The 72,089-nt window shown below is 43.9% G+C and overlaps 1 long non-coding RNA gene across 1 annotated transcript; it reads left to right on the top strand.

Moving 5' to 3' along the window:
* Nucleotides 1-47,507: 47,507 nt before the first annotated feature.
* Nucleotides 47,508-58,025, top strand: LOC115836289. Its single transcript, XR_004031236.1, has 5 exons — nucleotides 47,508-47,594; nucleotides 47,994-48,111; nucleotides 51,244-51,486; nucleotides 53,311-53,388; nucleotides 57,940-58,025. It is a non-coding gene; the product is annotated as an uncharacterized LOC115836289 (long non-coding RNA).
* Nucleotides 58,026-72,089: the final 14,064 nt, after the last annotated feature.

The following is a 72,089-nucleotide window of genomic DNA, read 5'->3' as shown; positions in this document are numbered from 1 at the left end:
CTAGCACCATTCCTGCCGGGAGCTATTGTTCTCTCCCCACCATTGACTTGCTTTGTGGCATCATTTTTTGCAACATATAAGGCGCTTTCTTTTCCAAACTTTATAAATAGGGGGGGAGTCAGGCAGAAAGAGTGGCCAATATTTACTGAGTCCTTATTCTAAGCTGGTTGCTAAAGGAGAAACTTTTAAATTCTCACAACTACCTTCTGAAGGAAGTATTTTTTATCCTTACTTTAAGGACAGAGAACTTGAGGCTCAGAGACACTAAACCACTTGCCCAAGGTCCTGGTGCTGAGTCTGTCTGATTCCAAGGCCTACGCTTAGTGAGCTTCATTATCAGGATGGAAAGCAATGGTAAAAATAATCCAAAGCCTCAGATAAAGAAAAGATTGACTTTCTGTTTCTCTTTTGGATGAGATCGTGTTCCTATACTCAAATATAGAAATGTCAATTGCCTATGAATTCTCTCAAAATAAAACAAAGATGTTGCTTTGTGGGTGCTTGGTCCTGCTGGCATGGTGGCTGCCTGCTTTGTACCTCCCCGTTTCCGCCTCTAAGTTGGTGATAAGTGCTTTGGTCTTTGTGACTCATACCAAACACTGGCTCATGTCTCTGGGGAAGCAAGGGGACATGGGTTGGTGGGGGGGAAGCAGAAGTGCTGCGATTTCATCCAGGTTCTGTCTCTCTCATTAGCTGCGTGATCTTGGCTAAGTCCCTTTTCCTCACAGAGCCTCAGTGTCCCATCTGTTTTTTTTTTTTTTTTTTTTTTTTTTTTTTTTTTTTTTTTTTTTTAGACAGAGTCTCGTTCTGTTGCCCAGGCTGGAGTGCAGTGGTATGATTTTGGCTCACTGCAACCTCCACCTCCTGGGTTCAAGCAATTCTTGTGCCTCAGCCTCCTGAGTGGCTGGGATTACAGGTGTGTGCCACCATGTCTGGCTAATTTTTGTATTTTTTGTAGAGACGGGGTTTCACCATGTTGGCCAGGCTGGTCTTGAACTCCTGACTTCAAGTGATCTGCCTGCCTCAGTCTCCCAAAGTGCTGGGATTATAGGCATGAGCTACCCACCACACCCGGCCGTCAGTTTCCCATCTGTTAAATAAAGTGGCTACACTGGAGATGCTCTTTGAGGCCACTTCTCCCTCAGATCTGATTCTCTTGGCTTCTTTGATTTCTTTCTGACTGCTCTCAGTGTTCACATGAAACCAAGAATTGACCATAAGTATGGAAAAAAATTGATTGGCCATCTTGTGTATTTAATAACTGGCATTTAAACTGAGAGATATTTCAGGTTAAAGAATGCTATTTGCAAACATAAAAAGTCTCATAAAAGTCAAATATATGCAACCCATACACACACCAGCATCAAATCAAGTACACAAACAGAAGTTGAGTTGCATCATTATAAACTCCTGATAGAGAACAAAGCTGCAGCAGTTTTTGAAGGCAGTTTTCATATAAAAATTGATTTTCTTCAAGCCTCTCCTATGATTAAAATGAGAGAGGATGATGGCTTTTGTGAAGTAGGTTCTTTAGAAACATGAGTTTTGATGTTTAAGCTCATATTAAAATTTCTGAATCTAATGCATCAATGACAAATGTGAATTGGTCTAGAAGACCCCAGAGATAGAGGCAGAGCCTTAAATTTCATATTGTATAAAATTAGTTGATAAAATCAATTTCTGTGTTTCAATCAAGCTTCATGACCTTATCAGGTGGGTAATGTAGTTCCCATTCTACAGATGAGGTGAGGCTCCCAAAGGAAAAGGGTCTTCTCTAGGATTAAAAAGCTAGTAAATTGGCAAACCTGAGACTTGACTCAAGGGCTTCTGACTCCAAATTCAATATTCTTTCAAATGAAACAATTATTTGTCTGACAATGTTTTTTTTTTTTTATTTTCTATTTCCATAGGTTTTTGGGAAACAGGTGGTATTTGGTTACATGAGTAAGTTCTTTAGTGGTGATTTGTGAGATTTTGGTGCACTCATCACCAGAGCAGTATACGCTGAACCCAATGTGTAGTCTTTTATCCCTCACCGCCTTCCCACCATTTCCCCTCAAGTCCCCACAGTCCATTACACCATTCTTTTGCCTTTGCATCCTCATAGCTTAGCTGTCACTTATGAGTGAGAACATACAACATTTGGTTTCCATTTCTGAATTACTTCGCTTAGCATAATAGTCTCCAATCCTTACCAGATTGCTGTGAATGCCATTAATTCATTCCCTTTTTATGGCTGAGTAGTATTCCATCATATGTGTATACCACAGTTTCTTTATCCATTCATTGATTGATGCGCATTTGGGCTTATTTGTCTAGCAAAGTTTTATTTAATGCCTAGTACATGCTAGGTATTTATCTTAGATTCCAGATGATAGACAGAGGTGCCGCTTTTGGTAAGTTCACACAAGTATTTTCAACAACTAAGTCCATTCTTGCTATCCAATATGCTCCACTGTCCTCAAATTTTTTATAAGCCACTATCGGGAGTTGGGGCTTCATGTTAGAAAATGAGTGGCCATGTCTATGGTTCTGCTTTGGGAAGACCACTCTGGGCAGTGTGGAGGGGGAGCTTGGGAAAGGAGAGGAACATACAGAGGCCAGGAAGCTGGAGGGATGCTGTCTCAATAATCCAGGTGGGATATCAATTGAGGTGGAGAAGAGGGAGAGGACTCATGGCTATTCCCAAGTTCAACTGAATGAGACTTGCCGATGCATTTGATGGGAGGAGAGGGAAAATTTGAGGCGACTGTCAGCTGTAGGGGGTTTGAATAGGCTCAGTAAATAGCAACTTCCTCCTGCCCAAGTTTTTAACCAATTGGAAAATAAAGCAAGGGGTAAGCAACATAGAAACAAAAATAGCACTTTTATTACAACTATAATAGAGGCAGGAGAATGTGGCTTACATCTCAGCCACGGGTGCTTCCTGATACTGAACCTTAGAATCTGGAAGACCTCTTTATCTTGCAGCATGGATGGGACAGTTTGTCCCTGGAGGCCGCTTGCTTCCAAGAGAAAGGAGAGAGGATTCTGTACTCATACGCTTTGTGCCCCAGGGCAGGAGGGAGTTACGGGTGGAGAGATGCTGGGCTTCCTTCTCATAGCAGCAAACATCGGGAGTGGGAAAAGTTTGGGTTTCTGATTTGTGCCATTTATTTATTTCTGCAAACGCAGAATACAGGGAGATTTGGGGAGAAGTTGATGATCTTGGTTTTGTGTTTGTGAGGATCTCGTGTATCACCCAGTGGAGATGGCTGGCAGGTGGCTAGCTGGCTCTGTACAGTCCAAAGCTCAGGAGAGATTGATATAGAAACTGTCAACAGATAATAGCGGCTGGAATCATGGTAATAAATGAGGGTAGCCAGCGTGAGGGATGACTTTCTTGAAAAAGAAGAGAAGGCAGAGGACAGAATGTGAATGAGAAGAAAAAAAAACAGCCTTCGAAAGAGACTGAGAAAATGTAGATAATAGGTAAAAGAAAAATAGGAGGGCATGGGATCAACAAAGGCAAAGAAAAAGAATGTTTTTGGAAGGGGAAAGAACAGAGCAGGAGCCTTCGATCCTAAATAACTTGGATTTGACATGTATTTCTGTCATATTTTTGCTATGCGATATCGAGTTAGGTACTTAATAAATGGTAGCTATGAAGATAATGGCGACAACGATGATGATGAAGATTGAAGAAAGTGGTTGCAAGCGTTGCAAGAGACAGGAAGATCAAGCTGGACAAGGTCCAAAAAAGTAGAAGAGAATAGTTTACTCCTGTAAAATCTATTTTGAGGAGCAAGACGAACACTCATGAAACAATTAGATCTTCTCCCCATGATTTCACCTTACACTTTCCTAACACACTTGTTCTAATAAGAAGGTTAAAAGAAAAACCAAAAACTAATATTACAGACATGGAGGCGGATGCATATGCAAGGAAGTTATTAAAACTGCCTTGATTTTAATAAATTTACCACCAGGTAGCAATCTCTCAATGTCGCCTCTTTCCAATTTGCATGTGTAACTGGCATCTCGTTAAAACATCATTAAGAAACTGAAAACCAGGAGGACATAAACAGACACAGAGAAGAAACAGGGGCTTGGGGCGGGGGGGGGAGGCTGTGGGTAGCAGAAGAGAGGATTTCTTGCAGGAAACGAAACAAGAAACCTAACTTGGTTCTCCAAACCCAACCTGATTAGCAAGTGATGGGAATCAGAGTTTACGTAGATACTGTTTGCAAATCGGCAATTACAAGACTCGTGTGAAATCTTTATTTTCTTGGAATGATTGAAAATTGCAATATAGGATGCTGTCACTTTTCCTCAGCTGGATCATCACTTACGTGTTTGGGAGAGCTTCTTCCAAGAATGCACACAAGCTGTGGATACACAAGGTGTGTCCTTGGAAGAAACTCTCCTGAACATGTAAGTATTGGTCAGGACAAGCCCCATGGTGACTCGGCTCTTGGATTTTGCATCCTCTTCTGTGGCCAGATAAACTTTTATTTATTTATTTTTGTATTGGTGTGTGTTTAACTGTGCTTTTTACTATTATAAAAGTAATATGTAGCCTCTGCTGAAAAACTAAACAAACAAATAAACAAAAAATTATATGAAAAGACATTGGGCCAAACTAATCTTAACAGGTGATATGGTTTAATGAAAAGAGCTCAAGCTTTGGAGATAGGCAGGGGTGGGTCTGACTCCGGGTTCTGCTGTTTAACTATTGTGCACCATGGGACTGAGTTTCCTTGTATGTAAAATGGGGAATGTGGTTTTGGGCGGATGAAATGAGAGAGTGTTAATGAAGTACTGGCATATAGTATTTTGTACTTTGAAGCATTCAATACATGGTTGTTACTATTTTAAATGATCTTCCTTTTCTTCCTTCTAGAAAACTATTTTAAACGATCTTCCTTTTCTTCCTTCTAGAAATCACTCCACCTCCTTAAAATTCTTTACTGGCTTTATGAACACTGACAAACACTGGCAAACAAGGCCTTCCATTATCTGGCCCTAAATGATCTGTTTGGTACTTTTCTATATAAGTATCACAAAGACAGAAATTGTTGTGTGTGTACATTTTACTGGTCTGTGTAGGCTAATGATTGAAACAACCCAGACATTTCAGGGGCTTAGCCCGGAATTAAAGCTTGTTTCTTTTTCATGCCACAATATAGCATGGGATGGGGGTTGCTCTGCTCCATACAGTTATCCAGGCACCCAGGCTCCTCCCACTTTGTAGCTCTGCTCTTCTCTAGGTCCATGGACTTCTCACCATTTACCCACAGAAATAGATAATGGCAAAGACGCAGACACTCTTTACTGCCTGGGCCAGATGGTGCCACACTTATCACTCCTGTCACATTCTATTAATGAAAAATAGGCCCATGGCCCCATCAAGATGCGAGGGCAAGCTGAGAAATATAGTTTGTCTGTGAGCTCTGAAAATGGTGAGAATTTGGAGATGGTGGGGGGTAGTTCTCCCAGTCTCTGCTCCATGTGTGGCTGCAACATATAGAGGTCCAATCAAACAATCTGGAAAAGACTCTAATTGGCTTGTCTTGAGTCATGCATGTAGCCTCCTGCACAAGAGTTTCCAGGTACTCAGAATGATACTTCCCAACCTCAGCCACATGACTCAAATGAGAGAGGATCTGTTTCTTGGAAGAAGGAGGAAAACCATGCTGAGCAGACCAACGTGTCCAACACCCAGCTGGGTGGCCTGAGGGATGGACATGTGTGATGGAGAGGACACAATCCTCACTCTCAACATGCCTGCACATACCAAACCATTAGGGAATAATTCTGGCTGGGGTTGAATCACATGCTAGATGATAGGGATTATATCAATAATGCAAACTTAATTCAAAGAAAAAAGAAATGGGAGTGCAAATGGAGCAGCCACAGTGTGGCAGAAAAAGGATTATTTGTTTAGGTAGGAGACCATCCCTGTGTGACTTTGGGCAAGATGACCAGCTGGGAAACTTTGGTCTCTTTCATTGTTAAAATAAGGGATAATCCCCACACAGCATGGCTGAAGGCATAAGAGAGGTAATATACAGTCATGTGCTGCATAATGACATTTCAGTCAAGGATGGACCACATATACAGTGGTGGTCTCATAAGATTATAATACCACACTTCTACTGTATCTTTTCTATGTTTAGATATGTTTAGTTACATGAATATTCATCATTGCATTACAGTTGCTAACAGTATTCAGTACAGTACCATATCATACAGGTTTTTAATCTGCAGCAATAGGCTGTAGCTGACACATTTGTCAGGATGCATCCCTGTCCTTAAGTGATACATGACTTTACATGAAAAATTCAGAAGAAAAACGTTTAATTTGATAATCACTAGTACTCAACAAAGACTTCATGGAGACATAGAATTTCTGGAGTTTGGGTGGGTCAAAAGTACAGGGTGGGTATGCAGAGAAGAGGGGTGCTGAGGGCATCCCCAGCCGGGGTAACAGTGGAGCAGTGGTCTGGAAGTGGGACTAAGCCTGTCATGTTGGGACAGTGGGAGAGATTCCTTGCATGGACCTCAGCCTACAGAGCTAAATTTTCCCCTCCTTTGGCTCCCCAAGTCCTTCTCATGATAAGATTTTGGAACCCAGGCCACGTGGTTCTACCTGTGGGTAACAATTCTCCATCTTTCTATGGGCAGCTGGCCAGAGCAGTTTCTGAGGGCGATTTATAAACCAGGGACAGGGCTGCTGCCTGCCTGGAGATCCAGTGTAAAAATTTGACTTAATGAGTCCCTGTTTTTCTGGCTTTACACACACACACACACACACACACACACACACACACACACACACACACAGGCACACTGCAGATCACACAGACCCAGGTTAACGACCTTCATATAAAAGGCTCCTAACTCTCCTCCTGGTGCTGGGAGCAGCGTCTCCTGAACTTGGACCCTTGGTGTGTGAAAGCTAATTGGGGCCAAATGGCTCTACAATATGTATCCAGCTGATGGGGGAGGAAGGCTGCCTTCAGAGTCTTGTCCCAGAACTTCTTGCAGATGTCTGTTCCGTTCACATTGTTGCCCTGGAAGTGTGTATAACAACATTTCCATTTCACCAAGGATCATAGTACATTGTGAGGCCCAGAGCCCTGAGACGGCTTGTCTGAAATCATGCAGATATATTTGTGGATTCTTGTAGAGTGCCTTCTACACACCAGACACATACTATGTTTTGCCTCTGACCCTCACAAAGGGGCTGCAAGATAGAAGATTTTATTCCCATTTTACTTATGAAGTAAACGAGGCTCAGAGAGAAAGAGATTTCCACAAGGTCACACAGTAAGTAAAAAAGACAAAGCTGGGATTCGAGATGAGATCTTTCCATTATAACCAGCAAACACCAGGAATAGTGGTGTTTAGCAGCAGATGTTCATTGCACACTTGTTCTGAGCCAGGCTTTATGCTGAGTGCCTTTATATACAAGACCTCATTTAATTCTTGCAACTATCCCAGGAGATTGGAATGACTGCTACTGTGGCCATTTCACAGTTGTGGAAACTGAGGCCTGGTCACTTGAGTTAAGTAACTTGCCCAAGGTTCTCCAGAGGAAAGCTGGGGTGTCAGGCTTTGAACTCAGACTTTCTGACTCTGAGTTCCTCTTGCACAACCACTGCATTAAACTGCCTTGTTAAGGGTAATCCTTCCATCTCTTTAATTTTATGTGTACTCTTATGTGTCCTAGAGATAGGTACAGGAGGATAAGGGACTACTATTAGTTTAGTGCAAAAGTAGTTGCGGTTTTTGCCATTAAAAGTAATGGCAAAAACCGCAACTACTTTTGCAGCAGCCTTTTAGTGAGCACCTACTATTTTCAATGCTTTATGTAAGTTACTTCAGTAACCCTCACAATGACTCTACATGGTGGGAACTCCTGCTCTGTCTGTTCCTTAGACGAGAAAACCAAGGCTCAGAGATGCAGGGTGACTTGGCCAAGGTCACAGGGTGTGACCAAAGAGATCTTTGGTCCCAATAACCAAGAAGCCTGGAATCTCCTTGAAATGGCTGGGGATAAACATTTATCCATTTATTGGTTTAGGTCAGTATGTGGCAAGAACCTGAGATGTTCCATGCTGCAACAAATTAGGACCACAGATGAAAAGGATTAAGGAGCACCCAGCTAGCTGGTAAAGCAGTGTTTCTGTTTGTCTGTTGAAGGTGTTTCCAGAAGAGATGAGCATCTGTAATCTCTTGGTAGACTCAGTAAAGAAAATCTGCCCTTGGCTGGGCATGGCCGCTCACATCTGTAATCCCAGCACTTTGGGAGGTCAAGGCAGGGATCATTTGAGCTCAGGAGTTCGAGAACAGCCTGGCCAAATGGTGAAACCCCCTTTCTACTAAAAATACAAAAATTAGCCAGGGGTGGTGGTGGGCACCTGTAATCCCAGCTACTCAGGAGGCTGAGACAGGAAAATCACTTGAACCTGGGAGTCAGAAGTTGCAATGAGCTGAGATTATGCCACTGCACTCCAGCCTGGGTGACATAGCAAGAGTCTGTCTCAAAAAAAAAAGAAAAAAAAAAAAACTGCCCTGACCAGTGTGAGTGGGTATCATCCAGTCCATTGATGGCCAGGATAGAACCAAAAGGTGCAGGAGGGGAGAATTCACTTTCTCTTGAGCTGGGACATCCACATTCTCCTGCCCTCAGACATAGAGACTTCAGGTTCTCAGGCCTTCAGACCCAGACCGATTTATACCACCAGCTTCCTTCAGTCTCCCGCTTGCAGACTGGCATGTTGTGGGACTTCTTGGCCTCCATAATTGCATGAGCAAATCCCCATAATAAATTCCCTCTTATTTATCTGTCTATATGTATCATATTGGTTCTGTTTCTCTGGAGAACCCTGACTAACACACAGGGCAAGGGTTCAAAATCAGATATATCTGCTGTCAAGGGCGTTTTCTCTAGTGATTACTGCCCTGTGTTTTCCATCCATGTTCCTAATTTGTTTCAGCATAGGACTCTTCAGGTTCTTACTGCATATTGACTGAACCAACAAATGGATAAATGCTTCTACCCTACCACCTCAAGGAGATTCCAGGCTTCTTGGTTATAGGAACTAGATGTTTCTTTGCCTGTATTCCCCTAGGCTAAGAGCCCCATGAGATCAAACAGGGAGGGATTTCTGTTTAAATCTTGCCATTCGTTGAGCACACAGCCTGTGTCAGGTATTGGCTTAAGCAGTCTAAATACTTTAATCCACCCACGACTTCAAGGTAGGCATTGTTATTCCTGGGCTCAGAGGAGATGGGTGGCTTGCTCAGGGTCACCCAGCTCGTGAAGGGAAGTGCTGTGATTAGAACCCAGACCTCCCACTACTAGGTCCTGGCCGGTTTCCATTGCATCACTGCCTTTGGCGTGGTGGAGGTTTATAAAAAGAAAGAGCTGATACCAGAGTAAAAGCATGTCGACTGCCCTACAAGTTAGAAAAAAAATGTGTAGGTAACTTTATTTGACTCCAAACACTTTATTCTCTTTCCTTTTTCTCCCCCCCTCTTTAATGTATTTGGAATTAGAGATAAGCTTGAAAGATGCCAGCAGGGCCTGCTAAAAGCCTGCAAAAATGACAAGGAAGATTACACAGCTGGAAAAAACTGTTTCAACATTTCTTGTGACATAAAAAAGCAAAGCCCGAAACAACAAAAAACCTACACGTAAGAGACGAGAACATCTGTGGAAAACCAGTGGGTGAAAATCACAGGAATCCCGGCTTTAAATCCATATAAAGAAGACCTTCAGCAGCCAGAGTCATCCAACAGCAAGACAGGCTTCTGGAGAGAGAGTGAGGTCCCAGTTCCTAGAAGTATACAAGGGCTGCTTACCAGGTGCTGAAGGGGCAGGGTAGGAGGTGACTCAAACATCTAAGGACTTGACTAGGTCACCCCATGAAATTAATCCCAACTTCACCCTATTGTCTAGACTAGAGGCCTACCCTGACCATTTCTACTGATTGGGCATATATATATATGTATATATATATATATTTTTTTTTTTTTTTTTTTTTTTTTTTGAGACGGAGTCTCACTCTGTCACCCAGGCTGGAGTGCAGTGGCGTGATCTCGGCTCACTGCAAGCTCTGCCTCCTGGCATCACGCCGTTCTCCTTCCTCAGCCTCCAGAGTAGCTGGGACTACAGGCCCCTGCCACCACGCCTGGCTAATTTTTTGTATTTTTTTTTTGTAGTAGAGACGGGGTTTCACCATGTTAGCCAGGATGGTCTTGATCTCCTGGTCTCGTGATCTGCCCGTCTCGGCCTCCCAAAGTGCTGGGATTACAGGCGTGAGCCATCACGCCTGGCCTGATTGGGCATATTTTAAGTGCCAAGCACTGTGCTAAGCAATTTTCTCATTCAACTCAAGTATCAGAGGGCCATGCTTTACTTCTTAAGAGCTAGATAAGATCAATTTGGATTCTTCATGATTTATAGAAAGTCCAAAACCCTCCTCATGGTTTCTGTATTTCTGGGGCAGTGTGTGTATTTGTATATATGTGCGTGCTTGTGTGTGTGTGTGTGTGTGTGTATGTGTGTGTGTGTTTCATGGAGAGGGGTTTCACTCAAGGGCATCTCTAGCTCTGAGTTTCTGTTTCCACTGAGTCAGTTCACTTTCTGGAAGGACTTTCTTTCTGCACTTGTTCCTGTTTCAAGATTTGGAACTCAGTCTCATTACTTGATTTCCACAAAGAATCACTGGTGGGCCTGTAATGGACTCTTCAAAAGGTTTGCAGCCACAGAGATGACTTAAGTTTACTGTCACACTGGTCTTTAAGGTAAAAAAGAGAGAGATGGTTGAAGCTGTGGTGATGAAAGCAGCAAGGGATATCAGCCACCCCAGTTCTTAAAGGAGCTTTTTCACTGCCCCACTCTTGGGCATTCTGTACTGGCCATCCCAGCTTACATAGAGTCTGGTCATCTCCTCAGCTCTCTGGCTTCTTTCTTCCCTTCTCTCTTTCCTCCCTTCCCTGTCAAACAACCAGCCAATGCACCATCCAATCCACAGACTAAGCGGTCACCCAGCCAGCCAACAAATCAACCAACTACCCACCCAGCCAGTCATAAGCCTATCATTATTTATTTATTTACCTATTTTTAGTTGCCAAGGTTGGATTTGAACTCCTGGGCTCAAGTGCTCCTCCTGCCTCAGCCTCCCGAGTAGCTGGGACTGGAGAATTTTGCCACCATGCCTGGCTCTTGACATCATTTAAAAAGAAAAAGTCACCACATGACATGCCGTATCAAACTTGAAAAAAAAAAAAAAAAAAGAAGGAAGGAGAGAAGGAAGGAAACAAAAGAGAATGAGCAGCCTCTTCTTTACTAATGCAGAGCAATTCTGTACTCCCTTGGCCCTGAACTCCAGACCTGCCTTCTGGTTTCCTTCCACCCAAACAGTTTATCAAGGTGTTTTCCAAAACTCACACCCACATTTACTTTGAACTTTCTGCCTCGATTCCAGGCACCGTCCGGCACTTCAGGTTTGCAATCTGCAAAATCTTCTTTAATCCTTGTAATGACCCTGTGACATACGGAAAACTATTATCCTCATCTTCCATGTGAGAAAACTGAAGCTGGGAGGGAATAAGTCACACCTCCAAGGTACACGGCTGGTGAGGGGCAGAGCCAGGAGTGGGACTGGGGCAGGTTGTCCCACACTCATAAATCTGAAAGATCAGAGCCGCCTTCTTACCTCCTGAAATCTGGTGCTATTATTAACACAACGTCTTATTTTTTGACGCCACCAAGCAAACATTATCTCATTTTCTCCTTAGAGCAGCCCTGGAGGTAGGTATATTCATCCCTACTTCACAGTTCCAGAAAACCAATGTTTAGCAAGGTGGCTTGCCCAGGGTCCCAACCCCTCTGAGGTAGTGTAACCAGGGAGTTGAATCCATGGCTCCCTGCAATTGTAAAATTGTGTGCTTAACCTCACTATGCATGCCTCCTGGATACAGACATTAATGAAATACAGAGATACAGAGATGTGGGCATCTAGTGATATTCACAACGATCAATTCTGTAACAGGACTTCTTGGAGTCTAAGTATCACAGAGGAGGCATGGCCAGCTCTGCCGCCCAGGGGAGGCCCCACAGAGGAAGTGACGTGGAGCAAGGTTCAGAATGGTGATCAGTAGCTTGCTACACAAACATACCTGTGAGCAGGGAAGGGCATTCCAGGCAGAGTGGACCTCCTAGGGAATGACAGCGTCACACAATAATTGTGCCTTTGTGGGGAGCTATAAGCAGGTTGGAAAGACTGGCTTCTCTGTAAGAAAGGGAAGTGGTACAAACTGAGGTCAAAGAGGGCAGCAGGGACTAGCTCTGGAAAGGCCTTGAATGCCAGGCCAAGGGGTTAGACTTGACCCTCAGGGTCGATGGAGAGCCATGGGAGACTTCTAAGCAGGGTGCCAGGGCTGCTGTGGGCACCACACACACGCAGGCACGCGCCTTCCCTTTCTCAACCACATTCATCTTCTTTTCAGGAACGGGTACTGAGGTTTTAATGAACTCATTACTCATTCCACTGTCAGGTGAGTCCAGTTGCAGTGGGAGGGCGGGCAGAGGGCTCTTCCTGCTGAGGCCATGCTGCTGCGATCTCATCAGCAGCCGCCTAGCCCTGTCCCTGGCAGAAGCTCACCCAACCTGTTCCGCCATGACCCTCCCCTCCCACCTCCTCCCAATCCCATGCTTTGCTGCCTCCTGAACTTGCCAACATCCATTTCAATGGGCTTGATTGGAATCATGTCTCCTTGGAACTTACTACCATCTGTCCCCTACACCATTGCCTCAGTGGGTGCCTCTGCATCTCTATTTCATGGCTGGGTGTGGGAAGCTTCTGTTTGTACCCTGGACAAGCAGTCTGTTTCTCTGTCTATCTGTCCTCTTTGCACCTCTACCTTCAGCCTGGGCCTACCCATCCAGTATCTCCTCCTCCCCCTTCCCTTCTCCTTTCCATGCTGGACTTTTGGCCTGACTTGCTCTTTCTTTCCTTACCTTGAACTTGTCTGAATGTCTGTCTGCTTTTCTGTCTTTTCACACACTAGTCCCTCTGATCGTTCACCTCTTTCACTCCCTACCTCTCTGCCTTTTCCAGGCATTCTCTGGAAACAGACTGCTCCAAGTCTATTCAATAGAAGGGTGTATGGTTTTGCAAATTCCCGACCATGTGGATTAGACTCAAGTAATCTGTGGAAGGGACTTCAAGTGAGAAAGGAATTTCTCTTTCCCGCTTATCACTATGAAGGCAGAGATGAGGCCACTAGGGACGTAAGCATGGGGCACTCCATTGTTCCAGATACCAGGCACCTCCTTTTCTTCCTCTCATCCTAAACCACATGGCCCTTACCCAGGCAGGAGTCACAAGCCAATCTGATGTTCCAAGTTAGACTGTAAGCAGCCAGAGGGCAAGGAAAACCCTCTGTGTCATGGGATCATGGGCTTCCAAGGGTGAAAAGACCCCTTGAGATTCAACTGTTACCAATTTTCTTTTTCCCAGATGAGAAGTTTGAGGCTGAGAAAAAGGCATGTGTTTAACGACTGGCTTAAGGTCATTCATGAAGGGTCAGGCTAGATGCCAGGCCTGGTGACCTGCAGATGAGGGTTCTTAAGCCCAAAGAAGCACATGGCATGTGAAGTTCCTGTGCAGGGCTTCAGGGCACAGGGTAGGTAATGGTCTTCTGGTTTGCATGTAGCCCGACTTTACACCTCTATGGTAACACAAATGGACCATAGCAACTCTCTTCCTTTAGTATTTATGGCATAATGTTTACCAGAATTTATTTTTTTCTTCCTTAGTGCAGGGTTGTTTCTAGGGAATGGCTAGCCAATCAAAAACTACATTTCCCAGCACCCCTTGCATCTACGGGGGAATACGTAATTAGTTCTTGCCATTGGATTGTGAGTGGAAGCAATGTGTGTCATGTCTAGATGAAAGTGTTTAAGAAGAGGTTGTGCCTGATCCACACACTCATTTTCCTTTTTCATGAGCCAGATGCAGAGGACTCCAAGGCCCTAAGGGATGGCAGAGCCACAAGACAGAAGGAGCCTGGGTCACTAAATCATACAGAGAGCCACCTGCCAACCAGAAGCACCCACATTGACCTGTTACCTGGGCAAGAAGGGATTTATTTGTTATAGCAGCTGGCATCTCCCTAAAAAAATACAGTGTTGGCCATAGGTTATATACTTATAGGAACTCACCAAATCTGCTTCCTAAAGTATAGTCATTCTCATTCACCTATGTTTGGTGAAGAGGCTCTGTCTTGGAATCTTCTAAATTGCCAAATTTCAGAAAACAAGTAAAGGGTAGAGGTGAGACCGACCCATCACTGCCTGATCATGGCTCACACAACTCTCTGGGCTCTCGTGGCTGCCTTGAGTTCTCACCTATCCCTCCAACTTTCCCTTTCTGATTATTTTGCCCCACCAGTAGTCTTTTTAAAAATTTATTTTTTATTATTTATTTAATAATAATTATTTTTATTTTTAAAATTGCTGTGTTAGGCTGTTTGTGTTGCTATAAAGGAATACCTGAGGCTGGGAAATTTATAAAGAAAAGAGGTTTAATTGGCTTATGGTTCTGTAGGCTGTATGGGAAGCATGGTGCTGGCATTTGCTTTTGATGAGGGCCTCAGGAAGCTCACAATCATGGCAGAAGATGAAAGGGGAGTAAGAAGTCACATGGCAAGAGAGGTGTTGAGTGAGAGAGCAAGAGAGACAGAGAGAGAGAGAAAGAGAAAGAGGAGGCGCCACACACTTTTAAACAACCAGATCTTGTGTGAACTCAGAGCGAGAGCTCACTCATCACCAAAGGGATGACCCAAGCCATTCATGAGGGATCCACTCCCATGATCCAAACACCTTCCAGTTAGGCCTACCCCACCTCCAACACTGGGGATTATATTTCAACCTGACATTTTCAGGGGACAGATATCCGAACCCTATCAATTGACAAATAAAAATTGTATATATTTATGTCACATAACATGTCGTTTTGAAATAGGTGTATGTTGTGGAATGATTAAACTAAGCGAACCTTTGGTCTTTTATTCTGTTCTTCAAACACATTAGGTGTACTCCTGACTTAGAGCTTCTATACCTGCTATGGTCTCTTGGATTGCTCCAACCCTAGATCTTCTAAGGCTGTCTTTTTTCTTGTTAACCAAATTCTATTTCAGACACCCTCTCTTCATTGAAGTCTTCTCTGACCACCCAGTCAAATGCAGTTGACTCCAACTCGCCATCAACGATCGTCCAACCTCTATTACAGCTTCATGGTTTACATTTTTAATGGCCTTTGCCACTACTTCAAATTATCTTGACCATTTACCTGCTCACTCATTTATCGTCACCACATACCTCCCTTTAGTCTCTGCTTCATTTAAGGAAACAGATGCTCAGGAGGGTAGTGTAACTCACCAGAAGTCACATCACCACTAAATAGTCATCCCAAAATTTGAACAGGTCTGACAGATTCTGCAAACGATGGTTTCTTCTTTACTACGCTGTTCTCTAGACACAGCAATAACTAGAGGGATGCACTTGTTTTATCAGGACATAACTTGAATCATGAAACCCAAGGCAGGGTGATATAGGGGAAAGAGCATGAATTATTGGGTTGGCAAGCCTAGGTTCATGGCCTGACATAGACATTTTCCAGTATTAAACATCTCTGCATTTTTTTCTCTCAAAACAGAATTAACATTCTTACTTCAAAGAGGTAACATACATTACCTTCAAAGAGGTGATTTGAGGACTGAAGGGGATAATGTACGGAGTAGGTAACCTAAGGCCTGCACACAGTGAGTCCTCAGGCATGCACTTCTTTTCTAACAAAGATATCAACATTTTTCCTGAGCATTCTACCTTCATCAGTAGAAAGACAAAATTGTAAATTTGAGTAAAACCACAAAAGATTCTAAAAAGTGGCTGATTCATTCCTAATTTCTTTCCCAGGCTTTTTTGGGAAGTTAAAATCCAAGTCAGACTCCTAGACCTCATCCCAGTTACTGTGCTGAAAGCAAACAGACTTTAGGATTAAAAATTTTCCCTCATTTTCCCCCCTACAAAGCACAAATGATGTGGACAAGGGGCAAACTCGTTATAGCTAGGTTTCTATCTGCCTAGTCCAGATGCATGTGCTAAAATATGAGGCCAGTTCCAATGGCCAACATTCAGGACCATGTGCACTGTGACTAATGTATGTAAAACACACACAGAGCTCCTCTTTCCCAGCATCTGGACCCCAAAGCAAAAGTTAGCTACAGAGAAATTTCCGACAGTCTCTCCAAAGTCTTCATTGCTTTTCAAGTTTGGAGGCAGTGAATCTGGCTTAAAGCAAAAAAGCCCTTAGTTGGGACTGGGATTTTTATATATATATATATATATATATATATGGATGTTACTGTCCTGATGGTGTTCACTGGCCCCGGCTATAAAGTTCACATTTTCTGTATCAGTCAGGACAGCCTAGATTGTATACTGATAAGAAATAACTCCGATTTCTTAGGGGCTTAAAACAGCAAGGGTTTATTTGTTGTTCATGCTACAGGTCTAGTGCAGCTTGCCAGGTGATCCATGCTTACTAAAACCACTCAGGGTCCTAGGCCAATGGAAGAGCCACCATTGCAAACTTTGACAGTTGTTGGGCGTGGAGGAGAAGAAGGATCTCACACTGATAGTTAACTGTTCAGCCAAGAAGTGACATCTGGCCCTTACACTCCCAACACATCTGCCAGAGCTGGCCACATGGCTCCATCAACCACAAGGGGAGCAGAACTTGCAAACCTACTATGTGCCCAGAAGTGGGGGAACCAGAAATACTGGGGATCACATTTCAACCTGACATTTTCAGGGGACAGATATCCAAACCCTATCAATTGACAAATAAAAATTGTATATATTTATGTCACATAGCATCTTATTTCTGTTCCTCACGCTTCCTGGATGGGTTACCAAGTCAAGGTGATTCAAGTATCATCATGAACAAAAAAAATCTCATTCCCTTTGCTCCATGGCTATGATCCCTGCTTGAGCTCAGGCTTCACAACAGTTAGGCTTGTCCACTAACTATTGCATCCACCCCAATCTTGTCTCTTTGCCACCTTGTATTTCATCCTTGGCTTCTCAGTCAGAGTGATCACCCATACCTCCCAATCCACCAGGTCATTCTCTTCCAGATAACAAATCTTGGGGCCCTCTGACACCATCTTTCCTGCAACCTAGCCTAGATTTATAGAGAGAGGAACATAAAAAGTATTCTTGTTTGCTTCTAGGAAAAGTCTGTTCAGGATCCTTCTGAAGCTGTGATTCTAGGGCTGTATTATTATTCTCATCCATGAAGCTGCAGACACATACCTCCTGCAGGGGGTCCAACTCAGACACTTAATTAACAAAGAAAATTAAACCCCAAGGAACTGGGTTCCACAGTTGCTGGACGACTTCTTGTGTGACCTGCTGCTCAGCTGGTAGGAGGGACGTGAGGTGTCTGGGCCTCAGTGTTGGAGCATGCTGGACCCTTCACAACCCACTGGCCTTACCTTGCCTGGCTGCCTTGTCCCCAGGGATGTCTTCCAGGCCCTCCTGCATATTCCACCCACTTTCCCTCGGGGGATGTTATTATTCTTTCCCAACAGATGAACATCAAAAGGCAAAATCCCCAATTCAGTCCATCCAAATAAATGATAACCCTCCCTCCTATGAACACAGGCCTGCCCCACTGACAAAGCATGTTCACTGACAGTGGCTCACTGCATTTTTTCAGCAACACCGTGAGGTGGATTTAATCACCATCCACATTGGTAGGTGTAGAAATGGAGGCTCAGGGTGGCCAAGTCGCCAGTCAGTGAGCTGCACAGTGGGAACTGGAATCCAGGCCTTTGGGTTCTCCCAGGGTAACTTTCTGCTCCACTGGTTGGAGCAGAGACTCTGGATTGCACCTACCGCAGAACTAGATGTTGAGAAAGCCACACTCAGACTCAGTTTCCCCTAGCCTTCCTGGCTTGGCCTGGAGCTGTGGCCAGACTCAGAACCACAGGCCAGGAGATAATCAGGCTGTTCCCTGTCTGCTCCCGTCAGCAACAATGGGCCAATGAAGACAATTACTGCCGGTTTATATAACAGGAAATAGGGATCACCGTGCTCAACTCGTTGAAAATCTCCTATAAAAGTGCTAATAATGCATTAATGTATTAATCCCCTTAATCCTGTCGAATTACCACAGAAGCGCTCTGCAGAGCTGACAGTGGCTCTCCCTGTCCCTGCCGTGGGCACCGCTGTCTGTGAGGCTCCGGGCTGTCCTCTCCAGCCACCCTTTCCCCCCTCAACACTCCTCAGGAAGCTCTCAGGAGCTGCAAGGACAGGATGGCAACTGAGGACTTTTGGAAGGAGATAAATATTGATTCTTTTAAAGACAGATGATGATGCATTAAGCAAAGATTCTTTTTTGATTCTTTTTCAGCAAGGAGAGACTCAGCTCTGGGCAGCCGACTCTATCGCTTGCTGTGTGGTCTTGGGCTAATTTTCTAGGTTCTCTGAGTCTCCTATTCCTCATTTGTAAGACGTGGTAATAATAGCTCATTGCAGAGTTGTTGAAAGATTCTAAAGCTGCAGGCAAATACCTGACATATGAAGGCATTCCAGAAATCTGTCCTTTTTCCAGCTGTAAAATTGGAATAAGAATTCCCACCATGAGGGTTAAATGAAATTGCATGCCTCAATTTCCTGACAGACAGTCGGGCTAATGGACGCAGTAGTTCTTTCCCTTCTCATCCTTGTTTGTTGTTTTTGTTTGATTAAAATGCTGCCCGACTTTCAAGAGAGCTTAGGAACAAAGACTGTGGTGCTGAATGAGTTGTTCAGATATTTCATTTATTCTAAAGCAGGTCATGTATTTTCTGAGTCTTACTCTTCAAGGTGGAGAGAATTTCATCCCCAGGTCAGCCTACATGGGGTCATCCTATTCTTCCTTACAGGCATGTTAGAATGATTGGGGAGGAGGGTGCTGGGATGGGTCCTGGACACCTACAAGTGGGGAAGAGGCTTCAGTCTCTGACTGCCTCTAAGGTACTGGAGTAGTTTTGGTGTTGGGATGCTGTGGTCAGCCTGTTCTTGCTCTCTGGTGGTCCTTGAAGCTCCCAGAAAGCCCTTCAGGGCCCTGCAGGTCCCTCTGAATGGATGGTGGGCGATGCCACAGAGACCCCCTACTACCTTTGAGGCCTCAGTCCTAGTGGCCACCTCCACAGGCATCCCACAGTTTCCCATGTTGGAGGCCATGTGGGTATCTGTGGGCAGGGCTCTGCCATTCTTTGGAGTTGGAATTTGGAAGGGAAGAATCCATACCCCCATCCCTGTTGCCCATTCAGTTTTGGGGAGCTCCTCTCTCTCTCAGAGTCAGCTACTTTTGTTTCCTCCATTTCCAGCAAGTGTTGGGGTTGATGAGGGAGAAGAACTGAGGGTTATTACCTTCCAAGTGATTTTGGTTTCACGCTCTAAAATATAGACACTCTTAAAAATATCCTCTGGCAATGGCATTCAGACACAGAAAGCTAGGGTTTAACTGTTTATTAGGATGGGGACAAGGAGAAAAGGTCCTTCTCTCTCTCCCTTTCTTTCTCTCTCTCTTTCTTTTTTCTTTCTTTCTTTCTTTCTTTCTTTCTTTCTTTCTTTCTTTCTTTCTTTCTTTCTTCCTTCCTTCCTTCCTTCCTTCCTTCCTTCCTTCCTTCTTTCCTTCCTTCCGTAGTGTGAGAGTTTTAAAGTATGTCCACAAATTTGTTGATACTACTCCCTCCAACAGGTGAAGCCTAAGTCTCCTCCACTTGAATGTGAGCTGAACTTAATGACTTGATTATAATGAAGAAAATGTGACAGAAGCAGTGGTGTGTGATGGTGCAGATCATGAAAAGTATTTGACTTTCTCCTTGCTCTCTCTGAAGCACTCACTCTGTGGGGGAGGCCAGCTTTCGTGTCATGAGGACACTCAAGTAGTCCTCTGGAGAGGCTCTCATGGTGAGGAACTAAGGCCTTCTACCAATAACCATGCAGTGTGCCATCTTGGAAGCAGATTAGCACCAGTCCAACCTTCAGATGACTGCAGCCCAGACCAACATCTTGACTGCAACTTCAAGAGAGACCCCAAGCCATAACCACTCAGCTAAGCCATTTGCAATTCCTGATTCTCAAAACCCGTATGAGATAATAAAATTGTTGTTTCAACCCACTAAGTTTTGAGAATAACATACTATGTAGCAGTAGGTAATTAACATAATTAACAGTAAAACCAAAACACAAATCGGTATTTCAATAAGTAATCCTGAAGGGCCTCCTGGGAGCCTCAAGGACCACCAGACAGCAAGACCCGCTGACCACAGCATCAATAAGCATCAATGTGTATGTGTGTGAGCCTGCAAAAATGGTAGGCTGTGTTCACTTATTTAGTACCTATTTATTAAAGACCCATAGCCAGGCATAGGGTAGGTGAAGATGGGCGAATTACAGACCCAGTGTCTAGGAGGCTCAGTTTAGAGGGAATAGGCAGAATAATATAGAACATTGATGGACTAGGGAACCCAGATGGCTATGGCAGCCAAGGAAAAGGGGCCTATGAGCCAACCTAGCTTTGTGTTGAGGGAAGTTGTCTTCGTGGCGATGACAGCTATTCTGAGACTCCAAGGATGAGTAGGAACCAGCTGGGTGAAGATGAAGCATGGGGAAGAGTGCACCAGGCAGAGAGAACTGCTCATGCAAAAGCCCTGTGTGAGTGGGAGTTCATTGCCTTACAGAGTATAAATTGGTTAAGGTGTAGTCAAAGCTTAGGAGCGTGGGAGTGTGTGTGTGTGTGTGTATGTGCACACATGCATGTGTGTTTACACGCTTGCATATGTGTATGGAGGGGAGAAAGGGAGGCATAGAGGACTGTGACAAGAGGTAAAGCAGGTGGAAGAAGAGAAATACAAATTCAAGTCTTTGTCTACCATGTCATAGGTGTGTGATTTTGGACAGGTCACATCACCTCTCTGAGCTTTATAGCTCCTTCTTTCTAAAATGAGAATCCATTCAATAATACATTTAACAAAGGTCTTACTACATCCAGGTTCTGGGCTAAGTCTAGGAGTACAATGATGTTGACCAGAACAGCAAATCTTGCTCCCCAGGAGCATAGAGCTGAGGGTGGTCCAAGCGTGTGTCATGTCCCTGACCTGTGCTAGCTCTTTGGCCAGCAGTCTTCTGGGGCTATGTCTTCTTCCTCTTCTTATCTCCAAGGCCTAGCACAGACTGTTGAGAGTATTGTTAACATGGCTGAGCATTACCTAATGGCTACACTTTGAGTTCGGAAGGACTCTTGTCCAAGATAATAGACCTGGGACTTGAACCCAGCAACCAGGCTTGGGTCTGGTTACAAGTCTTAGGCTCTGACATCAGACTTCTTGGCTTTTAATCTCTCCTTCAGCATTTGCTAGTCACATGACTTTAGGCCATTTGAGTATTTATCTCTGTGAGCCTCGGTTTCTTTATATAAAAAATGGGAATATTATAATAAAATCTCTGTTAGTGGGTTTCTGCAAGAATTAAGTACCATAACAAGTTCTTAGACAGTTGGTAACTGTTTAATAGTTGGAAGCAATTTTTGTGACTATTTGTTAGCAGGAGAACTTGGTGGATATAGCATTCTGGTTACATGCTGGGACTCTGAAGCCTGGTTGCTCGGTTCAAGTCCCAATTCTGTTACTTAACAGCTCTATTATCTTGGGCAAGAGTTTAATTTCTTGCTGCCTCTCCCTTTCTTCTTATGCAAAGTGGGAATAATAGGGGAACCTACCTTAAAAGTTTGCTGTACTTGTTAAAGAAACTAGTATATGTGGAGTGCTCAGAATAATGCCTGGCACTCAGCAAGGGCTACATAAGTGTAAGCTATTATTTTTTATGATGCTACCTTATTCTTTGCAGTTTGCAAGAGGGTGTTGGGCAGGCATCAGCAGGAGAAATCAGCCATGTTGTTGAGGGAGCAGAATGGAGGCTGTTTATCAACCTCAGAGGATAGCAGCACAAAGAAAGAGACCCTTGGGTAGAGTGATCTAACCCGTAGAGTGATCTAAGCTATGCCCTACCCAACCCACTCTAAAGCCACTCCTCCTGTCGTCCAGGAGACCCAGAATGCACTGCGGCACAGAACCAATCCCACTCCCCCTGCCTGCAGCACTGTCCCCTCTGCCCAGCAACAGGGACTCAGGGATGTGCGTACTGGCTTAGCAGGACTTGGGGGTTAGCCAGGGAGGGCGGAAGGCAGACACTCTCTCTCCTGCCCCCTGCCATCAGCGGGCTTGAGGACTCAGACAAGCCCTCACTTAATTGGCAAATGGATTCTCCAAGGGTAATTTCGTTGATGCGCGCCGTGGGAGGGTCTGCAGGCCTTAATGACCAGCTCTGCCTGCTAAATGTGTTTACCAAAAAATAAGGTTATTGATTCCACAGATATTTTGTTTGGCCCTCACCATCAGCCTATTAACGCGAGTTTTATGTAACAGGACAAATAGATCACAGTGTAAAGTCTTTTGAAAATCCCCTGTGAATGCTGTAATAATGCTTTAATGTATTAATCCCCTTAATCCTGTCAAACTTCCAAAAGAATTTCAGGACGTGCTGACAGAATATCTCGCTCCCAGCCCAGGCAGCCGCAGCTCCATGCGGCGGCTACTGCTTTTAACCTTTTGTGGATGGGCCGAGGAGAGGCGGCTGTGTTCGTAATGGCTACAGGGTTATGAGCTGATGTTTGAGGGTGTGGGAATAGATGGAAGAGGCACTGATGCCGGCTCAGGAAAAGGAAAGACAGCCTAAAGAAAGTGGCAGCCTTCAGGGCCTTACAGCACGGAGCTGGCTGTGATAGACTTGGGAGGCAATGGCGCCTGTCATGCACTGATCTCTTCATTCCTCCCTTTCATCATTCTCTGTTTCTGTCTCGCCATCGCTCTCTTTCTCTGCTGGGCACTGAGCTAAGCACTTTACCCGTGTTGTTTCATTTAATCTCCACAACAGCCCCGTGAGGTAGACACTGCTATTCTCTGCACGTTATACAAGTGACTGGTTTGTCTGGATTGCTGGCAGGTGGCAGAGATGGGGCTCAAAGCTTGGTCTGACCCGGAAGTCCAAGCTGCCTTCTTTCTCCCAGACTGGGGCTCAGCAAACTTTTTCTGTTAAGGGCCAAGGAGTAAATAGTTTTGGCTCCTTGTGTCATACAGTCTCTGTTGTAAGCATTCAGCTCTGTCACTCAGCATGAAAACAGCCACGCACGCACAATACAAAAGCACATGGGTGTGGCCGTGTTCCAATAAAACTTTATTTATCAAAACAAGGGATGGGTTGAGTTTGGCCTGCAGGCTGTAGCCTCCCACTTCTATAATAGCAGATAATGGGGTCCAGTGGGATTCCTGTAATGGTTTTTTTTGGATGGTGAGTCTGAGAGCTTGGGGGGATAAACTTCCAGGGTGGCATCTGCAGGGAGGTGCTGGACATCTGCCTCACTGCAGGGGCCTTCATCTTATGACGCTGGAGAGACCAGCTGAAACCCAAATGATGGCTGGACTGAAGGCCTGCTCTCTCTTGGGCTCTGGGTTGAGGGGGCTAGGAACTGGTTTGGGGTAGCTGGGGTGCAGGCTGCCATGTGGTCCTGGTAAAGTCCTTTCTCCTCTCTGGGCCTCAGTTCCCTCATCAATGCCATGAGACAGTGGACTCTGCTGCTCTTCAGAGTCCCTCCAGGTCTGAAAGCCTGCATCTGAGCAGCCGGCCCCCAACCTTAGGTATTCGCAATACGAGGGAGCACTGCTTGACCTCATGCACTGAGAAGTCTCTGAAGGCTGGACCGGCCTTTGTTTCTCCAGAATGCTTTATATCAACAACTAAAATAAGAACCATCAACAGCAACTGAACACTCCCCACTTCAGTTCCCCCGGTTGCCCAGGCTGGGAAGCTGTGCTCAGTCCTTGATATCGTCCCGCTGTTCATACTCAGGCACCAGTCCATAGAATCTAACCTGAATCCTTCCCCACTGCCAGAGCCAGATGGAGGGAGGGGGACGCTCCAGCCCATACTTGGAGAAGGCAGAAATCTCCTGAGTCCAGACTCCATCAGCACTCAGCTAGATCACTCCACATGGAGACCAGCCTGCCTCCTCAAGTCAGATCCTATCACCCTCCTTTTAAAATACTTCAGAGGTGCTCAGGATAAAGTCCTAATTTCTGCTAATGGTCCCCCAGGTTTCTCTTGTCTTCTGGCCCCTTTCCTTGCGATACCACATTTTTCCCACTCAAGTGTGCTTTCCATTCGCCCACACCGAGTCTCCTCGGTTCCTTTACTGTCCTCAGGGAGAGATCACATCTGTGTGGCAGGAATCTCCCCTCCTTTTTTGCCTGGTTAACTCCTGATCCTGCTATATATCCTTTTTCCAAGGAGCCTTTCCTCATCCTGCGCTTGGGGGAGGTACCGCTGCTCTCTGAGCTCATGGCCCCACCATGAGAAGGAGGAGACCTTATCAGCTGGCTTTGTAGTCATCTCTCTGAGCTTGTGGGTCTCCCCAGCCAGACTGTGAGCTCCCCCTGGTCAAGGGCAGATACTAGCATATCTCCCCACCAACCAGTAACAGGTGCAGGATATTGTAAGTGCTCAATGAATATTGGCAGAATGCTGGATAAAGGTGGGTGCTATGCCAGTACACAACATGCAGCATCTCCCATACTCACCCTGGACTTTGAGAGGTCTCTTTTGGATAGAAGGTGAAATTGGATTTCACATTGCATCATCAACTCAAGGTCACACAGCCTAAAAGGGGGAAAAGAGACAGAATCTGAGTCTGGGTCGGTCTGCCTCTATGCCCATGTTCTTCCCACCTTTTCTATATATACTGCTGCTTTTCAACAGTTTGCCTGGTTGGTACTACTATCCCCATCTTATTACTGGATATTTGGCTGGGCGCGGTGGCTCATGCCTGTAATCCCAGCACTCTGGGAGGCTGAGTCGAGCAGATCACTTGAGGCCAGGAGTTTGAGACCAGCCTGGCCAACATGGTGAGACCCTGTCTCTACTAAAAAAATACAAACAAATTAGCTGGGCATGGTGGCAGGTGCCTGTAATCCCACCTACTCAGGAGGCTGAGGCAGGAGAATCACTTGAACTTGGGAGGCAGAGGTTGCGGTGAGCTGAGATTGTGCCACTGCAGTGCAGCCTGGGTGACAGAGAGATTCCATCTCAAAAAATAAAGCTGATCACTATATTTTACAGCTAGGAACCAAGGCTCAGAGAAGTGGCATGACTTGAAAGCCGAAAGCCACAGAACTAGAAAGTTGCAGAGCCAGGAATTGAACTACACCCTCTGCCTTTCCTTTTTCTGCTAAACCACGTTGTCAGCCACAGTTCCTAGGGCCAGGCTCTGCTCTGAGCAGGCACCCGGATGGTCTCATTGACATCCTGATTTCCAAAGTGCATTTCCAGCCTGGGGTAGTGCCATCTCCCCCCACTGCTGCCCCTGAGAGAAGGAGGCATTCGGGTTAGAAGAAAAAAAAATGCATCTTTAGAATATATCATGAGTGATAGAGTTCTTCAGGCGATGCCACCAATTTCCCATGGGAAAAAGCCAGTTTGCCTATGATGGTTTTTTTCCTCCTCTCTCATGAAGCTCAGGACACAAAGGCAAACTGCACAGGGAGGCCAGGGCTCAAACAACCCAGGCAGGACTTGTCTCCCAAACAAATGCAGGCTCTAACCTCTCAGCCACCGCAGATGCCAAAGGTGACCTTACTGACTCTGGTTTCTCTTCATTATGAAGGCACCAGGTTAAAAACCAGCCACAGGCCTGCTAGGTATGAAATTTTCCTGGGAGGCAGTCAGGTTATGGATTCAATGCTAAAAAGCAGGCTGAACCCCTTTATTAGTTTGCTAAAGCTGCTGTAACTCGGTTGGTACCACAACTCAGCCACAAACTGAGTGGCTTAAACAACAGAACTGTATTGCCTCACAGTTCTGCAGGCTGGAAGTCTGAGATCAAGATGTTATCAGGGTTGTTTTCTACTGAAGGCTGTGAGGAAGAATCTTTTCTTTGCCTGTCCCCTAGCTTCTGGTGGTTTGCTGGCAATCTTTGCCATTTCTTGGCTTGTAGAAGCATCACCCTGATCCCTCTCTTCATCTTCACATGGCATTCTCTGTCTGTGTATGTGTGTGTGTGTGCATGTGTGTCCAAATTTCTCCTTTTGTAAGGACATCAGTCATATTAGATTTGGGGCCCACCCTGCTCCAGTACGACCTCGTCTTAGCTAACTACATCTGCAATGACTCTATTTCTGTATAAGGTCACATTTTGAAGTACTGAGAGTTGGGGCTTCAACATATAAATTTTGGGGGTACAGAGTTCAACTCATAACAACCACAGACATATGTCTTTCCTGGATTACTGCAAATGCCCCTTAATAGGCTGTGTCTTACCATGCTTAAATCCATCCTTCTATAGCTCCCAACTTTTTTTTAAAACACAGATTTAATAAATCCCTCTTTCTTTTCATCCTTTCTTCCATTATTCCTTTTCTTTTTCCTTTTATCATGGACCAGGCATTGACTGGACAGAAAGTCTGAAAGGAAACAAGATACATACATCTCATTGGATCTTACAGTGTCAGCAGCACCAGCATGAAACACACAATGACAGCAGTCCATGATCAGACAGGAGCATTGGAGCTAATTCAGGGGAAGATCTAGAAAGGGCTTCCTGAATAAATGATGCTTCTTTGAGTCTGTGAGATGACGAGGAATTATCCAGGTGAGGAGACAGGGGAAAAGTATTCCAACCAGAGGGAACAGCACATGCAAAGACCTAGAGAGAAAACGGCACCACTGGTTTATAGAAAGTAGCTCAGCGAGGTTCCCTCTTGCTTATAGGATAAAAATGGAACTCCTGAGTATGACATTCAAGGCCCTACAAGTTCTGCTCCAGGTTCACCTCTGGCCACTTCCTGACATCCCACCATACCACAGTCACAATGGATTCTTTGAAGTTCCTGCATTGTGTCACCTTCTGTCCTGCATCAATGAAGCATGACCTGGTTTATTTTATGATGTGTCCATCCCAGGACACAAAAATGAAGAGAATTCATCAATTCCTGATCTCAAGTTGCTCCTAGCTTAGTTGAGAAATGCATCATTTCCAGCCTCCAAATGGTATAGTAGATACCTGGCATAAGGTAGATGCTCCATAATTTTTGCTGAGTGAGAAATGAATGATTATGATGAAACAAAGAGCTGGGGAAGACTGGAAGGTGGAGTCGCCTGCCAATAATTCTGCATGAGGAGTTGCAGCATTCCAGGCAATGGGAATAGTGCGAACTAAAGCCAGAAAGTATAAGGGCACAAGGCATACTCGGGGAACATTGGGAAATTAGTGTGGCTGGCGTGCTGGCCATGTGTATGTATAGGGGGTAGGCAGGGGTTGGAGGAGCAGATGGAAGGACATGGGAACAAAGGGACCATAGGGCCTAGTAAGGGCTAATGAATGCCAGGCTGAAGCATTCACATTTTTGCTGTCAATAAGGAGCCATTGAAATAGTTTGATGTGGTTGGACCTCATGTTCCAGGAAGACTGGCCTGTGGACATGCAGTGGTCACAGAGATCAAATTGAGTGGAGATGTGCCATAGAGTTACAACAGTGGTCCAGGCCCAGGAGATGGTAGTGGAGACGCAGTCCTCAGATGGTGGTGAAAAATAGTGTGACTGATGTCAGTGCACACAGAGGAGGATTCAGGTGCTTCAGAGGTTTCCAGCCTGAGCCTGGTGGACTGGGTGAGCCATTAGTTGAGAAAAGGAAGAGAGACCTCATAAGAGCATAATAGTGGTTAGCATTACAGAGCATTATCTGTGCGTCAGGCTCTGTGCTCAATGCCCCATGTGCGTTACTATATTCAGTCTTCACAATTTTCTCCTACACTAGGGGATCCACAGAGAAGTGGATCTTACTGAGCTTATTGTGCAGATGGATAACTGAGGCCCAGAGGGGTTAAGCAATGTGCCTGTGTTACTGCTGTTAGTGGTTGGTAGATGCTAGATGGGATTCCAGGCCCCAATTCAAAGTCCTCCTCAGGGAGCTGGGCCACCCTGGGGCCATCCAGGGCCTGAAGGCTGTTGTGTGTGTGTGGAGCATATAATACCCTTCAGATTTAGGTCTCAAATAGGAGTCAATGATTAGAGTCAAGAGAGATGAAGTCAGTGAAGAGAATGAGGACCTCTTATCAGATGCTAGGAGAGCCTCACCCTGGGTCAGGCGAGAACAGAAAACAGGCTTTCAACTACAGCTGCAATGAGGCCAAGTGCAGCTCTATAAGAAGATAAAAGCCAGAGGCATGGGTCCATGAGTGCTCAGCATCACCAGAGAAAACTGAGGCCCAGGCAGGTTAAGGGTTCTGCTTAGCATCACGCAGCTAGAACATGGCAAAAGGTAGCTCCAAATTCAGGGCTGTTTGACCTGTAAGCCTGTTCTCTGGAGCCCCATGTTCTCTTAGCACATCTCTGATGACTGAAGAATTTCTTAAAGGAGCCAAACTAGGCCCTATAGTATAGGGGAAAATCTCTAGGCAGACCCTGGCAGTCCATGACGGAGGGCTCCTCTGTTACAAGCACAGGTGCCCCAGCTCCAGCACCTTCAAGCTCCAGGTGCACTTTCTTACTCTGATCCCTGCTCCTTCTTGGGTCCCAGTCCAGCCTCCACGCTGTGTCCCAGGCTCCCCACTCCACCCCTGGCCAACTACCCCTGCACACGTGCTATAGGCTGCTGCCCTGGCATCCACTTACACACACACACACATTTCTTTTAATCTTTCTGCCTAGATCAATTTCTCCATTCCCCTGATCATTTTTTCTTGTTCACTTTTGAGCTCCCTCCAATTTGTCTGCTTTGGCTTGGTAATGAGGTGCCCCTGAAACAAAATGCAATATTCTGCATGTGACTTCGTCGGGGTCGTATAGATTTTCTTGCTAACTATCTCTTCAGACTCTGGGTGACACAGTGCAACAACTCTATTAGTGATTGGACTCTTGTAAAGATGCTGCTACAAGTCACAAAATGATAGAGTGTACAGCCACATACACATTAGAAGCTGTTCTGGTCCATGTCTAGCTCCTCTGCCTTGTACTTTCCACCTCAGTTACTTGGAGCTTTTTTACTCCATGCTTTTACCTGTGATGTTCCCTTGGCCAGAGATGTCCTTCTCTTACCTCTCCTTTCCACCAATGCACGTAGACAATGCTTACGCCATGTCTAAGACTGAGCTCAGTGTTGTCACCTCCTCTGTGAAGCCTGCCCTGGTTGCTCAGGCAGAATGCAGATGCTCATCCCCTGTGCTCTTGGTATGTTGGTACATAACTCTGGTGTCAGATTGAACACTCTAAACTCTCATCGTATAGTTGTCTGCTTCTCCAGAGAGGCTGCCAGTGCCTTGGGGAGCAAGGCCCATGTGGTTTTCTTCAGGATTATTGATTCTTCAATAACATGGAAAGGTAAAGCAGTTGTTAGACTGTGTAGTGGAATTTTCCCATGAAATACAGTTTTTCAATCGTGTGTATACGTGCATGCATTGGTTTGTCCTGTTCTCAAAGGCTCTGAGTGCTGTCTACGTGCTAGACTCTATGCTTGGTGCTGGGGACACAGTGGCTAGCAAAACAGACATGATCTCTGCCCTGGGGCTCCAGTCTAATGCGTAGACAGATGTTAATTAAGTAAATGTACTAATGTACAGTTGCAAACCATGGAAAAGCAAAGTATAATAATCTACAAAAAGGAATTCTGATCTGGCCTGGGTCTTTCAATAAAGTTTTCCTTGAGGAAGTCTCCTTCGAGTGAAACATGAACGGTGAGTAGATGTTAAGTGGTTGAAGATGGTAGGGAGCCTGGGAAAGAGCATTTCAGTGAGTGGGAACAACATGTGTTAAGGCCCTGTATCAAAGTACATAGTGTATTAAAAGACCTGAAAGCATTTCAGTTTACCTGGAGCTGAGAATGGTGAGAACCACACTGAAGAGGTGTGCACAGAGGAGTCCTGCAGTGCAGCAAAAAGATTGTTTTTCTTTTAAGTGCAGTGGATAAATACTGAAGGGGTTTAAGCAGGACAGTAGTAAAGATGATCATATGGGCATTCTGCGAAGCCAGTCTGGTTGGAGCATGGACAACATGTTGGGGAAGCAGGTGTGGATCTCAGGAGGTCAGTTTAGAGGCTTTGGAAAATGCCAGATGGTGCTAACTTAGACTTGGGTGGTGACAGTGAACATGTTGAGAAATGGATGGATCAAAGGAGGTAAAATCGACAGGTCTTGTGATGGACTGCATGTCGTGGAGTGAGGGAGAGGTTTCAAGATACCTCATAGATCTCTGGCTTATAGCATTGGCAGAAGGTGGCAGTATGGCATAGTAGTTATGTGTACAGGCTCTGAGACAACCCTTACCACTTACTAGATGGATGATCTTGGGCAAGGCACTTATTCCGTTTATGAAAAAAATTGAGCCATCTCTAATACCTGCCCCATAGGCACGTGACATGGATTAAATGAGTTGGCATAGGTTGATAGTCGGAGCGCTGTCTGGAATATAATTAACAGTCATTATTATTTTTATAGTGATATCCCTCAATGGACAAAAACATCAAAATGGACCAATATTTCTTAATAAGATGGCATACTGGATTTGAACTTGTTGATTATGTTGTGTCATTAAGATATCCCAATGGAAACCTAGAGTAGGCACCTGGAGATATAGGTCTGTTTCTTGGAGGAGAAGGCTGAAACTGGAGCTTTAACTTAGAAGTCATCATTTTCTTTCCTTGGAGTACAAGAAGGAACAGTTACACTACCCACGTTTATGGTTCAGGATTGGCATGCTTTTGGCTTAGAATATCTGTTGAATGAGGCAACCTTGTGCTGGTCAGCATATTATGGCCAAAGTGATGTTTGGATTTCTACTAATAATCAAACTGTCTTTCCCCAAGTAAGAGGAACAAGTCAATAGTAGATGATCCTAACTTTGGGTATAAGAGCCTTGGGACCTTGTCTGGAAGAAGCTTGTCTTGTTCTGATGGACAGAGCTGTGGGAAAGGTGGTGGTGCGAGCACCGTAAGGGGGCTGAGCCTCAGAGTGTAGGGTTTCATGATACACAGTCTTCTTTATGAGTAGAGACTCAACTCAGCTCTGCATTTTTCCACACAAGAACAAGCCAAGCAACCCAAATGGGGCCAGCAGACATATGGGGCCAGAGACAAGTAATGGTTCAGGAGAGCAAATGAGCATCATAAAAAGAGCTCCCTGTCTCACAAGGTTACCCAATCCAATTTCAAAGCACTGCAGTTGTTAGAAATGTCTTTCCTTGTTGAACAGAACATGTCATCTTATAACTTTGATCCTCTTGGTTAAACCCCTTGGAGCCACACAATCTTGGTCTGCTCTTTCCCAAGAAAACCCTTCAGTGATTTGAAGTCAGTGACTAGGTTTTCGGCAACATTTTTTTCCTTGATTTTACCAGGATGTGACTATGGGATCTTGAGCTGCCTTGGCCACTCTCACTTGCATGAATTACAGTTTTTCAGTCTGTTACAAAAAGTGGATTGCAGAATGAACCCAACACTCCAGTTGTAAGGATTTGAGTGGGGAAAGAGAGAGTGATGGATAGAAAGAGATACATAGAGAGACAGAGATGGATTAAGAATAAAGATAATGAATAAAATTATGGACAAAGATATCAATAGATAGATGGTAGAGATGGTTTCAGAGTGTGATCGATGCACCTGAAAATTGACTCCAGGCAAGGGTCTTTGCAAAGAAATAAATGGATTCTTTACATTTTATTTTTATTGTAATTCTTACTGGAGGGTTTGTCCTGTAGAAAGGTGAAATCTTCTCCAACCAAAATATCTGCTTTGCTACATGCCAATCAGAGATAGCAAATATATTTTCTCTATGCTGTTCTTCTGTATTTCTCTGCTCATGGCTGATATCACTAATCCATTATGATACCCTTCTCGGCCTAGCCTGGGTGTAGACTCTGAATCTTTCCTAATGTAAAACTCCAGATAGTCATGGCCAATGGATCTATAGTAGAGTGTGTCTTGTTATTTATTGCTATGGCAGTAGTGCTGCATAATAAACAGCTATGAAACCTCAGTCATATATAAGATATTATTGCTTGTGTGCCAGGATGGTTGGAGCTTGGCTGGTCTTGGTTGGACTTGGTTGGCACTGGCTGGACTCTCTCATGCATCTGTGGCTGACTGGGGGCTCTGCTCTAGCTGGGCTGGGCTGAGTCATCTTAGCTGTCGCAGTTCTTTTTTTTTTTTTTGAGATGGAATCTTGCTCTGTCACCCAGGCTGGAGTGCAGTGGCATGATCTCGGCTCACTGCAAGCTCCGCCTCCCAGGTTCATGCCATTCTCCTGCCTCAGCCTCCCGCGTAGCTGGAACTACAGGTGACCGCCACCACACCCGGCTAATTTTTTGTATTTTTTTAGCAGAGATGAGGTTTCACCGTGTTAGCCAGGATGGTCTCAATCTCCTGACCTCGTGATCCACCTGCCTCGGCCTCCCAAAGTGCTGGGATTACAGGCGTGAGCCACCATGCCCAGCCTTCTGCTTGCAGGATTTCTCATCCACCTGTGGGACCAGTGGGCTTGTCTGAGTATGTTCTCATGGGAGTGGCAGAAGCCCAAGAATGAGCAAAAACATGCAAGGCTTCTCGTGGCCTAAGCTTGTACCTGGCCCACTGTTACATCAACTACTTTCTAATAAATTCATACAACTGGGCCCACATTCAAGAGGTGGAAAGTAGACTCTACCTCTTCAGCGAGAGGAGTTTCAAAGATGCATATCAGAGTTTGTGGATATAGAGGGGGTGAAAAATTGGGACTCTTGACGCAGTCTGTTGTGATGTGTAAGATGAATCTAAACTGCTGTGTGCTATGTGCTAATTACATGGCATATTTATCTGTATTAATATATATTAATGTATCTGCTCTGCTCTAGAATGGCAGTCTGCACACCATGCTTTCAAGGTGGGCAAGGGTCAAAGTCAAAATACAAATTCCCTCTGCTTAGCTCCTGATAACTCAGCTCAATTCAACAGTGGTCAATAAGATTTCATTCCATAAAGATGGGTGAGGCCTAACACACAAGTATCCTCATGGGAACAGGTGGGCACTATGGAGTTAACCATGACTCACTGCCACCACCACCACCACCACCATCATCATCACCACCCTTATACTTGCTGCAATTTATTGAGAACTTACTCTATGCCAGGTGCTTCACACCCAGTGTATCTCATTCTACAGGATACTCCAGCAAGGCAGGTTTATGTGCATTATTTTGTAAATAAGGACACAAGGGTTCAAGGAAGTGCCATGATATACCCAGGACATTTAATGGAGGGCCCTAACTGAAACAGGCTTGACTGGGTCCCCAAAGAAAGCTCTTCTGATGACCTTCAGCAGATGCTCTCTATGCTTGGCTAACTCACTTCTCAGGTCCAGAAGGGCTCCTTGCACTACCCTCTGTTCTTCTATGCCTGCCCTGGGTGCTCTACTTCCTTCTCTCCTTGCTTGGGCTTCTCTGGCTTCTCAACTTTCTTTGGGAGAATAGCTTGTCTATTCTCCCAAATCCCTACTCTCTAATTCTCTCTCACTGCTGATCAGTGGAGAGGAACCAAAACAATTTCCATTAGGAAATGACATGAGTTATGATGATCAGGGACACTGGTCAGTATTCTTCACTCCTTTTGAGAGGTTTCCTTGAAGGAACTTGGACCAAACAACTTTAGAAGAAGAGCTGACATCCTGGTAGTGGACTATGGTGAGATGGGACGGGGGTAGCTTGCTCCTCATGGGGGTTACATGCTGAGGTGGGAAAAAGGGCAAGGCAGTTCTGTTTAGGTTCCAGTGCACCACAGAGTTTACGGAGCAACCATTTGGGTTTTTATTTGTTTTTAATGAAGCACGGTCCTTCTCTCACCTTAGAATTTAAACATGTACCCAGGGGCTGGTCTGGGCAGACAACAGCCATCAGGGTATATGTGCAATCACTCTTCCTCAGGGAAAACTAAGGCTTTGTTTAGTTGATGATCCTCCTCCTTCTTCCTCTAGGATGAGTCCTCTCCCAGGAGTTTCTCTAGTTTCCAGCCTTACATGTTGACCTCTCTTCGATCCTCAAACTCATTTAATTAAGTATACACATCATCCATTCTGGTCTGATAAAGGGCAAATATCAGAGTCAGATGGGCCCTGAGGGGTCATTTAGTGTCTGCACAGATGAGGAAACTGAGGCTAAAGTATGAATAGTAATTGTTCTCATCTCTTCTCTGATGTGGATGCTGAGGAATCACCAACCACAGTTGAAGGCTGATGGGTTCACAATATGGGAGCCAAGAGAAGAGGCTGGGAAAGTTGAAACCAGAGTCTGGCTCAGCCTACCCAGAAAGGGGAAGGATGTATTAGAATTGGCTGCTATGAGATCTGATATGGTTTGGCTGTGTCCCCACACAAATCTCATCTTGAATTGTAGCTCCCACAATTCCTACATGTCGTAGGAGGGACCTGGTGAGAGATCATTGAATAATGGGGGCAGTTTCCTCCATACTCTTCTCATGGTAATGAATAAGTCCCATGAGATCTGATGATTTTATAAGGGGTTTCCCCTTTCATTTGGCTCTGTCATTCCCTCTTTGCTGTCACCATGTAAGAAGTGTGTTTCACCTTCTGCCATGATTGTGAGGCCTCTACAGCCATGTGGAACTGTGAATCCATTAAACCTCTTTTTCTTTATAAATTACCCAGTCCCAGGTATGTCTTTATCAGCAGTGTAAAAATGGACTAATATAAAATCAATCCTTAGGTCTCAGAGGCTTAATGCAAAATGCAAAAAGTTTATTTCTTGTTTCCAAAAAGCCCAATGTGGCTTGTGTTAGTCAGGTGGGCTCTCCTGGGCTTGCTCCTTCAAGCCAAATGGATGCCAAAGTGGGTGGATTGCTGTAGCCCAGGAGTTCAAGAACAACCTGGGCAACATAGTGAAACCTTCCCTCTACAAAACATACAAAAGTTAGCTCGATGTGGTGGCATGTGCCTGTAGTCCCAGTACTTGGGAGGCTGAGATGGGAGAATCACCTGAGCCTGGGAGGTTGAGGCTGCATTGAACCATGATCACTTCAGTCTGGGTGACAGAGTGAGACCCTGTCTCCAAAAAAAAAAAAAAAGTAAAGATTCAAGCTTCTTCCAGCAGAGTCTTGGAGTCCTTTATCAGATTATTTGCCTCCAGACCACTGACATTGAGGAGAAACAAAGGAGAGGATTGCTTGGCAGATTTTAGAGCTAGGCCTGGAAGAAGTAAGCAACAATTCTGCCCACAGCCCATTGGCCAGAGCAAGTCACATGGTCCCTCCTAAAAGAAAGGAAGCTTGAAAATTATAGTTCAGTAGTGTTCCCAGGAGGAAAAGGAAGAATTTAGTGAGGAATTTTTCCATAGAAGATCTGAAGTAGAAGTCAGGGAACAAGATGTCAGAGAGTGTGGTGGAATGGATAACTTTAACTAATTTTGCATGCATGTCTTTTGGCATTTGACCTTGCAGTAGTTAGTTTTCAGAGCATATTTCTCTTTCCCAGTGGTTTTGGTCTTGCTCATGTGACTTGTGTTGGCCAGTGAAATGCCGAAAGACATTATATGAGCAGAGATTTTAAGTGTGCTTGTGTGATTTAGGAGGGTCTCTTTTACTCCTGTAATTCACTGTGGGAAAGAACATGGCCTGGGTAGCCTCTGGCTCCTGAATAAAGACATAAGGAGCATACTTGAACTTTACGCACAGCCTGGAGTCAAGCCCAGCTGAGACCAGTGATCCCATATGAATCCCTGAGAACCTGCAAGAATTGTAAGCCACCAACACTTTGTGGTTTTTTGTTAGACAGCATTATTGCCACAATAGCTGACTAATACAGGGTGGCAGAGAGTTTGAATATGAAGACCAGGGAGAGTGGGAAGATGATCTGAGTAATCTGGAAGTAGTGGCTTACAGCAGCCAAGATGATGAAACTTTAAAGTTCAACATTCCTGGATTCATCCCAGCTTTCCATGTCTACAACTTATGCATTGTGTGGTTTGGGGCAGATTGGTCAAGCTGTCTTTGACCCAACTCTTGTCTTACAAATTGGGGGTAATTGTAAAACCAACCTCAAAGGATTGATTTGAGAATGAAACGTGATTATGTAAGCTCAGCACAGGGCCTGATTGATGCTCCCTTTACTTGAAAATTATCATCTCATTTTTTTCTCTTGTTTACTCTTTATAATTCATATGAGATAACACTTTTTCATCGAAGTCTTCCTTGACTGCTACTTTCCCACTCCAGAATAGAACCATTTCTCCTTTATAACATTTATAGTAAATCGAAGTGACATAAAGGTATAATTTTTGGAGGTATTATTAAATGTTTACTCCGAATCTCCTCTACCAGTTTCTACATATTGAGAGAGCTGGGACAATGTCTGTATCTAGCACAGTGCCTAGAACATAGGAGATTAATGAACGGGTAAAAACAAGTACTAATAAATAGCAGTGATTCTGATCACTTTTATCCTACACACCTTCCTTTGCTCTTTGCACTATGTGTTGGGGAATTGGGTTGATTTAAAGGATTTGGGTGAACCATTGGCAGATCTGGGACTGAAATTTGGGTCTCCCTATTCCTAGTCTGGTGGTCTGTCCTGCTCACAGCACCACTGTGCCCTTCCAAAGCCACAATTTACATGGCTGGCTTGGAACCCTGCCTCTCTGCCTGAGATTAACCCACCAGTGGATGGAACAGGTTCCGTTTGTGTGCAGCAGTTTAGCTAGCATTTTGCTTTAACTTTTCTATGCATGATGTCTGGCGTCCCCAAATTGGCCTTTGTGGGGAAATCAATAACAGCTCATGCATGCAAGGCACATGTCCCTTCCACAGGACATTAAGCTGGCTATTGAAGTAACTGTGGCTGGAAAGGAGAGTTCTATTTGTAACTGAGGCAACTGCAGATGAAATGATGCTTTCCTATGTGTATTTGGGTAGATAACACTAATTCTCCCCCTCCTCATGTCTCCAGCTGTTGGCAGTCCTTCTCTCATTTTAGAGCTGTCTGCACCAGTTGCTTTCTTTCAGGAATTCTTAGTGATACACACACTGCAAATGAGGAAAGAGGGGCTTACTCTTCTCTTGGACTGCTGTGGTCAAATTCAAAGGTCCAGGGCCCTGATCTGAAGTCAGAGGACCTATATCCTACTGAGTCTAAATTTGTCCAGGGCCTCACTGAGCAAGCCAGCAAAAGTCAGTTCCGTTTTTTAGGTTGTAGTATTCCCATCTGGAAAACAAAGGGATTAAATGTCATGACTATCTCTATCTCCCTCCCTCCCTCCCTGTTGCTGTATCAGCTGTCCCATGTTAACAGCATCCTTAAAGGAATAATGGGGGAAGAAGAATGAACATCTATGAAGTATCCTCTATGTGTCAAACACTTAACATTCATTATCTCATAGAACACTCATAACAATCTTATGATTTTATTTTTCCATACAAGGAAACAGGCTTAGAGAGGGAAGATGACTCATTTGAAGTCACAGAGCTTGGGAGGATTTGAGACCACATTTTCCCCACCACATTAGGTAAGTTGTTGAGATGTTGAGATGATAGCTGCTAGCCACATGTTAGGTGTTAAATTGTGTCCACCAAAATTGATATGTTGCAGTCTTAACCCCCCTTACCTCATAATGTGACCTTATATTGGAGACAGGGACTTTACAAATGTAATCAAATTAACATGAAGCAACTGTGCCACAGGAGCTGCGGTCTGAGTTTAGGGTAATATTCTGGGAAAATCAGGCACAAAGCAGATCAGGCAAGATGCAAAATAACATTAATGAGAACAGAATCTCCTTACTAGTTAGTATTGATAGAGCATTTTCTCATTGATTCTTTCAATTTAAACTTCACACATCATTATCCAGGTGAGGAAACAAAGACTTCTAGAGACTAAATGGCTTCTGGAAACTACATAAATATACACAAACAGTTAATGATAAAGTTGGGACTCAAATTCGTGTTTGACTCCATGCCCAGTGTTATTTTCTTAAGTACAGCTCCTAGAGTCACCGAGCTCTTCAAAAGAGGCTTGTGCTACAATGATGATGATGATGATAATGATGATGATGATGGCAGTGCTAATGGTATTGCTAATGATAGTGTTGATAATGATGACAATTATGATGTGATAATGATGAAGGTGAAGATGATGGTGTTATTGATAATGACAATGACAATGGTGGTAGTGAATCTCACTTGAATTTAGGTCCAGGGTGGCATATGACACATATAAAAGAGGCATCTTTTAGGCAACTTCCTGAATGATCAATAGTCTAGCCTCTATTTACCTTTCCAGTTTTATCTCTTCTCACATTTCCTCACCCTGTGCTCTAGAGGAATTTGCTTGCCCTCTTCAGAAACGTATTTCCAAATCCAGCCTCCAGCCTTTTGCTCTTACAAAATCCCTATAAATAATGTGCTCTGTGGCACATTGATCAACAAGAGATGCTCTCCGATGAGAAAAGGCTTGCAAGGTCCCAAACATTTGGGGAATGCTAAACATTTTGCCCTTCTCTTGGAGAAGCACAGTGTGTGTTAGCATGGGAGAGGTTGTGAGACATCTTGTATTAATGTACCTATTTCACTTTGTCTAATACATATTTCCAAAATCTTTTTTGACTTGAGAACCCCTTTCTTATGTAATTCTTATCTATTGATACCCCAAAGAACAAGTGTTCTTTATAAAACCTTTGGGAAAACAGTACCCCATCCTTTTTTATCTCCTTAGCTAATCTTTTAAGACCAACCTCAACCCATATCATTCAGCAAGTCTTCAGAGATACCTCCATGGGGCTCTCCTCCCACCTCACTGAGCACCAATAACTTGCCTAGAGTCCTTCACTGGACACATATCCTAGACCTTTCCCACCCAAGATGGAGTCATGGAGAATATGAAGTCAGGGTCACAGGCTTCATTCACCGAGGCTATCCACTGGGGAGAAAGTCTAAATACAAAGCCAGAGATGGCTGCTGTAAGGGACATCTTCGACCCTATCCTAGAGCAGGCTGGAAGATGGGCAGCAGGGAATGGGAATGAGGAGGAGATATGGATGAACTGGGATCCCAATGCTAAAGGTCAGCTTCAACAGAAAAGATACCAGGGCAATGAGGCAGGGACCACAACATGGAGCATTTGATCACAGACAGAAACCTGTTTGGGTCAAATCTCATGTTCCTCTATCATGCCCTGATATGGTCTGGCTGTGTCCCCATCCAAATCTCATCTTGAATTGCAACTCCCACAATTCCCACATGTTGTGGGAGGGACCTAGTGGGAGGTGGTTGAATTATAGAGGTGGGTGTTTCCTGTGCTGTTCTTGTGACAGTGAATGGGTCTCATGAGATCTGGTGGTTTTAAAAATGGGAGTTTCCCTGCACAAGCTCTTTCTTTGCCTGCTGCTCTCCATGTAAGAGGTGGCTTGCTTCTCCTTGCCTTTTGCCATGATTGTGAGGCCTCCTAGCCACATGGAACTGTAAGTCCATTAAACCTCTTTTGCTTCCCAGTCTTGGGTATGTCTTTATCAGCAGCATGAAAATAGACTAATACAGCAAACTGGTACCAGTAGAGAGAGTGGAGGCTTTCCTGAAAAGATACCTGAAAATGTGAAAGCGATTTTGGGACTGGGTAATAGGCAGAGGTTGGAACAGTTTGGAGGGCTTAGAAGACAGAAAAATATGGGAATGTTTGGAACTCCCTAGAGACTTGTTGAATTGCTTTGACCAAAATGTTGATAATGATATGGACAATGAAATCCAGGCTGAGGTGGTCTTAGATGGAGTTGAGGAACTTCTTGGGAACTGGAACAAAGGTGACTCTTTGTTATGTTTTAGAAAAGAGACTGGCAGCTTTTTGTCCCTGCCCTAGAGGCTTGTGGAACTTCAAACTTGAGAGATGATTTAGGATATCTGGCAGAAGACATTTTTAAGCAGCAAGGTATTCAAGAAGTGACTTGGTGCCGTTAAAGGCATTTCCATTTCAAAATGGAAACAGAGAATAAAAGTTTGGAAAATTTGCAGGCTGACAATGCAATAGAAAAGAATATCCAATTTTCTGAGGAGAAATTCAAGTCAGCTGCAGAAATTTTGCATAAGTAACAAGGAGCCAAATGTTAATCACCAAGACAATGGGGAAAATGTCTCCATTGTCTTCATGGCAGCCCCTCCCATCACAGGCCTGGAGGCCTAGGAGGAAAAAGTGGTTTTGTGGGCCAGGCTGAGGGTCTCCAAGCTGTGTTCAGTCTAGGGACTTGGTGCCCTGCATCCCAGCCACTCCAGCTGTGACTGAAAGGAACAAATATAGTGCTTGAGCTGTGGATTCATAGGGTGCAAACCCCAAGCCTTGGCAGCTTCCACGTGGTGTTGAGGCTACAAGTACACAGAAGTCAAGAATTGATGTTTGAGAACCTCCATTTAGATTTCAGAAGATGTAAGGAAACTGCTAGATGTCCAGGCAGAAGTTTGCTGCAAGGGCAGAGCCCTCATGGAGAACCTCTGCCAGGGCAGTTCAGAAGGGAAATGTGGGTCAGAGCCTCCATGCAGAGTGCCTACTGGGATATCACCTAGTGGAGCTGTGAGAAAAGGGTCACCATCATCTAGACCCCAGAATGGTAGATTCACTGACAGCTTGTACTGTGTGCCTGGAAAAGTCACAGACACTCAATGCCAGCCTGTGAAAGCAGGAAGGAGTGGGGCTATACCCTGCAAAGCTACAGGGGCAGAGCTGCCCAAGGCTGTGGGAACCCACCTCTTGCATCAGCGTGACCTGGATGTGAGACACAGAGTCAAAGGAGATCATTTTGGAGCTTTAAGATTTGACTGCCCTGCTGGATTTTGGACTTGCCTGGGACCTGTAGCCCTTTTATTTTGGTCAATTTCTCCCATTTGGAATGGCTGTATTTACCCAATACCTGAACACCTCATTGTATCTAGGAAGTAACTAGCTCGCTTTTGATTTTACAGGCTCATAGTTGGAAGGGACTTGCCTTGTCTCAGATAAAACTTTGGACTGTGGACTTTTGAGTTAATGCTGAAATGAGCTAAGAGTTTGGGGGACTGTTGGGAAGGCATGACTGGTTTTGAAATGTGAGGACATGAGATTTGGAGGGGCCAGTGGTGGAATGATATGGCTTGGCTGTGTCCTTACCCAAACTTCATCTTGAATTGTAACTCCCACAATTCCCACTGTCACGGGAGGGACCTAGTTGGAGGTGATTGAATTATGGGGGTGGATCTTTCCTGTGCTGTTCTCATGATAGTGAATAAGTCTCACAAGATCTGATGGTTTTAAAAATGGGAGTTTCCCTGAGCAAGTTCTCTCTTCTTTTTGCCTGCTGCCCCATGTAAGATGTGACTTGCTCCTCCTTGCCTTCTGCCATGATTGTGAGGCCTCCCCAGCAGTGTGGAACTGTAAGTCCATTAAACCCCATTTTCTTACCAGTCTTGGGTATGTCTTTATCAGCAGCATAGAAACGGACTAATGCATGCCCCATATTCCTTTTACTCATTTCTGGCAGCTTCCCCTGGACCAATGATGTGCCTCAAAGCTTCAAAACTGACCCAGACTTCAGCAGGAGGAGACAGAATTGGATAATAGTTCTCCATTATCCACAGTGATTAATGTCTTTGTATCTTTTAGTTTGACACAAAGCTGGATCCATGGGAAATGGTTGGTAAAAAGTCTTGATTTGTTGTTAATAACAGTAATAATAATAATAGTGGATTGCATGCTGAGAATGCATACTGTGACAGGCAGGCACTGTACTCTGTATTCTACATCTATCTTAGAGTTAATTTTTCCAACAGCCCTGTTACGTTGTTATTTTTATGGTTATGTTTAGATGAGGAAACTGAGACTCTGTGATGTGCAATAGCTTGCTCAAGAAAACCAGCTTGAAGTGCGGCCACCAAGATTTGAACTGAGGTCTAATAATAAAGGCACCTACAGGATAACTATCTAATCAAGGCAAAAGCATGCTCTGATTTTTCTTCTCCAGAATTCTAGTGACTCAGCCTGTCACAGAGTGCAGGAAAAGCTGGAATTTAAGGTGGTCGTATTAGAGGTGACTTTCCACTGGATTGAGAATGGAGCTTTTGCCTGACTTCTACTTGGAGAGGTCATGCTTGGAGGCAGGAAGAGGCCCCTTGGCAGGGACTCTGAAACTTCCCCACCCACTGAGGCAGAGCTGGGACTGCCTGTCACTGGGACAGACAGGTAGAACCCAGAAATCATGTTAAAGCTACAGACTAGCTATGGGGGTTGATATAATTTGGCTGTGTCCCCACCCAAATCTCATCTGGAATTGTAACTTTCATAATTCCTATGTGTTGTGGGAGGGACCTGGTGGGAGGTAATTGAATCATGAGGGAGGGTCTTTCCTGTGCTGTTCTCATGATAGTGAATAAATCTCATGGGATCTGATGGTTTTAAAAAGTGGAGCTCCCAGGCACATTCTCTCTTGCCTGCCACCAGGTAAGATGTGACTTTGCTCCTTATTTGTCTTCCACCATGATTGTGAGGCCTCCCTGGCCATGTGAAACTGTGAATCAATTAAACTTCTTTCCTTTATAAATTACCCAGTCTTTGGTATGTCCTTATCAGCAGCTTGAGGGCAGATTAATACAGGGGTCCACAAAGTGGTGCTGCTTCAGAATCTACTGAATGTGAGAAGTGAGGGCAGCAGTTGGAGTGACCTTTCTAGAGAACAGAACCATCCATAGCCTTAAAACCTGTTAGAGGCTTCCCTTCTGCTCAGCATAAAATCTTAAGGGCTGACCACAACCTCTAAGACCTGCCATGACCTGGCCTCTCAATCTTCCCAGCTTCATGTTTCATTACTGCTTTGGACTGAATTATTTCCCCCTAAAATCCATATGTTGAAGCTCTAACCCTGAATGGGACTCTATCTTGAGACTGATATTTTGGGAGTAATTAAGGTTAATTATGTCATAAGTGTGGGCCCTAAGCAGACAGGTTTATAACCTTATAAGAAGAGGAAGAGAGAGGTTTCTTTCTCCCTCTCAGCTATCTGAGGACATAGCAAGAATGTGACTATTTGCAAGCCAGGAAGAGAGCCCTCATCAGAAATGACCATGCTGGCACTCTGATCTTAGACTTCTAGCCTCCAGAATTGTAAAAAAAAAAAAAAAAAAACATTTCTCTTGGTTAAGCCACCTACGCTATGGTATTTTGCTATGGAAACCCAAGCTAACTGAGATGAATTCTTCACTCCTCCCCTTTTATGCTCCAGCCAGATCAAACTCCCTCCCAGTTGCCTAAATTTACCATGCTCTTGCTCTCTTTTGCTTCCATGATTTAGCATATGTTATTATCTATGTCCAACATGCTTTTTTCTCTTCTTACGCTTCACGTTGCTAACTCTTGTAATCCTTCAGGACTCAGCATTGGATTATGTATTAGTCAGGATAGACTAGTTTATGCTGTGGTGACAAACATACCCCAGATCTCTCTAGCTTACAGAACTTGCTTCTCACTCTGTGACATGTCTAATGTGGGTAGGCAGGAGGTCTCTGTTCACTGTAGCCACATAGGAACCCAGATATATAGAAACACAAGACTTCTATAATCTCTGAGGCAAGAAAAGAGGATATGGTGAGTAGCTCACTGGCTCCTAAAGACTTTTGCCAAAAAGTGACATGTACCACTTCTGGTCACATTTCACCTGAGCAATCTACACAGCCATCCATCACTAACTGTCGTAGATGGCTGCAGCAATGGCCTGTGACTTGTTATTTCCTCCCCGTATCTGTGCCTTTGGGTAGTCCCCACCCACAGTGACTCTGGGTGGCTCTGTGATTTGCTTTGGCCAATGGGAAAATAACAAATTCAATGCAAGCAGAGACGTGAAAAGTGCTTGTACAGAGAGCTTGCCCTCTCTTGCTACTCCTGGAAACCCCATAATCAACAATATGTAAATAAGCTCAGTCTAGACTGCCAGAGACCTATGGCCCACAGTCACTCCAGCCAACAGCCAGCACCAGCCATCAGGTGTGTGAAACCATATTGTAGAGCCCACCATCCCCTATCAACCTGCCAGTCAGTGGAAGTCATGTGAGAATGTAGGTGAGACCAGCCCAAACCGCCAATTCACAGATTAATGAATGGTTGTTGTTAGGCTACTGTGTTTTGGAATGGTTTGTTACACAGCAAAAGCTAACTGGTAAACTATTTCAAAGTGTATAGGGAAGTGCTGTTTCTGGTATTTAGAAAGAGAGGGGAATAGGGTATTGTTAAATAATACTAATGACAAATTAATAACTACCACAAATCCCTTCTCCTCCATCCAGTAAAGACTTTGAGTCTCCTGTGAAAGCTAAGGTGGGGCTCCTCTTCTGTCCTATTTCAGTTTCCTGGGCTTCTCTGACACCCCTGCAACCCAGCACTGCTCTCACTTTGTAGCAACTGACTGGCTCCCTTAGAGCATGTCAACCAGCAGGCTCTGAATGGATAACAGGAGGCCGAGATACTGGGTTCCTTAGCCCTTGGAGTGGCCAGGTGGGCCCTGGGTCCATCTGCTTCCTTCAGCCACAAGTAGCCTCTTCTGTTTACTGTAGTGGGTTCTGCAGATTCAGTAATTAACTATGTGTAACTTGACATAAAAAAGGTTGACCTCTTATCTGGTATACCCCAGGAGGCTGCAGGTTTTGAGAGAGCAGGGCTGTGTTACATTTACTCTTTCTCAGATCCTTGCACTGTGTCTGACTCATAGTAATTGTTCAATAAATATTTGCTGAAACAAGGGACAGTGATTGAAGGTAGCTAGGAGTTGTTATCAGGGTGACCTGTCTGTAGTTAAGGCACCAGAACTGAGGAAGGGGATCAGCTAGACCTGCACTGTCCAATATGGTAGCCACAAGTCACAAGTTATAGGTTGAATTCTCTTCTCCCAAAATCCATATGTTGAAGTCCTAACCTCCACTTCCTCGGAATATGACTTTATTTGCAGTCCCATAGGACTGGTATCCTTATAAAACAGGGAAATTTGGAGACAGACACACACACAGAACATCATGTGAAGATGAAGACATAGATCAGGGTAATGTTTCAACAAGCCAAGGAATGCTGAAGATTGCCAGCAACTCACCAGAAGTTAGGTGAGAGGCATGGAACGGACTGTCTCTCATAGAACTCAGAAGGAAGATGCCCTACCAACACTTTGATCTTGAACTTCGAGCCTCCAGAACTGGGAGACAATACATTTCTGTTGTGTCAGCCATCTAGTGAGTGGTACTTTGTTAAGGCAGCCATGGAAAATTAATATACCACACGTGGCCATTTAAATTTAAATTAATCAGCATTAAAAATTTAGGTCCTCAATCCTACCAGTTATCCTTCAAGAGCTCAATAGCTGCACGCAGCCAGTGGTTACTGTATTATAAAGAAGACAGAAAACAGTTCCATCACCACAGAAATTTCTCTTGGCTAGTGTTGAGCTGTAGTAATCATTCTGAACTCTGATTGCATGTTAGACTGTCCAAGGAGATTTTTCTTTTAAATTAAAGGTCTCAATTTGAGATGGTTATAGATTCACATAAAGTTATAAGAAATAATACAGAGAGATCCTGTGCATTCTTTACCCAGTTTCCCCCAATGGTACCATTTTGTAATATATTAGGAAAAGATCACAAGTAGAATATTGACTTTTACATAGTCAGATGTAGAACAGTTCCATCTCCAAAGGGATCCTTACTGATGCCTCTTTAAATTTATTGTCATTGACAAACATGGTGCTTAACATGATGTTTTGATACATGTATACATTGTGGAATGGCCAAATCAAGCTAATTATAATATGCATTACCTCTCATATTTATAATTTTCTATGATGAGAATGCTTAAAATCTATTACCTTAGCAATTTTCAATATACAATACATTGTTATTAACTGTAGTCACCACGTTGTACAGAGATCTCTTGAATTGATTCCTCCATCTAAATGAAACTTTGTACCCTTTGACTAACATCTTCCCAATCCCTACACCCCCCAGCCTCTGTGACCATGATCCTACTCTCTGCTTCTATGAGTCTGACTTTTTTAGATTGCGATTATAAGTGAGGCCATGTGGTATTCATCTTTCTGTGCCTGGCTTATGTCACTTAGCAGGTTCATCCATGTTGTCGCTTATGACAGGATTTTCTTCTAGTACTCCATTGTGTATATATGCCATTTTGTCTTTGTCCCTGATGACCCCTTTTTTAGCCAATCCCAACTCTTCCTGGCTAAGAGAAGAGAGACATATTCTAGGCACAAAGAATAACATATGAATGACCAGAGGGGAAGAAGACCTTTCTGGGTCCTATAATTATTCCAGCATAGAATAGAGCATTAGAGGTGGGGAGATGATAGAATTATTCCCTAAGAGATGTGGACTAATACGGACCAAGACAACACCTTCTCTACTTCCCAGAAGAAAGCCATGGGCAGAGAGAGTATTCCAACTAGAAAAGAGGTTTACATCTTGACTTCCCTGGGTCCTGGTTCATTCGAAGTTTGCTGGTTAGCAATTCCTTGTAGCTAAAAATACTTGTAACATGATGGATCAATTACTTTTTACTTGGAGGAGTTTTTGACCATTTGGGAAGGAGGGGAAGGCATTGGGGTTCTTGAAGTCTTTCTCATTCTTGGGGGTGTTCTGGGTGGGAGGGTTGAATGAAGGGTCTCTCACTCTCCTTTTGCTACAGTAAGTTTTCTATGATCTCACTTCCCAGAGGGAATAAAAAGCAGAGAAATGGGCTTTAAATCCCATTTATATTCATTAACACCCTAAAGATGAAAAATACCTTTCCATTATCCCTGGGATAATTCAATCCCATTGCACAGGAAAATGTTATAAATCTTTGTCACTACAATCTCAGGGGCATGGGATTAGGATGTACTGTGCAGAGCAAACCAGTATGGTCCTGCCAGAAACTTTCCAGGCCTGTTGTTGAGCTGGGTTTAGAAACCAGTGTTAAGGCATTTAAAGCACAGCCTTCCCAAAGAGCTCCTGGAGATGTACCAGGGTCCTGAGCTTAGCTGAGGGAAACCCAAAGAGCCAACAGAGGGGCTTCTGCTCTTTGAAGCATAGGCCATAGGCTCCTCACAGTCACCAGATAATAATAAAATGTACCTAGCATGTAGTGAATTCTTCTTCCACGCTATGAACTATGCCAACCTAATTCTACCTCTTTCATGCCTCTGTTTCACCTTTGTTGATTTATTTATCCATTTAAGATTTTTTTTCATAATTGAGGTACAGCTAATGCATGATAAAGTGCACTTATTGGATCTATGTCAAGTATCCACTTAAATGAATGTTTACCTATGTGTTCTCCATCTGATCACCATCCAGGCCAAGACGCTGAATATTTGCAGTGCCCCAAAAGTTTCCTTAGGCCCTTTCCAGTTAGCATCACCCTCAGGTAATTATTCTTCTGACTATAATCACCATTTCTTAGTTTTGCCTGTTTTTGAACTTCATGTAAATGGACACTTCCAGCATGTACTGTTTTGTTTTTCTCTGCATAATGTCTGAGATTCATCCACATTTTGTGTATCAGTAATTCATTGTTTTTGTGGCATTGCACTATTCCATTGCATGAATAGATCTCAGTTTATTCACTGTTCTGCTGATGGATACTTTGGGTGGCTTCCAGTTTAGGGCTATTTGAATAATTTGTTGCTTCTTTTTTTCTTCATTGTATTTATCATTACTTGACATACTAAATATCTTACTTCTTTATTTGTGCTGTTCTGCCCTAGCTAGGATATAAACTCCATGAAGGCCAAATTTTTTTTCTTTTTTCCCCCTATATCTCCAGCATCAAGAACACTGCCTGGCATACAATGGACACTCAATCAATATTTGTTGAAAGAATGAACAATGGAATGATTGGTCGTATTAACCATCATGTCTGGTGACAAACCAAACTTGACCAGGTTTGCCTGGGACTTTGGCATTTAGCACTGAAAGTTCTATATCCTGGGAAATCCCTTTGCCCTGAGGAAACTTATGTGTGGCTTTTATTATGATTCCTGATTTGTAGCTGAGGACATTGACTCAGAAAATTTCAGTGACTTGTCCAGTTACCCCATCAGAGAGTGATGGAGCCAGGGCCACTCAAGGCCAGGTCTTTGATGAGAAAGACAGAATCTTTGCCTTTCAGGCTCCAAGGATGAGAAGACTGTCCTCTAACAAGGAGGGTTATAGGACTCATATCTACTAAGCTGAGGAAATTTGAGAGTTCTAGCATGTTGGAACTAGTAGTTCTGAGTTTGATTAATACTTATGTACTTATATTTTTTGAGACAGAGTCTCATTTTGTTACAGAGGCTTGAGTGCAGTGGTGCAATCATTGCTCACTGCAACCTCAAGCCCCCAGGCTCAAGCGATCCTCCCACATCAGACTCCAAGTAGCTGGGACTCTAGGCATGCTCCACCATGCCTGGCTAATTTTTGTAATCCTTGTAGAGGTGGAGTTTTGCTATGTTGCCCAGGCTGACCTTGAACTCCTGAGCTCAAGTGATTCACCCACCTTGGCCTCCCAAAGTGTTGGGATTACAGGTGTGAGCTGCCACACCCAGCCCTGGGCTTGAATATTAGCACAACCATTTGCTGTCACTGTGAGCCTGGGGAAGTCACTACATTTCTCTGAGCCTTGCATTGGTGCTAAGGGGATTCAAATTCCTCTCTCACAGGTCACTGTGAGGATTCTATAATTTGATGAATGGAAACAGTCAACTCTATCCTGACACATAGGGGCTTTCATTATTATCACTAAAAACAGTTGTATTCGTTTGTTCATGCTGCTATGAAAACATACCTGAGACTGGGTAATTTATAAAGAAAAGAGGTTTAATGGACTCACAGTTCTGCATGGCTGAAGAGGCCTCAGGAAACGGACAATCATGATGGAAAGGGAAGCAAACATGTCCTTCTTCACATGGCAGCAGAGAGAAGTGCTGAGCAAAGGGGGAAAAGCCCCTTATAAAACCATCAGATCTCATGAGAACTCACTCACTATCACGAGAACGGCATTGGGGTAACCACCCCCATGATTCAATTACCTCCCATCAGATCCCTCCCATGACATATGCGGATTATGGAAACTACAGTGCAAGATGAGATTTGAGTGGGGACACAGCCAAACTTTATCAACAGTTTTTTGAAATGCACTTGTTTCTAATACATCCTTATCATCCCACATATAGTGTCATACTCAATGGTGAAAGACTGGAAGCCTTTCCTCTAAGATCAGGAACACTCACCCACTTCTATTCAATATAGTACTGGACATTCCAGCCTTAAATAATTGAAGAAAAAAAAAGACAGAAAAGAAGTCATTCACATTGGAAAGGAAGAAGTAAAATTATCTGTTCTCCAACGACATAATCTTATATGTAGAACCTAAAGTTTCCACAAACAGCCTGTTAGAACAAATAAGCAAATTTATCAAAGCTCCAGGATAGAAAACCAACACACAAAAATCAGCTCTGTTCCTATACACTAACAATGAAAAATCTGAAAAGGAAATTAAGAAAACAATTTTATTTATAATAGCATCAAAAGGAGTAAAATATATAGGAATAAATTTAACCAAGAAGTAAAAGACTTGTACATTGAAATCTACAAAATGTTGCTGAAAGTAATGAAAGAAGACACCAAAAATGGAAATAAACCCCTGTTTGTGGATTATAAGCCTTAATATTGTGAAGATGCCAATACTGCCCAAAGCGACCTACAGGTTCAGTACAATTTCTATCAAAACCCCAATGACGTGTTTTGCAGAAGTGAAAAAATCCATCCTAAAATTCGTATGGAATCACTAGGGACCCCAAATAGCCAACCAATCTTGAAAAAGAACAAAGTCAGAGAACTCACACTTCCAGATTTCATAACTTATGACAAAGCTATAATAATAAAAACTGTGTGGTAAAGGCATAAAGAAAGACATACAGACCAATGGAATAAGATAGAGGGCCCAGAAATAAACACTCACATACATGGCCAAATGATTTTGGCAACAAGGATGCCAAGACCATTCAATGGGGAAAGGACAGTCTTTTCAACAAATGATACTGGGAAAATTGATATCCACATGCAAAAGAAGGCAGCTGAAACTGTACTTTGCATTATATACAAAAATTAACCCAGAATAGGTGAAAGGCCTAAATATAAGAACTAAAACTATAGAACTCTTGGAAGAAAATATAGAGGAAAATATTCATGACATTGGATTTAACAATGATTTCTTGGATATGACAATGAATGCACATATAACAAAAGAAAAAATAGACAAATTATACTTCATCAAATTAAAAACATGTGGATCAAAAGACACTATCAACAGAGTGAAAAGCAGAATGGAGTAAATATTTACAAATCATATATGTGATGAGCAATTAATACTCAGAATAGGTAAAGAGCTCCTATAGTTCAACAACAATAAAACCAGTTAAAAAATACACAGAAGACTTGAATAAACATTTCTCCAAAGAAGAAATTCCAAAGTTAGAGGACATATTAGAGCTGCATTTTTCAAATTTCAGATTGGGATTTTTTTAGTGGTCGTGAAATCAGTGGAGGGGATCTCTGACTAGAATAGAAGAGGAATTACCAGATGTGGTAGCACAGTGGATGAGGCCGACTAGCCAGTTTTGAATCCTGGCCTTGCCATTTTCTGGCTGTGGGACCACAGGCAAGTTACTCAAGGGAATTTGGGTCTCACTTCCTTCACCTATAAAATGGGCATAATAATAGTAGTTACTTCATGAGGATGAATTAATATTTATTAAGGGTTTAGAATAGAGCCTAGAACATAAGAAATGCTATATGTGGTTGCAATTATTGACACGACTTATTTTGTAATACTTAATATTTTTGTCTATTTATGTATGCATGTACATGTACAGGGCTATGATATAAAACACAGTTCTTAGCATGAGTTGTGTATTTCTTATTCTGATCACCCAGTTTATGCCTCTTTGGGGGAATGTACAGAACATCACTTACTGTTTCATCTCACTCTCCTCTGAGCTATGTACTGATATTAGCATCATCCCATAATGCAGGTGAGAATGTGAAGACTCACAGTAGTGGGGAAGTCGTGTCTCCACGTCCATGCAGCTCAGGAGTGGGAGAACCTGGATTTGAGTGAGCCCTGATTGTCGCCTTGAGAACCACCATATTTTCAGAGCCTTGCCTTGCCTCTCAGAGGTGAGAGCCACCTCCATTTCAACACGGCCATCGCTGGAGCTGAGGCAGCCTCCTAGTCGCCCCAAGCAGGACAGATGCTCTTTGGCTCCTTTGGGTTGGTGAGTGAGGCTGCAAAATGGCTTTTCATTTCATATTTGTGTGTTGATGTACACATGTCTTTTCCCTCTCAGCCTTTGGTTGTTGTCATCTTTCCTTTTTCCTTCCAGTAATAAAATCTAATCTAATTTCCAGTAGATGTAACTGAAATTTTATTTCCAGAGTTGGGTCCTGCAAAGCTGTCACTGACTCTGGGGACCTCAGAGAGAGATTCAGGCTAGCATGGGGGGACAAATAGATCCAGGCCAGGGAATTGCCCTAATATCTGTGCTGATTATGGCACACGAATAATAAAGATGCATCTACAGCTGGCTGGGGATCAATATCCCAGAAGAGGGGAGTGGAAAGAGGCTGCAGCCTCAGCAATGGGCAAGATCTACAGGCATGCACCATTATGCCTAGCTAATTTTTATTTTTGTAGAGATGGGATCTTGCTGTGTTGCCCAGGTTGCCCTCGAACTCCTGAGCTCAGGTGATCCTCCCACCTTGGTCTCTGAAAGTGCTGGGATTCAGGTGTGAACCACCATGCCTAGCCAGTTCCAGGGGTCTTGCAGGACATTGAGACATTTGGGGACTAGGTGGGCATTTAGTACCAGGTATGTCATCATCTATCCATGCTGCTGGCTGCTGGGACATCCTGATTCTCAGCCCATCTCAAGAGCAAGATGCCCCATAGCTGGTCTGGAATGATGACCACACTCTGATAGTAGAGATAAGATGCTGCCGTTCCATATAGGCAGTGACAGTTTTGTTCATTCCAGAGCTATTCGGTTCTCCCAGAATAGCAGAATGTCAGGACAAGAGGGATCCTAAGGCTCTAGTAGAAAGGTGTATCCCCACATTTAGCATAAATGGGGCCACACTATCCTAATAATTCACACTGCTGCTTGCAGAATGGCCAAGACATGCCAGGGCTCTGTTGAATCTTTGATCTTCACCTATACAAACTCTCAGTAAGAAGTTATTGGCCGGGCGCGGTGGCTCACGCTTGTAATCCCAGCACTTTGGGAGGCCGAGGCGGGCGGATCACGAGGTCAGGAGATCGAGACCACGGTGAAACCCTGTCTCTACTAAAAATACAAAAAATTAGCCGGGCGTGGTGGCAGGCGCCTGTAGTCCCAGCTACTTGGAGAGGCTGAGGCAGGAGAATGGCGTGAACCCGGGAGGCGGAGCTTGCAGTGAGCCGAGATCGCGCCACTGCACTCCAGCCTGGGCGACAGAGCGAGACTCCGTCTCAAAAAAAAAAAAAAAAAAAAAAAAAAAAAAGAAGTTATATATAGTCCTATTTAATAAAAGATGACAGGAGGGCTCAGAGAGGTTATTTAAGTTGCTTAAAGTCACGCAGCTAGAGTTGGGATTTGAACCCAATGTGTCTGACTCTAGATCCTCTAGGTGTGGTCCATGGGTCAGCAAGATTAGTATCACCTGGGAGTGTATTAGATATGTAGAACTCAGGCCCTTTTTCTATACTTTGGATCAGAATCTCTGTTTTAACAAGATCCACAGATGATGTGTGGGCATATTAAAGCTTGAGAAGTGTGAATGTAAAGGATTTTCCTTCTCATTGCTGTGTTTCATAGAATCTGGCTGTTACTAAATAAATGAACTGATTAACTAATGAAGAAGCAGACACATACCAACTTGAATTCCAGGGTTAAAGAGTAATCTTCAGCAAAGCATTTAATTTTCACAGTAGTATCAATAAACATTTGCACTCAGGAGGAGAGGAAAGTGATTTCTTTACCTGGAGTTAGATAAAAGATCATGGTGGGTGCAAAGAGTAGTGAGCAAATCTACTTCATCTCTCCATTTTGTTTCTCTTCTAGGGAGCACAGATATCAACTGGACATGAAGGGTTGGGACAGGAGAGAGCCTGTGTGGAGAGGAGGTTCTTCCAGGAGGTGGTAAGAGAACCAGTTCTCATTCATCAAGTGTCTACTTTATGCCAGGCACTGGGCTAAGTGCTTCACATATGCAATAGCTGTGGTTTCAGTCTATAAACCCAGATGAACAAGAACTAAAATAAAACTCCCTTTCCTTTTCCTTATCATTTTGAGCCCCCAGTTTGCTAAACAGGAGAAATCTAATCTCAGTTCATTTGGGTCCTACCTTGCCTCAGAATATGTCTAAGTTCCAGGGGTCTTTTTAAAATGTAAATTTAAATGTTTTAGAGACAGGGTCTCACTCTGTGGTCCAGGCTGGTGCAGTGGCATGATCATAGTTGATTACAGCCTAGAACTCTAGGATTCAAGCGATCCTCTTATCTCAGCCTCCTGAGTAGCTGGGACTATAAGCATGCAGCTCTGTGCCCAGCTGTATTAGTCCATTTTTGCACTACTATGAAGAAATACCTGAGACTGGGTAATTTATAAATAAAAGAGGTCTAATTGGCTCATGTTCTGCAGGCTGTACAGGGAAGAATGGCAGCTTCTGCTACTGGGAAGGCCTCAGGAAACTTTCAATCGTGGCAGAAAGCAAAGGTCAAGCAAGATTGTCTTATGTGACCAGAGCAGGAGAGAGAGAGGGGGGAAAGATGCCACACACTTTAAAACAATCAGATCTAGTGAGAACTCACTCACTATACAGTACCAAGGGATATGATACTAAACCATTTGTATAAACTCTTCCCCCATGATCCAATCACCTCCCATCAGGCCCACCTCCAAAACTGGGGATTACAATTCAACATGAGGTTTGGGTAGGGACACAGGTTCAAATCATGTCATTCTACCCCGATCCCTCCCAAATCTCATGTCCTTCTCACATTTTAAAATACAATCATACCTTCCCAACAGTCCTCCAAAGTCTTAACTCATTCTAGCGTTACTCAAAAGTCCAAAGTCCCAAGTCTCTTTGAGACAAGGCTAGTCACTTTCACTTATGAGCCTGTAAAATCGAAAACAAATTAGTTACTTCCAAGATACAGTGGGGTTATAGGCATATTATACTTCCATTCCAAAAGGGAGAAGTCAGCCAGAAGAAAGGGGCTAAGGCTCCATGCAAGTCTAAAACCCAGCAGGACATTCATTAAACCTTAAAGTTCCAAAATAATCTCATTTGACTCTATGTCCCACATCCAGGACACACTGGTGTGAGGGGTGGGCTCCCAAGGCCTTGGGCAGCCCTGTGCCTGTGGCTTTGCAGGGTTCAGTCCCTGCTACTGCTTCCAAAGGCTGGCACTGAGTGCCTGTGGCTTTTCCAGGTGCAGGGTGAAAGCAGTTGGTAGATCTACCATTCTGAGGTCTGGAGGATGATGGCTGTCTTCTCACAGTTCCACTAGGCAGTGCCCCAGTGAGAACTCTGTATGGGAGCTCCAATTCCACATTTATGATCCACACTGCCCTAGTAGAGGTGCTCCATGAGGGACCCTCCCCTGCAGCAGGCTTCTGCCTGGACATCCAGGCTTTTCCATACTTTCTCTGAAATCTAGCTGGAGGACCCCAAGCCTCAACTCTTGCATTATGTGCACTTGCAGGCTTAACACCATGTGGAAGCTGCAGTGGCTTACAGCTTGCTCTCTCTGGAGCAGTTGCCCGAGATGTACCTTGGCTCATTTGAGCCACAGCTGGACATGGAGAGGCCAGGATGCAGAACAGTGTCCTGAGGCTGTACAGGGCAGTGGAGCTCTGAACGTGGCCCACAAAGCCATTCAGTCCTCCTAGGCCTCTGGGCTTGTGATGGGAGGGGCTGCATGAAAGTCTCTGGAATGCCACCAAGGGCTTTCTCCCATTGTCTTGGCTATCAACATTTGCTTTCCTTTAAGTTATGCAAATTTCTGCAGCCTGCTTGAATTGCTCCCCTGAAAATGGGCTTTTCTTTTCTACCACATGGCTGTGCTGCAGATTTTCCAAACATTTATGCTCTGCTTCCCTTTTAAATATAAGTTCCATTTTCAGATCATTTATTTGCTCACACATAAGCATAGGTTGTTAGAAGCAGCCAGCCAAATCTTGAACACTTTGCTGCTTAGAAATTTCTTCCACCAGATACCCTAAATCATCACTCTCAAGTTCAAAGTTCCACAGATTCCTTGGGCAGGGGCACAATGCCTCAAAGTTCTTTGCTAAAGTGTAACAAAAGTGATGTTTGCTCCAGTTCCCAGTAAGTTCCTCATCTCCATCTGAGATCTCATCAGCCTGGCCTTCACTGTCCCTGTTACTATCAGCATTTTGGCCACAACCATTTAACAAGTCTCTAGGAAGCTCCAAAATTTCCCTCATCTTCCTGTCTTCTTCTGAGCCCTCTACACTCTTCCAATCTGTGCCTGTTACCCAGTTCCAAAGTTGCTGCCACATTTTCAGATATCTTTATAGCAATGCCACACTCCTCAGTACCAATTTTCTGTATTAGTTTGTTCTCATACTGCTATAAAGAAATATCTGAGACTGAGTAATTTATTAAAAAGAGGTTCATGATTCTGAAGGCTGTACAAGCAGCATAGTGGCTTCTGCTTCTGGGGAGGCCTCAGGAGACTTACAATCATGGTGGAAGGCAAAGAGGAATCAGGCACATCTTACATGGCTGGAGCAGAAGGAAGAGAGAGAGAGGGAAGATGTTATACACTTTCTTTTTTTTTTTTTTTTTTGAAACGGAGTCTCACTATCGCCCAGGCTGGAGTGCAGTGGTGTGATCTGCAGGCTCTGCCCCCCGGGGTTCACGCCATTCTCCTGCCTCAGGCTCCCGAGTAGCTGGGACCACAGGCGCCCGCCACCTCGCCCGGCTAATTTTTTGTATTTTTAATAGAGACGGGGTTTCACTGTGTTAGCTAGGATGGTCTCGATCTCCTGACCTCGTGATCCACCCACCTCAGCCTCTCAAAGTGCTGGGATTACAGGCGTGAGCCACCGCGCCTGGCCAATGTTATACACTTTCAAACAAGCAGATCTTGCGAGAATTCACTCACTGTACAGTACCAAGGGGGATGATACTAAACCATTCATGAGAACTCCACCACCATGATCCAATCACCTCCCACCAGGCTCTACCTTCAAAATTGGGGATTACAATTCAACATGAGATTTGGGTGGGGACACAGATCCAAACTACATTACTGGCTAATTTTTATTTTTGTAGAGATGGGGTCTTGCTTTGTTGCCCAGGCTGGTCTTGAACTCCTGGGCTCAAGTGATCCTCCCACCTTGGCCTCCCAAAGCTCTGGAATCCCGGGTGTGATCCTGGCCAGTTCCAGGGGTCTTATAGGAAATTGAGGCATTTGGGTACTGGGAGAGCGTATGCCATGTAGTATCAAGTATGTTATCTATCCATGGTGCCAGCTGCTGGGACATCCTGGTTCTCAGCCTGTGGGTTGCTGCTGGGTTCTCCTTTACCCTGATTGCAAGGCATCCTCTAACGCCCTCAGTTGTGTCCCCACTGCTCTAGCCCCCAGGATCTTTCTGTGGTGCCTGAACTGTCCTGGGAGCATGAATGCTGGGAGGTAGTCTCAGGATCTTCTGCCTAGATCTGAGACTCAGCTACTTCTACAGAGAAGATTTCTGAGCTGTGGTTGGGGACAGAAGCCCCCTTTGCTTTCACATTCCTGAGTCTATCTAGAACATCTGTCACCCTCCCTCCAATCTACCACACACAGAGATGTGTGTTGCTGGGGAGGATGGGAACTCCTTCTCTGAAAGCCCCAACATCTACTTACTCTTTGCTTCTGAGGAATCTTTTCTTCTGCTTGGAGGACAGGAAGCCTTGTTTTGACTCCACATTGTTTTCCTCAAATCAATATTAATATCCTAGCTCCCATAAGGTCTAAGCTTTCAAGTCTTTTCTCTGAATTCTTAGCTGATATCCCTTCCCTGCATCAATGAATGCCTGGGAGAGTAGCCACCTTTCTGCCTGGGTGAGAAGGGCTAAGCACCATGGAGAACAAAGGAATATGGGTAGAAACATCCTTAGATTGTAACTCACAGTGTTATTTCATTTAATCTTGCAAGTCTGCAAGAGTTAACATTAGCTGCTAGTATTACTCTGAAAGACAGAGAAAGAGAAACGAAGCCATAAAAGAGCAAAAGATTTGCCCAAGGACACAGAGTTAACACAATCTGGAGCCAAGACAGAAACTCAAGACTCTTACCTAGGTCTAGAGCCCAGGAATGTGAGTAAGACCATGAAGGTTTGACTCTTAGCGTGGCCACTCCCCAGCTGTGTGTCTTTGGCCAGATCCCCTAACCTCCCTTAGCCTTCGTTTCTTTATCTTCAAAATGAAGATGATGGTGGTGGGACCACCTCATGGAGATGACCTATAGGTAATGATTACAAACATTTCTAGCACATGTAAATGCTCAATAAAGTTCAGCTATTATTAGTATTGTTTTGTTATTATATTGTTTTCCAAGCCAATAGAACACAGCATCATTTAAAGTTCTGGGATCTTAAGGTAAATCTCAAGATGTCATAATTGAAAGAAAGGGGCTTTAGAAATAAATCACTTCCACTTCCTTATTTTACAGATGGAAAAACTGAAGCCCAGGAAGGGAAAGGAGGATACCCAATGACACCGTTTGATGCTATTAAAAAGAAGAACAGATTTTGGTGAAAGGTAAAGGGTAAATTTTGCAGAGGATGAAGAAGAGATGCCTGGGAGACATTCTGGTGGAGATGCCCAGCAGCAGTTAGACATACATGTTTTTGCTCAGCAGAGTCATCTGGGCTAGAGTCTGAGATTTAAGAGTTGCTAGCATTTTGGGTGGCTAAAACCCCATTGGGGTGGCTGAGATTACCCATGGGAGGTGTGAGGATTGGTAAGAAAGGAAGGTAGGGGTGGAGTTTTAGGATTTACCAACATGTAAGAGGACAACAGAGACGGTGGCCATTGAAGAACCCCAAGAAGGAAAAGAAGGAGACACAGCAGAGAACCAGGAGAGAAAGGGGCTGCCAGAAAAAAATAAATGCAGCTTTCAGTTGCAAGAAGAATGAGTTTTGGAGAAGCCAGGTGCAGCAGGGAAGGAAAGGAAAGAAGGTTAAGTCAGGAAGTAGAGTTTGGTTAAGGCTAAGTAGGGGCTTGAGAAGTGTCTCTGAACATGATCAACCCAAGTGAGGGTTAATGATGGCCATGCTGTCTGTTGAGGACCATAATGATGAGCAACTTTATTGAGCACCTTCAATCATTGGAATTATAATTAATTATTCACTCATTTCTTTGTTTGAAAAAATAGAGCTTTGTTGTAGATTTTCTTTGTTTCCTGCCATGGCAACAGAAATGAACCAGGTGACAGTTCCCCAATCAGCAAGGTTTTGGCTGTGCATCCATCTATGCAATTGTTTTCTTGGAAGCTCAGACTATGAGCCGGAAGAGGTCTCGCAAGGTAAATCATTTGGCTGCTAGTCCAACTCAGAAATGTCTACAATATGCTTGGCACGTGGTCCTCCAGAATCTGCTGGAGCACTTCTAGGGAAGCTCCTTGCCCACCCCGGGCATTCTATTTATGATTTAGTACCTGGAACTCCTACCTAGTTCTTCCTTACATTGACCTCTTTCTGAACTTCCACCTAAATGACCTATATCTGTCCCCTGGAGTCACATTGAACATCAATTTCCCTTTCCAGTGGCTTTTCTTATTTGAAAACATCTCTTGTGGTACACCTTCAGACTTCTATTTTCTTGTTAAACATCTCTGTTCCATCATCCTTGGGTCATTCTTTTAGCCCCCATGAGGCACATAAGGGCACAAACTAAAGGACTGTCCTGGCACCAGCCCAGCTGCTACAGACTTAGTTCTGAATCAACCCAGTCACTTGCTTGTACCTCTCGTTAGTCTTTCAACCTTTTTATTGCTGACTCTGTCTGCTTATCTTTCTGATCTTGGTCTTTACTTAACTGATTATTAATTTGAACCTTGGCTTCCCCATATACTAGCTGTGTGATTTGTGCAAATTTTTCAAACTTTCTAAGCCCCATTTTATTTTACTTTTATAATTTCACCTTATATCTTAGATTCAGGGGGTACATGTGTGCAAGTTTGTTACATGATATTAATATATTGCATAGATGCTGAGGTTTTGGATACAAATAATCCCGCCCCTCAGTAAGTGAGCATAGTGCCTATCAGTTAGCTTTTTAATCCTTGCCCCCCAAATAGTCCCCAGTGTCTATTGTTGCCATCTTTCTGTCCGTGAGTACCCAATGTTTAGCTCTCACTTCTAAATGAGGACATGTGATATTTGATTTCTGCTCTTGCATTAACTTGCTTAGGATAACGACCTCCAGCTGCATCCATACTGCTGCAAAGAACATGATTTTGTTCTTTTTTATGGTGCGTAGTATTCCGTGGCTTGTAGGTACCACATTTTCTTTATCCAGTCCACTGTTGATGGGCACCTGGGTTGATTCCATGTTTTTGCTATTGTGAATAGTGCAACGATGAACATGTGAGTGCGTGTGTCTTTTTGGTAGAAAGATTTGGGATTTTTTGGGATATATATCAAGTAATGGGATTGCTGGGTCTAATGGTAGTTCTGTTTTAAGTTCTTTTAGGAATTTCCAAACCACTTTCTATGGTGGCTGAACCAATTAATTTTCCCATCAGCAGTGTATAAGCATTCCCTTTTCTCTACAGCCACTCCAACATCTGTTGTTTTTTGACTTTTTAATAATTATCATTATGACTGGTGTGAGATGAGATGGTATCTCACTGTGGTTTTAATTCGCATTTCTCTGATGATTAGTGATGATGAGCATTTTTTTTCATATTTTTTGTTGGCTGCTTGTATGTTTTCTTTTGGGAAGTGTCTGTTCATGTCTTGCCATTTTTAATGGGGTCTAATCCCCATTTAAAAAATGAAGGTAATAATTGTACCAACCTCATAGGATTATTGTGAAGAGTAAATGAGACAATGTGTGCAAAGTTTTTAACATGTGGTAAGCACTCAAAACAGGTAAGCTGTTATTGATGGATTTATTTTAATTTAACAAACATGCCTAATTACTATGCATCAGACACTGTTCTAAATATTTTGTAAAAACTAACTCATTTAGGTTTCATAATGACCTTGTGAGGGATAAATATTATTATGCCCTTTCTATAGATGAGGAAACTGAGAAGTGAAATAAATAATTATGCATTGTGTTAATACTTATTGCTCATGGTATCAATCAGCTTTTGCTCACAACTTCAAAACTTCAGTGACTTCTGCCAGTGCCAACTGATGTGGGTTGGATTCTACTGGGCAGTTGTGCTGGTCTCATTTGGGCTCACTCATGTGCCCACGCTTTTACTGGGGACTCTGCTCTAGGTTGGGTTTTCCTGGGGGGTTTAGTTCTTGCCATGCATCCCTCATGCTCCTTCTTGAACTATTGGGTTACTCAAGGCAAGAAAGCCCAATTGTACACGTGCTTCTCAAGACACTGCTTGCTACATCTGCAAACATCCTGTGGTAGGCAGTCTTCTAAGATGGTCCTCAATAATCCCGGCCTCCTGAATTCATACCCTTGGGTAATCCCCTCCCTTTGAGTGGGGCAGAGCCTGTGACTTGCTTTGAACTGATAGAATACAGCAAAAGTGATGGGCTGTCAGTTTTGTGATTAGGTCACAAGAGATTATGACTTCTGTCTTGCTAGCAGATTCTCTTTAGTGTCTCCTTGGCTTGTGTGCTTTGTTGAAGTGGCCTGCACAGCAAGAATGGAGGGCAGCCTCCGGCCAACAGCGTGGGTGGAACTGAGTCCTGTCAATAAAGTGCATAAGCTTGGATGTGGAACCTTTCTTGGTGGAGCCTTGATGTGACACAGGTCAGCTGACTCCTTTATTGCAGTCCTGTACAATGTGAGACCCTGAAGCAGGGGACCCAGGTGAACCATACTGAGATCCTTGTCCCCAGGAACTATGATATAATAAATGTGTGTAGTGTTAGGCTTTTAAATTTGGGGGTAATTTGTTACACAGCAATAGATAACTAATGCACATTCCTTTGGCCAAAGCAAGTTGCATGGCCAGGTCTGGGGTAGGTGATTATGATTTGTGTATAGAAAGAGAGCATTGTGAAGCTACAAGATAAAGTGGATGGAAGAAGGGTAGGGTGGAGAATTGTAGTCAAGAATGCAATTCACCATGTGCACTAACTGCATGCCAGGAGACATGGACATGGGAGATGCAGAGCTGAGTGTGACCTTGGCCTTGCCTAGGGAAGCTGATGATCTTGTGGGAGAACCAGAACAGCCTTTTGGAGTCCAAGTAATAATGTGCTCAACTGGCACTTGACACCGATTCCATGTGGAGCTTCCTGAAAATGTCACTACCTTTACCAAGAGTCCACAGAGGTAGTCTTACAATTCTGGGAGCATCCCCAGGCACTCTCAGGAGTGGAGAGAGCTCAGGTGCTTTGGAAATGCAGCTTCAGTGGCCCAGCTTTTGCCAACTCCAAGCAGAGACCTGCAGGCTATGAAAGTCATCTGTCCAATAAATTGGTCCGGGCAACCATGGAAACTGAAGCCTCATTCATCACTGATGGCAATCAAGCCAATAGGAGGTGGTTTGGCTGGGAATGAGGCAGGGAGGGAAGTGGCCGCCATGAGGAGCCTGGTGTTGGCATGGGTAAATCTCTGCATACACTGTTACTTGGTCTGTGTTGGGCACTGTGCTAGGCATCATCTCATTTGAGCATTACAATGGCTCTATAAAGGAGGCGTTATTATCTCCATTTTGTAAGTAGGAAAGCTGAGGACCAGTGAGTGAAGTCACCTGCCAAAGGACACACAGCTTTTAAGTGTTGGAGCTAGGATTTGAACCTAGAGTCACCTCATGCTAAGCTGCTGTTCTTTCCATAGGATGAGCTTTTTATGTCATCTTCCTCTTATTTCCTGTTCACCTTGATTCTAAGATTTTAGAACACTGACTCTGGTGCAGTAGAAAGAACACAGGAATAGGAGTCAGATTTTAACTGCCAAGGTTGGAACTTCTTGTATGATTCTGGCTAAGTCACTCTCCTTCTCTAAACCTGTTTTTCTCATCTGTAAAAAGATAGGTTTGGATTTTATCAGCGATGTCAGGTAAGTTTTATTTTGCATGCCAACTCCAATGGATAGTGGTTGCAGCCTGATTTGGGATATTGATGAGGACTATGAAGCCGGGTTTGGGCTCAGTGGGAAGGAGTTTGATGCTAGGTCAGTGAAGTCTGCAGTGGTTGTAGAATAGGAGATGATCTCCAAGTTTCTTTGAATTCTTTGAGTGCGTTTCCCTTTTTCTATATTCCTTTTATTCTTAATGGGATTTCAATCAGGCTAAGCCAAGCAAGAGAGGTCCCATTTGCCTCTACTGAATATTAAATTGATGTATGCAAATAGCAAGCTGGCTGGACAGCCCAAGATCTGCAGGGGGATGAGACCACACAAAGACACATGTGTTGCTGCTCTGATGGTGCCATTCTACTGCCCAGCATAAAACCCCATCTGTAGTGGGTGACCTGTGAGAGCACTGAAGACAATGCTTAACCCTGAAAATCATTGGCTAAAGGTCCATAACCTCTGTTAGGGCCATCAGCTCTTGAATGCTGCCCAGAATGCACCTTTCACCTGGTATTCAACCAGAGGCAAATGTGAATGCTGTTTCCCTAGTTCAGTTTCAAGTCTCCTGCCTAGAATATAGGCAGGGGAGGCACCTACTCTGATGCCAGCCAAGGGCACCTTTCCCACTGGTCACTGCATGCTGTCTTTCTGGATCTTTGATGCTTTGGCCAGAGTTGGAGACTTGTCGTTCCGTAGACAGCAAGGTTGAAGGCCTGAAGGCAGTCCTTTGCCCAACCTGGTGACATGATGAACCATCCAAGGATGCTGTGAAACAGTCATTGAGTGCTTACTCTAACCTGCTCTGCCCCTGTCTACTGCAGTGTCAGCCACACAGCACCAGGGGGACCTCCCATCCCTCCCTGCCTCCCCTGTGCTGATCCTTCAAGCTAGGGAGAGACCGCAGCTGGAGAGTGGTGTGTGCCTGCAGCAAAGTCACCTGCTAGGCTTCCCCCAGGAGAGAAAAGGCCCCCTCAGGGCTCCAGAGATGCAGTTCCCTTGAAAACATACTTTGATGGCTTAACAGAAATGATAGTATCAAGAAACACTTTCAGTCAATCAAAAATAACTTGCTGACTCTTGCTTCATGAAGTGGTTATGAGTCTGAAAACACAAATTGGATGCTTCGGGTAGAAAAGTATTTTGAGTCACCTTCATTAACCAGTGTAGAGGGCTGAGGGGCATGGAATCAGTGTAATGGGGGATATTGATCACCTTAAATATTTGTCTTTTCTTTATTCTAGGAACATTTGAATTATTTTCTTCTAGCTATTTTGAAATGTACACAGATTATTGTAAACTATACTCATCCTACTGATCCATTGAACACTGGGTCTCATTTCTCTGATCAAACTGTTTATTTGTATTCATTAGTCAACCTGTAATAACCCCCCTGCCTGCTATTATGTTTGTTTTATATAAATTATGATATTCCTTCTCCAAAAATTTATAGCAGAATGGGAAGCTTTGCAGGTTCATGCCTCCAGGGTCTTATTTTCTTTGGGTTGGTCAAAACAGTGCAGCAAAGCTGTTTTCTGATGTTTCAGACCACCTCCACCTTCCAGATCCAAGAGAGTCCTGTTTTAGCAGCTACAAATGGTCTAACTGTAAAGTTAGAAGCTTGAGTTGCATGGGGATGAAGTTTACAATCTTGTTAGAAGTCATAAGAAGCACAGGGAAGACAGTTATAGAAAGAAATGGGAATTTCTTAAGCAACAGGCTGAAAGTAAAGGGAAAGTGCATGGACAGATGTCTGCCTAGTCAAGTTCACCGCTAATGTTGTGTCACTGGTGGTGAATGGGAAGAGCTATCCTTTCCCCTGCCTGCCTGGAGCCACATCCTGTTCTAAGTGAGTACCAAGGCACTCTATCCTCAACACAGATGAGCACTTGTTTTCTTGCAGACGTTTCCATGTTTTATATACACATATGTACACAGATTCTCACTGTATCTTTATGTGGGCTCATTCTGCTTTGTAAACTGCCTTTTTCACTTAACTCTATAGTTGAACATGGCCTTGCTCTCTTTGGATTCATTTTGCTTGCTGTCTCTGGAGGCTATGCTGCAAAAATAATACTTTCAGTGCTGTCATAAATTTGACCTCTTTTATTCCAACCCCTAAATCCTTCTACCCTGTGTCCCTCCAACTGATATGGCCATTGTTTTTAGAACTCAGAATCCAGCCTTACTCTGTGTTGGCTAGTCTGAATCAGTACAATGATCTCATTTGCACCTGAGCTTCTGTAGGGGGCTCTACATTGGGAACAGGTCTCCACTTGCTTCCTGGGAGCAGGGAAGTCTCAGCCAAAGAAAGGACATTGAAACCAGCTGGAAGAGACTTATCTGGTAATGACTCTTCTGGTGCCAAAAGTTAGAGGCTCAGCTCTCTGAAACCAACAGGGATGCCAGATACCTAGCCTTCAGAGAGGACTTAGAAACACCATTTCTGACCAGGCTTTGTTCTCGCATCTTAGCCATCATAGGGGTGACAATTGTTGCTGCTTCTCTTTTGGAGGTGTCCAGTGGGGTCCTCATGAAAGAGAAAGAACAGGACAGGAGGAGAGGACAAGAAGGAAAGGGGAAAAGGAAAAGAAGTGAAGGACTCTGCTGAGATATCAAAGAAGGAGTTTGTGTGGGACACAGGAATGGTTGGTTACTCCTCTGTCTTCCCAACTGGATCTAAGTTTCTTCAGTACAAGCCCAGAGACATTCTTTTCTGTGCCCCGCTTCCTAGCACATGCTCTGGGGAAATGTTTGCTGAATGAATAAGTGAATGAATTAAGTAGTGCTGGTGGGTTCCTGTACTGTGTTATGAGAAGTTTCCATAGGATTCCTGTCCAGTGTTCCCCCTGTCTCCCTGCCTTCCCAAACTGAGCTCATGCAGTATCTGGTCCTGTCAAGAAGGTGGCAGCTCAAGGTCATAGAAACAACATAGGCTTTGGAGTTGGACAATCTGGGTTCAGACGCACCCTGTGCTGTGCACTGTCCTTGTGTCACTGAGCAGGAGGTTAGCCTTTCTAAGCCCCTGAGTTTCCTTTTCTGTAAAACGGGGATAATAACAGGGTCTGCCCTGAGGCAGTCATTGTGAAGAAGAAACAGGATAATGATGTGATGCACCGACTACTTCTCAAATTTTAAGGTACATAGGAATTGCCTGGAAGTTTGTTCAAAAAGCAGATTCTGGTTCAGCAAGTCTGGGGTGGGGCCTGGGAGCCTGCAGTCTGAACAGTCCCCCATGTGATACTGATGCTGCTGGTTCATTAACTACTTCTTGAATACATTCCACCAAATATGTTTACCCTCCCTTTCCCCTATGCTAGTCCATTGGAACCTCCCTGAATATTTTGTTTCTGAATGAGTCTCCAGGAAAGACCCAACCTCTAGTCTCCCCCTCCCAACCTTCCCACCCAGGGCTTATTTCTTTTTCCCTGGAGCCCGACTAGCAAACTCTCCCATAGCTCAATTTGTCTGATCATGGGAGTGAGGGTTGAGGGAGGTCAAAGCCTTAGAACCCAGCTTCCCAGAAGTTTCTCCAAGGTATTACTGCCTCTTCTTTCTGATGTATCAGTTAAAAGATTCTCTGGCTACTCTTCCTGGGGCAGGCACAGGGATGCCAGAGGTAGGGATGGCTCAGAAAACCTGCCCCAGGGCAGAAGAACAGCCCTGAGGTCAAGCCTCATAAGATCTGTGTTCCTCGCCCTGTGGGGGATAAGGTGTGCTTATCTCATTGGGTCCTGATGTTCTCATTTACAACAAGAGAGGGTTAGATTTGATCACTGGCCATCAAACTATTTTCAGAGGAATCCTAAGAGTTCAAGGAGGTGTTTTGGGAGCTCCAGAAATCCAACTCAGAGTAAAAATATAATTTAAGTCCTTAAAAAACACTGTAAGAATCATAGCTAACACTTTGATCATATTCTGTTTCCAGGGCAGGTTCTACAGGCTGCCCATGGATTTACATATTTAATTCTCATGCCTATCCTATGAAATAGGAACTCTAATAATTCCCCATTTTTCAGATGAAGAAATTGAGGCTAAGAAAAGTTAGATGACAGGCCCAAGTTCCCACAGCTGGTTCAGGGATGGTGCTTTTAATCTCTGTACAAAATACCACACGCATTCCATTGTGTTGTTTTCTGAACTTTAAAACATTTTGTAGGCCCCTAGGGTGTTATCTTAGCTTCCATTAGGGCTTCTGTCTTCTGCTCCTTTTCCTCACCCACGCTCTCAGCTGATGATGCTGACTGCCTGCCTATTCTACGGAGAAAATGGAAGCACTCACAAAAGAATGTTCACATTTTCCCCACTTACCTCCGACCTGCACTGGGGGTCATTTACTTTGTCAACATACTCGGACCTTTGTAAATGAATATTTAGTTAGTGAAATTGCAGCTGCCAATGTCTCTTTAAAAATTGCTCCTGTGTATGTCTGTTTCTGTGAAAGTTTTTCAGTATATACACTAGTGCAGCACTCACAGGCTGAGAAAGAATGTTTTTCTAAGGTCAGCTGAAATTCCAGGCAAGGCTCGGGTGCATCTCAGGCACCTGCTCTCCTCACAGTGTAATAGTTGTGCACTGAACATCACATCATGTTGTGATAATATCATGTTATTGTACGTTTCGGGCGCTACTTGACTGACTTTTAGTTGTCATAGTACTGACAGCTGATAAAGTGTCAGCAGGAAAATTGAAACTTAATGTTCAGCCTTAACATTACAAAAAAGAAAAAGATAAATTAGACTGGAAATTTTGAAGGTGTATCCAGTGGAAATGGGCAAGATGAGATTTAAAACATGATTTTGCTTAACAGCTCCTAATGTTACAAGATACATTTCACAAGGGTTTTCTGCCAAACAGTGAGGATTTTGACTGGCGGAGAAACCCATTTGCTGACTCTTTCAAACAGTACTAGTAATAATAAAAGTTAACATTTACTGAGAGCTTTTAATATGCGAGGTACTGTTCTAAATACTGTATGTACACAAGCTCCTTTAATCTTGACTTAAGGACATGGTGAAAGAACTGAAGCGCAGAGAGGGTAGCTAACTTGCCCAAGGTCACACAGCTAGTGAGTTGTGGATCAAGGATTTGTAACCAGGTATCTTGCCTCCGGAGTCCACACTCTTGCCTCCTGTCCTTCCCAGTTATATGGCAGAACCACAACGCTGGTCATAACCAATACTCTGCCTACTGGGTGTCTGCCCCAGAGCAGTCGAACAGGCTAGAGAAGAGCACACAGCAGGCTGGCTGCCTTCCTTGTGATTCACGAGTCCTCGTCTTCTGTGGGCTGTTATGCTGCCTGGCAACCATGATTCGTTTCCCTGGTCCATTCACCCTCCCTCTCATCTAGATGATTTTTTCACGACTTCTCCTTCCTCCTTGAACCTTCAGCACCTCCTCTCCCTCCCTCATTTCTATCTGATGACCGGTTTCTCATTTCACAGACATAATAAAAGCAACCAGGAGAGCTTCTGTGGGTCCCTACTATCCGCTGCCGCTTTGCCTTAGTGTATTGTGCCTTGCCTTCCTTCTTGTTACTGCAGATGCACTGTCCCACCCTAGAGGCCAACCTCCCTCTCCACACGAATCCAAGGGCACTGCTTCAGCAATTCTTCCCCTTCCGCCCACATTGTAACATGTTCTCTCTCTCCTGGATCCCTGACATCACTGTACAAACATGCTAAGATTTCCCCTGTGCAAAAACAGACAACAAACAAACATCCCCACCTCACCTCCCCCTTCAGCTGTCATTTCATTTCTCTGTTCCCCTTTATAACAAAAATCCTGGAAAGATCCGTCCTTACCACCATCCCAATCCCTCTTCATCCATTTCCCTCTTGCAATTGCCTGGTTAGGCTTCTGCTCTTACTACTCCATCAAAACTGGACTTACCAAGGTCACCCATGACCCATAACCTCTGTATGGCTAAAGCCTGGAGTCTGGTCTCAGGCCACCCCTTATTTGTCCTGTTAGCATTGACCCTCCTCCTTTCTGATCTCATTTTCTACAGCTCTCCCTCTTGCTCAGCCTCCCCCATCTGCTCAGCTTTCTTTCTCTTCCTTGGGCTGGCCCAGCAGGCGTCTCTCCGTCTCTCTCTGGGGCCTTGGCACTGGCTGGATTGCTCTTGCCCCAGCCTTAGGGCTGGCTCCCTTACTCCTTCAGACTTTTGCATAAACCTTCTAAGTGAAGGCTCCTTGACCTATTTGAAATTGACCCACTCTTGACCCTGGAGTCCCTAAGGCCCCATTTCTGCTTTATTTGTTCCCATAACACTCATCACCATCATCCTATAGATTTTACTTAGTGTATTTATTTTACTGATTTTCCATCTCTCACATGCCAAAGCTTTAAGCTTCAAAGGAGAGGAGTGCTTTTGTTTTCCTCCCTGCCATATCCCCGGCGCTTAGAGCAGTACATAACCCATCGTAGGCACTCAGGAGGTATTTGCTGAATAAATGAGTGAATGAATGCACCTCTGCATCGTGGGTATGATCTGGAATAGGATAGTTTGTATAATTCAAGTAGGTCTCTTTGGCTTCCTTTTAAAACCTGCGAGTCACTTTGAAAAATATGGACACAGGAATGGGAACATCACACTCCGGGGACTGTTGTGGGGTCGGGGGGAGGGGGGAGGGACAGCATTAGGAGATATACCTAATGCTAAATGACGAGTTAATGGGTGCAGCAAAACAACATGGCACATGGATACATATGTAACAAACCTGCACATTGTGCACATGTACCCTAAAACCTAAAGTATAATAAAAAAAAAATTAGAAGATTGTATAACCACCTTTACTTTTTCTTCTTCTTCTCCTTTTTTTTTTTTTAACCTGTCAGCATTTGCAGCCACTCATCTGTGTAAATAGTGTTTTCAGGATACTGTACAACCAAAACTAATGAAAATTATCAGGCTGTTTTGATAAACACAAAAAACGTGAATCAGGGGGTTATGGGTGACAACTGCAGTTTTGTATCAACCTGAGCATCCAATTTATTTAATCAAAAGAGCCTTGTTCTTATTGATTGACTTTACAATAAGAAAAGGTTATAATTTGTATGTATAAAATGCATTCACATAAATAAAATATTGCTTTAAAAACTCAGCTTTATTTGCACGCTATGAAAGATTTTAAAAACAGCTTAAGCTAAGTGCAAAAACCATTGACTTACACCATAACCTCTGAGAGATCTTTCTGCTTCAGTATTGTCCTGAAGCTATACTGGTTGTTACATAATTAGGACTGGGTCCCAGTGAAGATATTTGCATTTCCCCTGGCCTGTGACTTACTCATTTCTTGTGACATTGGCCTCAGATTCAGTCTCTAGAGGATGCTGACTCCTCCCTTTTCTCTCTATCCCAGACCTTCCTGCCTAAACTTTGAGAATTAGTTCTCATTTGCATAATTTAACATCATGAGCATTTACTCCCTACACTCCTAGAAAGCCCCAGAACCAGAGCATATCAAAGCTGGAAGGACTTTGTGATTCAGATGGGGAGTGCAGGTCCAGAGATGGAAAGCAACTTGCTCCAAGCTGCACAGAGATTCAGAGATCAAGATGAGTCTAGAATTCAGGTCTCATTTACTTCAGCCCAGAGTTCTTTCTGCCATATCATCAAGCATCCTTTATTGCCAGTTAGGAGTCTAGCTCATGCCTGAGGCTCATCATTAAAGACTGACTTCTTTTTTTTTTTTTATTATACTTTAAGTTTTAGGGTACATTGCACAACATGCAGGTTTGTTACATATGTATACATGTGACATGTTGGTGTGCTGCACCCATTAACTCATCATTTACATTAGGTATATCTCCTAATGCTATCCCTCCCCACTCCCCCCACCCCACAACAGGCTCCGGTGTGTGATGTTCCCCTTCCTGTGTCCGTGTGTTCTCATCGTTCAATTCCCCACCTATGAGTGAGAACATGCAGTGTTTGGTTTTTTGTCCTTGCGATAGTTTGCTGAGAATGATGGTTTCCAGCTTCATCCGTGTCCCTACAAAGGACATGAACTCATCATTTTTTATGGCTGCATAGTATTCCATGGTGTATATGTGCCACATTTTCTTAATCCAGTCTGTCATTTTTGGATATTTGGATTGGTTCCAAGTCTTTGCTATTGTGAATAGTGCCGCAATAAACATACGTGTGCCTGTGTCTTTATTGCAGCATGTTTTATAATCCTTTGGATATATACCCAGTAATGGGATGGCTGGGTCAAATGGTATTTCTAGTTCAAAGGGCTAATATCCAGAATCTACAATGAACTCAAACAAATTTACAAGAAAAAAACAACCCCATTAACAAGTGGGCGAAGGATATGAACAGACACTTCTCAAAAGAAGACATTTATGCAGCCAAAAGACACATGAAAAAATGCTCATCATCACTGGCCATCAGAGAAATGCAAATCAAAACCACAATGAGATACCATCTCACACCAGTTAGAATGGTGATCATTAAAAAGTCAGGAAACAACAGGTGCTGGAGAGGATGTGGAGAAATAGGAACACTTTTACACTGTTGGTGGGACTGTAAAGTAGTTCAACCATTGTAGAAGTCAGTGTGGCGATTCCTCAGGGATCTAGACTGACTTCTTTTATCAAGAGCACTGTGGTGCAATGCTGAGGTGCATGGGCTTGGGAGCCAGATATTCTGGGCTTAAAAATCCAGATCCACTGCTTAGTTAAACTTTGCGGTACTGCAGTTTTCCTATCTGTAAATTGGGGAAAAAGAGTAGGATTTTCGTAAGATATCAATCTACCACAGAGGGTTGTTATAAGTCTAAATGAGTTCATAAAAACAAAGTGTCCTTTTCATATGGTATTTTCTAAATGTCACTTATTGTTGTTATCACCAAAGGAATTAGTCTTCATAAAGTAGCAAATATTCCTAAGAAAGTGGCAGGTCATATTTGAAGACATATGAGTCACTCTCATGTTAGTATGAATGTCTATGTATGATGCTATCTCTCAGCTCAAAATCCTTCTATGGCTCCCATGTACCTAAAGGAACAATCCCAAGCTCCTTAATGTGAAATGCAAGATTTTTCACATTCTGGACTCTGTTTGCCTTTTCGGCATTACTTCTTGTCACTTTGCCCCCACTTTGAACTTTATCATTCAGATACATATACCAGTTTTTCCTTCTTTACACGTGAAAATCTTTCATGCCTCCTTGACTTTGCTTACACCATCTACCTGTAATACCCTTCCTCCATATCTGCCAGGTTGCCTTTTACTCTTTTCCCCAAATTTAGCTCGGATGTATGTCCTCTTTCAGAAAAGCTTCCCTGTCTCCCTGCCCTTCTCATACCACCCTCCTTCATGTTCTAAATGTTTCTCTACAAAATAATCTTAACGGTAGTTGGCTTTTATTGAGCATCTACCATATGTGCCAGGCCCTGGGCTAGCACTTAACATGAATTTTCATATTTGAGCTCCACAAGAATCCCTAGAGACAAATACAATTCTTATTCCCATTTTACAGCTGAGGAACTTGTAGGCAGAGACAGAAATAAAGTACCTTTCCCAAGGTCACATGGTTAGCAAATGTGAGAATCTTCTTCAGAGACTGTCTGAGTCATTTTTGCAACCTCAGTGGCC

The sequence above is a fragment of the Nomascus leucogenys genome, chromosome 8, assembly GCF_006542625.1.
Source record: "Nomascus leucogenys isolate Asia chromosome 8, Asia_NLE_v1, whole genome shotgun sequence".
NCBI classification, from domain to species: domain Eukaryota; kingdom Metazoa; phylum Chordata; class Mammalia; order Primates; family Hylobatidae; genus Nomascus; species Nomascus leucogenys.
Note: the sequence above shows the minus strand (reverse complement) of the source record. Positions and strands in the feature narration are given on the sequence as shown.